Here is a 72089-nt window from a genome sequence, read left to right as displayed (position 1 = left end):
AACCTGAAATGCAATGCAAATAGCCTGTGGAGAAGAACTGACCTGTGGAGTCCTTTGTTAAACAGTGTGTTAACCACTGTGTATATGTAATTGTGTGTGTGCACACACCAAAGTAACTGTTCCCACAGTTGCTGCCCTGTGCAGAGGTGATGCTGTCAAGAGCACGGCTCCGGCTTGTTGCATGGGAGTAAGGTTGAGGGGAGGGTCTGCAGGAGGAGCTGGTTCAAGCTTGCATGGCGAGAAAATCATTGGGCAGACTTGTCAGAGGGCTCTGGCAGCCCTCTGCCGTCACATTCCTTCAAAGGTCACAACTCTCGTCTACACAAAAAGGGGGATTCGGCAGGAAGGAAAGGTGCAGTCAACGTGCAGCAAAGTTTGAGCAGATGTCATCTGGCTACTCAACGCCCAAAACTTTTGGCTCCCATTTTTTCACAAGTTGAAGTAAAAGATCTTCTTGCATACACACAGAAAATTTAATTCTCTCAAATTTTGTTCACAAATAATAAAATGCCACTATAAAATGAGCAGTGTTATCTTGAAAATGACATTTATAACGCTGACTGACTACAGCTATTTCACATAGGGCTTCAGATACCTTTTTGACTACTTGTTACCTTTGTTTGTTTGGCTGGTTAGGTTTAGGCATAAGAAGTGATTGGTTGGGGTTAGGGTAAGAATATCAGGCTAAACCAATAAGAGGCAGAGCAGGGCAGGACTTGACTTTGCTGTCCTGAGAAAAAAAATTGGTGTGTAGCCCTGTATGAAATAAACACACACACGCAAATGCACATTTAAAAGAAACAGAGCGAAACAAAACTGGTGTTGATTTATTTCATTTTATTTATGTATTTATTTATTTATTTTTAGTATAAGTACATAAGCAAGGCTGCAGAATATACAGTATCAGTATTATCAATCTTTCATTGTGTTTATCACACTTTTGTTGGCATACAGTCAATGCCAGTATTTTCATAATTATAGTTGAACTGAAGAAGAGAGCGGAGAGGACACTCTGGTTGATGTTATTATGAAATACTTGAAAAGTGAGCAACAGAATAATAAAACAGCAAAATACAGGGTAGTCAAAGAGAGCACAGACATTCCTGATCTCGGTGGACCGTCAGTCTGTCCTTTCACTGGTGAGCAAACTCATACATTTTATCAGTCAGTGAGTGTGAAATGGTCCCAAGACCCCTAATCCAGTTGAGAAAAAACACTGACACATTACTTTCTAAAGCTTACTGTTATTATTTCTCATCCAATAGATCGTGTTGGGGTGTAGTTAGTTAGTATTAGTAGTTGAATTACAATTTGCAGTGTTTGGGTGGTTGCTTTCAAACCTCAGTGGTAGTTAATTGCTTTGGGTCATCTAGTTTAAGGAGTTAATTACAAAACTACTTGTTCATAGTACTGTCATGATGTTTTGTCATACAATATGGCACAATGCCACAGCTCATTGGCCACAGTTGTCATTTATGACAATCACCTGCTAATTGATTAAATCACCTGTGATGTGTAGTTTCAGCAATACTCAAACAAAACAAAACAAACAAGGTATGTTGCTTTGTGTGTTCATACCAGCTGCAACAATCTGAGATTTTAATAATTGGCATGGTCCCTTTTTTTAACCAGCCTGTTCAAGGTGGGAAAGAAAACATACAAACACAGAATAAGGGGCTTTATTGTCAGGTCACTAAGCCAGCATCAAAGATAACAGCAGAGTTGAATTGATATCTGTGTAAAATAGACATCAATTATGCTTTAGGAAAGCCAGCACGTTATCTAAAATCGACACTGGAGCAGCATTATGCTGTCATTCAGTGTCTTCTAAGTGACCAGGTTTGTTTCCTTCACTCGCCACTAGAAAAAATCCTGTTTTTGTTCTCCCCTGTAGCTATATAGTAGTAGACTAGACTTATTACTTATGATAACTTATTACTGACATGTTCGACTAAAGAGCCATCTGCTGTACAGTGCCAGGGGATCGAGAGGCAGTATAGCGGATTAACAAGGTTAATGGACTTTGGTCATTTGCTAACAAGGAGAAAGGCGTCCTTTTTCGTCCCCCATCAAATCGCCCACTGTCAGCGAAAAGAAAGTGTCTCAGTGTAAAAAAAGGAAAGCCGCTGTTATGACAGGTCTTCTTTACAATTGTTTTAAGAGATCTCGACAGCTAATGAAACAAATCTGGGATTGTGGGTGAGGTAACGTTACCAGACCTCTATAGCTTTTCGATTTCTGCTTGAGAATGCATTAGCCACTATTAGCATAACAGTTATTGGTGGCTGATTTACATTGTAGAGTCGCCAATGAACCGGCATGTCTTTGCACTGTGGGATAACATGCAAACTCCCCATACAAAGGCTCCAACCAGCTGGCTGAAGGACAACGGTCAGCACTTTTAAAAACATTTATAAGGATGTTCCTTCACTCAGCCACCATAATTTGATTTGACCACTGAAGTTGTTTAACGACTTGTGTTTCCATCGGGAGTTGGAGCTACTTGATGCTTTGCTTTAGCTTTATATTCAGTCTATGAATACCAAAGTCTCCCCTGAGTCCAAGGCTCCCTCAGTTGTAATAGAGTGTATTGAATTTCCCTCAGCTTCTCCGTTTAATTATCTGGCATGACCTACTGGCGGGGATCACACGCTTCCGCATAGCAATGCAATGCAGTATGCAGACAAAACTATTATGCTGATCAAGTCCTAAAAGTTCATTTCAGTGCGGAGATGGGTTTGAAAAAGCAGTGACCTTCATAGCAAGATTCATAGCTATCCATCTACATGAAAAAAGTTGGCTACCATTCAGCTGTGCATCTCTTTCACCCAGATGGTACAATAAGGCACTGTCACAACACTTGCTGTTAGCTAAGTGGTGAGTGGCCTTGGAGACCCGTGGTCAAGGAGGTACAGTTCTTCTCAATAAATGTGATTTATATGAGTAATATATGCGCAATCATTGCGTTTTTCAGGTTACTCACTGGCACTAGTATTAAAACTTTGCCATGAAAGTTTTCTTGTCCTATTGCGCTGTATCACCAAGTCAGATACCTGTGTACGTTGTGCAGAAATGAAGTGATTATAAAGCACAGGATAAGTAATGGTTTCTGTGAGGAAAGACAAGAATATATCTAGCAATAAAAAACAAGTAAATGTATTTAAAAAAAAGAATGTTTGTATGTGAGAATTTTTGCATTGGTGCACAAGAAAAAGTGTCATTCTTTCCAGTAATATGACAGCATTTAGCCAAATCAAATCATCATCATGCTAATTGATTCAGAGAACCATTTAAAAGTTATTTGACATGGTTGATGTCAAAGTAGAAAGTAGATTAGATGGCTTAAAATGGAAGCTGCATAAAAAGACAAGATGAAGAAGTCAAAAATAAAAACACACTTGTTTCTTTCAGTTGTGAGGAATAATATTGTCTGTCATTCTTTTCCTGAGAGATTGTCCTCACTGTACCGTACCCTTGCCTCATTGAAACCCTAAATACATTGTAGCCTTAAGACAAATCGTAACCGGAAATGGTTGTCCTCACCTTGTGGGGACCACGTTTTGTCTTTAGAGGGGATAGGACCTCATATCAGCATTTGTGAGCAGGTAAAATGTCCTCACAGAGCATGTTCATAAATGCACACAATAAACCCTTAATTCATTTTATTCCAGAAACAGAAAATGCTGATACACTAAAAATGATTCATTTAAGATAAATAAGGAGTCAACAAATGTTGGTTTGGCTTTTATAGTGGAACAATATAACATTTTAACATTATTTTGTGCTAATGCGCCTTTCCACATGAACAGTTGTCCTTCAGAGATCATTAGTATGGTTAGACATGGCTAAAATGCAATAAATACCCAGTGTCCTGATAAAACAGGTCATTATGTCCTTGCATGGACATTGTGAGGTGTGATATCTCTGTGTGTGTGTGGGGTGGGGCGGGGGTGGGGGTACATCAGTCTTATTACAGACACAGAGGTCCTAGATAAAGTCTTAAATATTATGTGTTTCAATCAATTTAAACCATATTTTAACAGACAAGTCACATAGTTTTTATGCGGTGTGCACATATATTGGGACACTGCTGGCTGTCTTTTCCAACCAGAGTGAGCACCTCAAGGCCTGTGCACCAACTGTCACCAGCAGAGACTTAATGTGGGCCAGGGAGAACCAATCAATCATTCTGAGGGAACCACAGAGCAGCTAAAATATTCAAAACCAGAGCAAACCCCTGCAGAGTAGACACCTGTGAAGGTGGCTGCTGGGCCGCTTACAGCAAAGTACACCAACTGTCCTGCCTAGTGTGAAACTTTCCAACACAGTGAAACACACTGAAGAGTAGTAGGGGAAAAAAACTGACTCTGCATGTTTTATATACTGTATAGACACATCAGAGCATCGGTGTAACTGCAGCCTGTTGTCAGCGTGCATCATCGTGCAGACCTCTGTACAGTGCTGTCTGAATGTAGCCTGATCCTTGGCTCAGGAAAACCACCATGACTAATTTATGATAGCATGCACTAGTGTTGTTGTTGGACAATACTGCACCAGCATTACACAATAACTGGCAGCCATCTCACTTGATAGCAGGTAAAATACTAAAGCTTTTTGAAATCAGTTTGTCAGTGAGAGTGGGCTGAGTGTGGGATGTTTCAAGGTGATCTTACTGTGTTTTAAAACATCTAAAATACTGAAATTTAAAAAAAAATAATAATCAAATAAAATAAAAAATAGAAAAAAGAAAAGAGAAGAAGAAAATCATCATCTTTATTTGGATAATTGATATTTTGACAGTGTTTCCATGACAACAAACCTCTCAAAAGATGTTTTTTTTTAACAACTTCAGACAATGTTTCCAGACATACTTTATTCCATGTTACTGTCACTGATTACATTATGTCCTGTGTGAATATGTCCATAGATTATCCCATGTTTAGGAAAAAAGAACAGCCAAAGACAAAAAATGTCTTTATTGTTTCCTTGATATTTGCTTGATAGTACGTAAAAATGATAAACAACGTGACCACAGGTCCATAAACATGTAATCTTACGCAGTTCTCTACCGCCCTCCTCTGGTGCTTTAATATACAGACAGCGTTTTAAATGCTCATTTTGTCCTGCACAGATGAATGGCATTGTATTACATATATTAGTGTGTGTTGGAGACATATGCAAAGGACATATAGCCACTGATAATGTAATAACTGACAATACTGTAATTTTTTTCCATTCTTAAAGCAATAAAGTTGACTATATAATATCTGGCCAATAATGTAATAAAAGGTCTGAATCAATAACATACTAACTTTTTGAGAATAATTTAATAAATTATGACTGGATTATTTGCTGGATTAACTCTTAAATGTTTTGGAAGGTCAATAGATTGCTACCTTCCAATATATCAAGGCTAAAATAACATGATTTTTTTTTTTTTTTTCAAAATATGACCTAATACCTCCTGAGTTACATTGCCAGTTTAGGGTATGAATTCAATATTTCCTCTTTGAAAAAATAAAAATTAAAAACATAAAGTAAAATAAAACTGAACAAGCTATTCACAAATGTTTTGAACTCTGGAAACAAATCCTATTGTAATCCTATTAGTCTATTATTCTTTATACAGTTTTTAATGCGGTGCCTCCTGTGTGGTCAGAGGTCGTGGGCATTCAGTGTTTGTTTTTGGCCCATGCCACTTACATGCAGAGATGACTGTGTATTCTCTGAGTCTTTTAATGATATATAGATGAGGAAATCCCTAAATTCATTGCAGTTGTGTGTGTAGAAACATTATTATTTTCTTTCTCTTTTAATTTTGGGCTTTTGCCTTTATTTTGACAGTGACAGCCAAAGATATGACAGGAAAAGGGTTAGAGAGAGAGGAAATGGGCCACAGGTAGGAGTTGAATCAGCAGCTGCTGCAGAGGACCAGCAGCCTCAGTACATGGGGCACACGCTCTACCAGCTGACCTAAAGGGGACCCCAGCAACATTATTCTTAAACAAAATCTTTAAAATTCCATAATTGTCCATAATTTATTACATTACCAACTTTTAAATTACACGTTACATTAATGGCTGTTATTACATTAAAGGTAGTTATTATATTATTGGCTGCTGCAGTTAATCGGGATCGAAATGTATGAAATTACAAAATTTGTGTTAATACCCCTGAGTTGAAATGTATGTTTTATGCTGTAATTTTGTGTTATGAATTCAAATCACAGTCTCTTTGCTGTTGTTGTACTGCTTAATAATGTGCACATTTATCATCTGCACCTGGCTGTGCAAAGACTTTCCTCTCAAGGACAATATCTGATAATTAAGTCATCTGTATTTGTCAGAAACTGCATCAACTCATCCGACTAAATAGAAACAAATACCTTACATTAGATTAATCCTCTTATTAAATTGCGCACGTCTAATTCATGAGAGACCCATACAATTATTGGAGGGTGCTACGTTTATAAGTGGGCTGAAGGACAATTAGGCAGATGGTCTGAGTTGTTTATGTCACTGTAACATAAACAGCAGTACTGCAGGCATGAAATGCATATAATAATGTAAAAAGGAACAAATAAAAGAATAAATGAGTTGAAATTTATGGAAATATATACAGAAATTTAAAAAAAGAATAAGTAAAGGTGGAAACATAAGGACAACATAAAACGTAGAAGGAAAATTATAAGCATTTTAATTTATTTTCACACATTTTCTCTACACATAAAAAAATGAGTAATTTATATGCAAAAATATACAGAAATAAATTATAAAATTATTGTCATGCGAATAAATAGTATTTTTCTTTATATTTCCACAATTGTATATTCTTTTATGTATTTCTTGTTATATTTCCACATTTTTAATTTTTTATGGCCCCGTACACAAATAAAGAAAAACATGAACTAATGTATAAGTCTGTCTTCTGTTTTTCCTTGACTGTTGTCCCCACCAGGTGTAAGTAAGAGTAAGAGTGTGTGCGTGAGTGAGTGAGTGAGTGAGTGAGTGAGTGAGTGCATGATCGCTTGTCCGCAGCTAATCTTGATTACTACTGGACCGATCAGGCAGTTTTTTTTTTGTGCACATACATTACTGTCTGCTGAAGGACCTCTGTGATTCAGAATTCTTGAAACCCATTTTTTATGACTTTATGTTTTTATGGCTCTTACTTTTCTTAACCAGCTGCTAGGGGTTGGACAGCGATGTTATAAATCTCGGCTGGTTGTGCGTGGCAGTTTTAGTGGCATTGCAGTAGGTGATTCACCATCTGTTGCATGGCAAGAATTTGCATCCTTTTAGTATTCAGCATGTTTTAACACAGTGATCCCATCATTTTACTTCTTTAGACAGTCACCATTCTCCATGTGGGCCTGGTTGTCCCTTCCACAGCAGCCCTGTTCTTTTCCTCTGCCTTGCCTCTATTTTTATGCTTTAAAGAGTCCTTGGAAAGTTGCCTGCTCAGAACTTAACTAAAAGTTGATTAAACGGTCATTACACAGCTTACATAACGCTGGACACTGACACAAATTGAGATTACTGGAACAGTTTGGATATATTTCACACATAAAATAAGCTCTAGTTACTATCCTCTCATAAAATCCCTCTAGATCTTGCTCTCATCTTCTTCCTATAGTTTTGTTAAATGTTTTTCCATGTGCAACTGCTCCATATGTCTCTGCTGCCATCTTTTCCAACATTCACCCGTCTTGTCTTCCATTTTTTTTCTCCCATCATTTCAACCTCTCTTGGCTGCTGCATGTCTCATCCTCTCACCTGTCGTTTTTCTCAATTTGAATCTCAAACAGTCTTCTTTCTCCTTGTTCCCTTTCACTTCCCTCCTCATTTGCTGTAATTCGGCATCATTCCTACTGTCTGATTCCTTACCCCCTCCTTTGGGCATGTGGATCAAGATGCAGTGCAATTCTTCTTCTCTCCTCTTCTCCTCCTCTGTACTCTACTTTGTCAGAAAAATTGCACAGTAATCATGCAAAGTTGGCACTCCTACATCCTACAAATAAAGCTGATTTTCACCTGCTGTTGGCAGCTCCCTCTCCACTGCTCACGATGATGACAATGATGATAATCATAATGATAATGATTATCATGATGATAATGATATAGTCATTCTCTCCACCTAGTGGTGAGTTTAATAAATAGAAATTGTGAGGTCACTATTTAAACTTTAATCAAGGAAATACAGTATCTTTTATAGGTGTTTTATATGAGAAGGGTGTATAATGTATTATTTCCTCCTTCCTTATAAAAAGTAGTGATTAATTTGATTCATATATACAAATTCCACACACCTTAATAAGTATGTCTTTTTGTTTTATTTGTCTCATTACAAGGATTGATTGGAAGCAGGAGTTTCAGTAAAAATGTCAAGACTGTTTGAAACACATGAAAATCATACTGGTAGATTTATCAGAGGGATTTTTTTTTACTCATTCTGTGAGGGCGCCTGTCAGACAGCAGCTGCACACAGGAGGCGCTGGACGATCCCTCTCATGTTTCATAGCGAGACATCAAAAATACAGGGCAGGCCACGCACACCAAAAAATGTTGTGGCGAAGGTCAAGTGCTCGTCAGACGCAAACGGGACACAGGGGGCGCCAGCCGAGACCTCTTGTGTTTCATGGTGAGACATCAAAATTTCAGGGCAGGCTACGCCCCACAAAAAACATCACGGCGAAGGTTGGGCACCCATCGGATGGCAGCCAGACACAGGAAGGAGTTTATTTGCTGAAGAGCTGGAGAGCGGTACAATAACGAGTGTCTGCAGGCAACAGTGAACCATGGTGGATGTTCCTTGCAAGTTTGGGGCTGCATTTCTATAAATGAAGTTGGGGATTTGGTCAGCATTAATACCATCAGGGAGGCGTCTGATTGGCCCCAAATTTATCCTGGGACAATGATCCCAAACATACAGCCAACATCATGAGGAACTATCTTCAGCATGAAGAAGATTAAGGAGTCCTGGAAGTGATGGTATGACCACCACAGAGCCCTGATCTCAACATCATCAAGTCTGTCTGGGATTACATGAAGAGACAGAAGGATCTGAGGCAACTTACATCCACTGAAGATCTGTGGTTAGTTCTCCAAGAAGTTTGGAACAACCTACCTGCCAAGTTCCTTCAAAACTGTGTGAAAGTGTGCCTAGAAGAATTGATGCCATTTTGAAGGAAAAGGGTGGTCACACCAAGTATTGATTTTAGATTTTTCTTCTGTTTACTGACTTTGCATTTTGTAAATTGATAAAATAATAATAAAAAAAACAGTACATTTTATATTTTTGAAAGCATTCTTACTTTACAGCATTTCTTCAAACCTGCCTAAAACTTTTGCACAGTACTGTGTGTGTGTGTGTGTGTGTGTATGTATACACACACACACACACACACACACACACACACACACACACACACACACACTTGCAATAATCTGTCAAAAGTGGTTAATATTTCTGAAAAGTAATGGAGGAGTAATGGAAAAATGAAAATAGAGCTAAACATGTATATAATAAATCTGAATTAAGAAATAATAATCGACTATACACAGAATGCACATAAAGGTTTGAAAATAATGCCAACCACAATAATATTAATTATTTTCAGAGATGTCTCATAACCTTGTGTTTCATTGTATTAAAAAATAGCCTACCTGTGACAGCTGCTAAAAGAGTCAAGAGGCCCGAAAAATTCTGGAGCGAGCCGTTCGATTCCACATTAGTGACAACAGTCTGCATCACAGATCATCTGAAAGAACAGAAAATGTAGGTCAGCAGGCTGGAATGATAAGAAAACATGTCTAAAAAGATGGATGTGGTTAACTACATTTAAAACTATGGGAATGAGGCCTAATCCATGAAAAGAGGCTTAGATCATGGTAGATTTAGTAGCTGTCATTCATTACTTCCCCTTGCTCAACATTTTGCAAAAATCACTATCATGCACTGATTGTCAGCAGACACGGTGCCAGCTAATTTTAAAAGGTCATTCCCCAACATGGATGCCTGAATACACTCTGTCATAAACCCACTTTTCATAAAAATGAACCACCAGAACAACAGCACACAAATAATCACAGCACATAATTAGGGTGGCAATGCAGCACAAGTCAGTTCAGTATAAATCAGTGTATTGATGGGACAATGAAAAAACACATATAACCAGAGAAACAGAAGAGAAAAGAGAGTCATTTTCAATCAAGGCCAAAATAAATGTTTCCTGAAATTCTTCAGAGTTCAACATAAAAACACGACTTTTCAAGTCTTCAGCAATAAACAGCAAAAAGAACTCAGTTTGCTCAGTTCAGTATCTCAAAGTTTGGCCAGAGTAAACCCTCTTCACCAAAACAAATCAACTTAGGATTTAAGTAAAAAGAGTAAATCTGCTCACCAACAAAGTTAACTAGAGATCTCTGGACGGGTGTCAGTTGTTTGGTCCATGCTCAAACAGAAAATGAAACACCAAAAGTTTGTGAAAGAAGAAAATAAACGTAGAAAAGGGGAAATGAAGATCTGGTGTTTTTTATTGGATTAGCAGGAAAATGCAATTTCACAAAGCTGAAAAATGGGCTGTGTTTAGCTAATGAAAGTTGACCTTACAGAGACAGATTCTTAATATATGATCTCATAAAATACCATGCATTGCTGTAGATTAAACAACCTACCCCAACAATATATAATGTAGTCAAATTAGCTCACTCTTAACCGTCTACAGTAAAATGCAACATACACATTAACACAGCAGTAACATTAGGCAAAAAACATTGTATATAATATGCAAACACTGATTGGATCATTTTACTGCACAATGAATATTTTTTACATTTCACTGGCATTCTTTCAGTAGATTTAGCTGTAAATATTTACATACCTGTACTCAAAGGCAGAATCAGATGGATTTGTCCGAGCTGTCCTTAAATGCATCACAAAAACTGAATCTCATTTTTTGTTGGGTGATGCATATTATGCCTCTAAGTAAGTATGGTGTTGACTTTTTTTTTTTTTTTTTACTGAAGTAAAGGATCTGAATACTGCTTTTAGTTACAGCGGACCTGTCCTCTGGAATGCTTTGCCTGATGAGCTGTGATCCATAAAAGCTGCACCTATATATAAAGATAAATCATGGATGTTTTAAGCACATCTTCTTAATACATATGAGGTAAGCACATGTCAGTGACCACTGTGTTTGTAGGTGTTAGTATGTATAAATATATCTTGTTTTCTTTATTTGTGTTGTTCCTAGACCGCTGTGTTGCATATGCTCGGTTTTTATGTCCCTTTTAAAATATAAAAGCACATTGAGTTTCTTTATAATGAAATATGCTCCATAAATAAAGCTGCCTTGCCTATTTAGCCAACACACTCCAATTCACACACACATCGTGATTTTCCAAACTGATAATATTAAGAGACAATTTCTCATTTTAAGTCTAAACTGAACTAGTTAAATAAAACCAAAACAAACGTCAAACACTTTCATTTTACGACCACTGACGTCAAGCCTACAGCTGTAGTTGCTCTGCGCATGCGCTGTGCTGCGGAGGCTGGACCCCGTCTGCTTTGTTGGGACCATCGATGCTGTGACTTCCAGCGAGTCAGCTGCGTATTGCAAGAGCTCAGACGGAATATTTACTGTCGTTGGTTGTTATTAGACGTTTGTTAACTAACTTGAACGTGACAACCAGCGGCTCGTTTCCCCGCGTGGACGCTTCAGACGACAGCAGAAGCGAGGACCTCTTGTATATAAACAAAACGCAGCGAGTTGCTATTTAAGGGGGCACGTCGGAGATAGAGCTAGCTGCAACAAGACTCGCCGGATTCTCGTCTGTTAAGTTAGCTAACTTCGTGTTAGCCGTCTTGTCGGAGATGGAAATCTTCATACAGCTTTGTTAGGAGTTAAACTCCAACACGTCTGCGTGCGAACATGAGAGAAGAGGGCAGTTTGTTGGCAGGAAGGCAGCCCATGCCAAGTGAAAGAGGGGCTGAACAACATCCCTGCTGCTGCTGCTGCTGCTGGCCCTACTTGACAGAGGAGAAAGGAGCTATCAAGAAGGGTGTCCCGAGGCCTCCTGGTCATCTTTATAACTAGTATCAAATCAGACATTGGCACGATATGGAGACGGTGGGGAAATTTGAGTTCAGTCGGAAGGACCTGATAGGACATGGCGCATTTGCTGTCGTCTTCAAAGGCAGACATCGAGAGGTGAGCACTATCCTAGTCCATTATTCTCATTACTTTTTAAAAGATATATACTAATGCAATCGTGGGCGAAATGAAATTTCGTTTGAATGGCTTGCTTTTTTAGGCGCTAGTTGCATTTTGTTGGCCATCTGGTGTATTTGTTTTCATTGTACGGCCTTAAGAGGCCTGGGAGCGCATACAGGATGTTCCTTAAAATAACAGGCACTTACTGGATAAAATGCTGAAATGCTCTTTAAATACTTATCGACACCTTTTATTAATGTTTGGATCGTCACTTTGTGAGAGTCTTTATTTTTCTGTGGTGTTATAATATAGAGGATGCCATATTTTAATGTTGAACAGGCAGCTGACATAATTGTTTCCATTAGAAAGCCGCATGCAGACAGAGACCAACAGTGAACGTGTTGAAACATGTCTTATATCAATGAAAGAGTGTAAATTATAACGACTTTACGGTCATTTGATTACACATAGGTAATTGAATGGATCCAGCAGATGTGACCCATAATAAAACAGGTAGGAGGAAGTGTAGGCCTGTAGCATCTTTGTTGCCTCATCACAGTAAATTGGACCTTAATCTACAATAGAGGATAATGCCATATAATAACACATAATTGTAATGCATACATGTACTTTCAAATATGCTGTAGAGTCAGAGAATGGACTGACAATCAGAATCAGGGTTTATTGCCAAGTAGGTTTTCAGTAGACCCCGACTGATATATTGGTTGAATGATATTATCAGCCCGATATTGGCCTATCATGGCTATACCAGACTATATTGGTATCAGCATATATGTACATATATTGTCTGACATGCACTGATATCAAAACTTTATTTTTACATAACATAGCTCTAGTTTGTGCACAAATGTGCAAAATATTGTCCAGGAAAAGTGCAAAGTCTGACGTACAAAGTAGCGCTTCACCTTACAATTATATTATCTTCATTACTGATTACTCTGCTGATTATTTTGACAATTGAGAGTTATTCAATAAAATGTAAACATCATGTGAAAAATGCTCGTCAGAATTTCCCAGAGCATTAAGTGACATCTTGATATTGCTTGTTTTGTCCAACCAACAGTCTAAAAGCCAAAAATGTCAAAGAAAAACAGCAAATCTTTACATTTAAGAAGCTGGAACCAGCAAATGTTTGACATTTTTGCTTTCACAATGACTGAAATGATTAATTGATTATTAGAATAGTTGGTAGCTGTTTTTGCTTTCTGTTGACTAATTGATTAATTGCTTAATTGTTGCAGTCCTTGTATAAAGAATATTTGCAATGAGATGTGCGTTAGTGGAATGCAAAGATATTGCATTGGATTGTTGAAAATATGGTATAGTAAAGACTCACTGGTTGTGCTCCTGAACTACCACAGTAACCAGACCCTCCTGGCTGATTACAGTCTCAGCAGATGATAAGTAATCCGTACAAAATTCCATTAAGAATTTTAACCAGGAGGAAAGCAGACCGCAAGTCAACAGTAGTCCACAGTTTTGTGACATATTAAATGCCCAAGTATAATAAGGTTGCTAGAACTGGGGTGGATGATATTTACACACTCAAAGCCACTATGCAAAAAATGATGTAATAATTTACCAACATTTCACAGTGACAGTCATCTATTGCAGCACAAAACAGCTCAACAGACATTAGATCGAGGATAAAACACCGATGTGCTTTATAATGGGATGATAGAGCATGTTGGTAAATTATTAAAACATTTTTTGCATCGTGGCTATAAATGCGCAACAATCTTTCTCCACACCTGTGCTTTCGTCACGGTCGGCGTCTCTCCAACACTGCTGTGTTGTCATCCTTTCTCTCATGTGGAACAAACATTTTCATTTCAAGGGCTCCCACAATACACATTACACATTTGATCACCAATTTGGGAGGACTCTGGACAATGGATTGACAAGCCCATTGCATTGGGTTGTAGGAAATGTCCAGGTCACTGGCTGCTACCCTAACCCTAACTACCACAGTAACCAGCCCTCCAGGCTGATAACAGTCTCAGCAGATGATAAGTAATCAGTACCAGATTCCTCTAAGAAACCAGTTTAATCAATGGCATGAAGGAGAAAGGCATATAGACCATCAGTCAAGAATAATTCACAATTATGTGTCACACCTTAAATATCCAAGTACAGCTAATATACAAATAGACTATGCAGAGATATATTGAAAATATGACTAGTTTGCTGTATGTATTGACACATATTGACACAAAGAGGAGATACTTAGCCTACTACACATGCTGCATTGCATTTGCTTTATTCACCCACAAAATGAATTTAAATGCAATGTTTTCCTCTAGAAACATGACTGGGAGGTGGCAGTGAAGTGTATAAACAAGAAGAACCTGGCCAAATCCCAGACACTGCTGGGGAAAGAGATCAAAATACTCAAGGTAAGTCTGAAGGTCTCAGAAAGTGCTCTTTTTCATGAGTGTACTGGTTTGCACAGATTAGGCTGCTACATTATGTTGTTAGTGTTAAGGATATAGAGGCATCTACCTGTTAGGGTGCAACCAGCTGAATACCTCACCTTCCCTGTCCAAGTGTGTAGGAAAAACTACACTGTCCACCAAATTTGATACTGAATGTATCACCCTTGAAGTGTTATTTATCAGATCAAATGGTGTGATAATACAACATTCTGTTGTTGTTCATATTTCAGCATTTAGGGCTGGTGAGGTTGATTATTTTAAACTGAAATATGAACCACATGGTTGGTACAGGTCCTTGAAACCCTTGAAAACACTTGAATCTTATTTTAATGTAGTGTTGTCAAGGTTTGAAAAGTGCTTGGATAGTGCTTGAAATTGTAATTGCATTACTTCTATATAACATCTGATTTAATGTGATGAATAAGTGAAATAGTCTAACAATATCTATATGTATTTGTATATAAATATGTGATTTATCACAGCTGTAAGTTACTGGAAAAGCTTAAGATTCACCTTGAAAATTCTTGAAAAGTGCATAAATGTGACTTTGGAAAAGGTGTAGAGACCCTGTAGTCATGATTATCCCAACATGTTGTTGAACATGGGGATTTCATAGTGAAAGGAGATGTTCATAAGTTTCTTGCAGGCTACAGAAGCACTGTACATATCATGTTAGACATCTACTTAAAGTCAAACATATAAAACATTAAATGTATATCATCTGACCAATGCATTTCTGTGTTGTTTCCACAGGAACTGAAACATGAGAACATTGTTGCATTACTGGACTTTCAGGTATGTAATATTACACTTACAAATGGCATCCAGATCATATCTAGAACAGGCTGACTGCACACACAGTGTCAAAGTTTCTGTTTACATACATGATTATCACACCTCGTATTGTCCCAGTTTTCTCATCAGTCAGTGCTCATAAAGTAGAGCAGATGGGTTGTTGCCTGTTCCACATGACCCACTTCTGTCTAATGCAGCTTGAACAGTTTTGTGTTCCCTGCTTGTTAAATGAGGCTTTGCTACATCTGTTTGTTCTAAAAACTGTTTCCGTTTCATCTTGTTCAGGCACGTTTTCCTCCATGTACAGCAAATCCTTGTGAAGTTTCAGTAAATACTACTGCCTTTGTCTCCTGTTGAGCTTGTTTGTAATCTCCCATGTTTACATTCTGTCTACAGTCACGTGAACTGTTCCTCCTCCTTGTCTCTTAGATTAAAGGTGGTATATGTGACATTCACTGACATCTCCTGATTGCAGCATTTGCACAATACATTTGTAATACCGGTAACAGGTAGTTAGCTATCATGTCTACTCTAGCTGGTCACTAATCAAAACAGACGTGTAACTTTATGTATTCATCAAGATAATAATGCATTGAGGAGAAGAAAAGCCAGCTTTGTGTCAAGTTGGGGCCCTTCAGCAGCTCATAACTCACATGAACAAGCACACACGTGTGGCCGGGCTTGGCTGCCAAAGCAAAGGACAGAGGGGCTCAGATTACAACACACACATAGGAGGTGAAACTTAATTCTTTGGTCAGAATTCCATCACTTTGCTGTATTTACATCGGAAATAATTGTTTGCTGCTCTATAGGGTAATTTTGGTATTTTTGAAACCTGGACGCCATTTTCCCATGGGATAGTGGTCATTGCCATAATGGTGTCACACACTTATAATAACAATCTGAGCCTGTCAACGACAAAACAAGCACTATTAGGGGATGTAGTTTGACGGTGCACAGTTGATTGTGGGGGTTACGTTGTTGGCTTCTTTTTGGCTTCTGTCGGCTGCTCTCTGTCAATACTGGACCAATTTCAAGGATTTGTTGTCCCCAGTAGTCACTTGGACATAAAAAATACAGGGAAATAAGGTCTAGGGTCAAAATTACTGAAGTTACCCCTTAATGTTCAAAATCTCATATAGAATGTTTAAGGCTTTTTGATAACTTTTTACTTGCCTCAAGTAATCTCAGAAGCCAAAGTGCCAAGGTTGTGGGCCAGTACTACGCTCCCATACAACTGAAGATATAAACAGTAGTTTTAACCTCTTTGCTCAGTGCTGCAGCAGACAGGTGTCGCATCAAAAGGTGATAAAGAAGAATCCACTTTGACAGAGATGGTCTCGCCTGCAGCCTAGTAACCAGTCTGTGGCAACACCTGCCAGATAGTTTTAACAGCACGACCCTCTGCCCCAACACAAATACATATCTTAACTCAGCAGGTGTTTCTTTTGTCTTTTTGGTCCATGACTACCACACTGCCATCTGGATAAAAACATCTAATGCACAGATTATGCTAATTGTAACATCTGACACGGCAAGACTATTGCACAATGGAAATAGTTCAGTACTGAGCAAATGATACTCAACTGTTAGAGAAACGCATATTAATCGTGAAGAACAACATGTATTTGTTTAGGTGTTAAAGGCATTTTGACATTCATCCTATTGCATCACTGTGTCTCATAGACAACAAAAATGTTTCTGGTCTCTCCGTGCTCTCAGTTTTGAATAAGTATTTTTTATCTCGTATGAAATCTCATATTTGAAAACTGTGTAATAAGCCTCGATAAAGGCAGATACTGTAGCCTTCATTACCAGCCCCAGAGATTTGTTTTGTTAATTTAAGCTGACCTATCATCCTCTACCCTAATGTTTTTTTGTCAGAGGTCTTAGTCATTGTGCAAAGAAGGCTCCAAAATAAAAGTCATGACTAATGATGCATGCATTATATGCTGAGCAATGCTCCAGCAGAGTCACTGTGTTGTATTGATGGAAAATATGATTTCACCGCTTTAACCAAGATCTCTTCATCAGAAGCTTAAAGAAGCGTATTTGCAGCCTGTTGTAATGCGTCTGCTCATGCGGAACTCACAGTTGCACCTCTCTCTGGGCGTCTAAGATAGTCTGAGCTGGGCTCTAAGATTACAGGCTTGTTTTTGCACAGCAGCAGACAGGGTAGATGTTCTGAGCGGGGGATCCTACCATGCAGCTATCTAATTAGGTCAGGAGGAAACTGAAACCAAACCAAACATTGGACACCAGAGAGATGCATTTGCTTTGATTTTCACATTTTATCTGATTGTCTCATCTAAATTAGTTTGCGAGTCGAATAATCGTATTGTCCTCGAGTTAGAGACAAACTCTAGAATGAGAATTGCCACCAGAGAATTTTTGCAATGCAATTACTTCCTACATCTTAACATGCCTGAGCAAGAGAAAACAGAAGATAGAGTTTCCAGAGATAATAGTCAATTATCATTTAAGGAATTTTTCAAACAGAAATACCAAAAATTCTTCTGTTCCAGCTTCTCAGATGAAAGGGTTTTCTGTTTTTTGTGTTTTATATCATTGTAAATTGAATACATTTGATATTTTAGTGACAAAATAATTAAGGCAGAAAGTATTTGGTAAATTAAACAATGATGAATATTATCCTTAACTGCAGCCTCTATGTCGTACTTCATTCAGATACACATTAACTTTGTGACACCAGCTCACTTTTGCCACTACGAAAGTGACCTGGTGTTCTCAGTACTCAAAGCACTATAAATTTGTTAATTATGATCAAACTTTGATGTAACTGCAAACTTTTTTCTAACAGAAGAGTGGTGCTGGATAAAATTGTCAAAAGTATAGATTCTTCAATACTTTTTTAATATCTGATTCTTTCAAATGTTAGTATATCGTTTGAAACAATATACTGACATTTGAAAGCATCAGAAGTATTAAAGCTATTAAAAGAAAAGATGTTAGTGCTCATTCAAGGCCTCGGTTCAGTCTTAATTGGCTTACCTGAAATCTGGCTTGCAGCTGAAGCTGCAACAGTTGAACAGTTGATCGCTCATCTAGTAGATTAATCAACAAATATTTTGATGATCAATTAATCATTTTGAGACATTTTTTTAATTAAAAAAACTCCTTAAAGTATTTTGAGGGTGTCATCTTGGGCTTTGGGGAAGTGTGATAAACATTTTTTTTGCCATTTTCTGCTATTTTTTGGACCAGATAACTAATTGAATAATCAAGAAAATGATCAATACATGAATCGATAATGAAAAAATAATTAGCCTAGGTGCAACCAAACATGCAGCATAACATAACCAGATAGTGTTCCTATTTGGTGTATACAGGACTGTTTTTTGTTGTTGTTGTTGTTGTGGTATGGAAAGAGGCACTGAGTGTCATTTTCTTCATGCTGGTATTGTACCGTAATTTAAAATTCTGGTATCATGACAACCGTGGTGTTGCAGAACTGTTAGATGCCGCAGAGAGACAGCGTGTGGAAACCAGATGGTTCGCTGGCTGGTTGTTTGCTGCCCATCTTCAATGAAGCAAAAGACAACAAATTTCAAAAAGGCCTGACTCAGCTGAACTTTAGAAAACAGTCTGGCCTCTGACTGGTGGATTCAACAAGATACTGAGACGAGGTCAGAGCGAAAGACTGCAGTCATCTGTTGCCACGAGATAAGAAGGCCTTTCCAAGCAGGCTGCACTGTTTTCTTTCTCAAAACTTGAGCCTCAGACAGGTTGTCTGGGAGAGAGGACATTAGAGGAAAGTGGATAACAGATATTAGAGTTGCTGGAACTCCCTCAGATGTTCAATATCCACACTTATCCAAGTTGTTATGAAATTAATGGGTATTTATAGTGTGTTTGGGTTGTTGTGGAAGCTTATGAGTTAAACAGAGACAGTTGACTCCATCTCATTTGCTTGTGATTTATCAGTTGTTTTGATCGTGCTGTTGACAGAAGAACCAACCACCTGATTCTCTAATTGTTTTTAGCTCAGTATTAACATAGCAGAGTAGATTGTTTTTATAGTTCCTCACTGACGCCAGGCATGCTTTTACTTTTTAACTTGTTGTTTTTCAAATTTATGCCAATTTGTGCAAGATTCAAAACAAAGAACCGGCCACATTTTTTCTGTAAAAGCCCAGTGTCGCAGGAGTCAGAAAACCCTGTTTTAATAACTTAGATACCACTTCACAAGACTTATAAACAGTTCATTATTAGGTTATTAATTAGGTTGTTAGCACTTTATGGATCATGATTAAGCTGTTACAGCACATTGTATTAAAATGGCAACAAAGACCTGTTGCCAAATAGAGAGCCCACATCTATCTGTACTGTTAAGCCTCAGATCTCATTGCTTTAGAGCTGCAACAAATAATTATTTTCATTAATCTGTCGATTATTTGCTTGATTTAATTAATTTGCTCGGTTTATATAATGTGACAAAATGGTGTAGAATGTTGATCAGTGTTTCTCAAAGCTCAGGACAGTCTCCTCACAGGTCTTGCTTTATCCACAACACAAATATTTTCATTTCACCAGAAAATATTCACATTTGAGAAGTTGAAATAAGATAATTCCGACTTTTTTTCTTGAAAAATTATTCAAACCAATTAATCAATTACCAAATAGTTGGCAATTAATTTAGTAGTAGGCAACTAATTGATTAATCATTGTCACTCTACATTGCTTACTTAGCTTACTTTGTCTTCTCTGATCAGCCAGCATTTATATTTATCAGCTTCATTAGGTATTTATTAATAAGTTACTAGCATTCGTCCACACTCAGCCTATCTTAATAGTCAGAAAGTTTCATTTGGCATAAAATGTATCAAATTACCAGATTCATACACAAAGGCTTTGTCTATATTATTTACCCTGATATTTTCAGCATGCACTAAAACTATGAAAACCGTTAGAACTTGTTTATAATTGTTCATTAATGATTTATAAGAGTAATCCTTTTGTAAAGTCCAAAATTAATATTTGAAGCCTACTTCTGACTGCTATTTGTTGACCTCTGCCTCTCACTTGTGTTCTGTTTCTCTCTTTCCTTCTTTATCTCTGTCTTTCTTTCACAAAACATTTTTTTCTCTGCAGTTAATCCTTTATTTTTCTGGCAGCCTTTGAGTTGTACATTTGTGTATATTCCTCCAATCCGAAGCACCAGCTGAGTTTGCTCGAACGTGTTCGATGAGCACAAGTACCACCTGTTCCTTCCTGTGTCTGTCACTAACATGTGTTTGTTTACCCCACTCTTATCTCTTCTCTCTTTAGGAAACTGCCAGCTCAGTGTACCTGGTAATGGAGGTAAGCTCACTGTGATGTTTGGCTTTGTTTGCTCAGCGCTGTATTGTCTCAGCTTTTGCAGGCAGCTCTGACAGGGCCTGGGTTATAATTAGCTCTGTCCTCAGGCATCAAAGGGGGGGTAAATGGCCACCATTCAGCATCTAAATGCTCTTATTTTTTTATGTGGCTTGATACTGTTTACCTGATGAAGAGCTACAAGTAGCTACAAGTATTTTAACTACTAAATTTATATAGTTTGTCCTTTTGGGATAAAATTCTCTTTTTTTCAGAAATATCTATCCTTTTTTCTAACCAGTGTAAGTTCTCAAAATTTCAAATGCAGGTTTTGAGCTATTTTAATTGATTTTGCACAACCTGCTTGTTCTGTTACAGTGAATTTAAAGGGACAGTTAGCCCCACAATTTTACTGCAACTGCTACTAATATTTTTTATTCATGTATTTCTAGAAGATTAAAAAAAAGATTAGAAAATTATATGACACACACCAGCCATCATTAACAAATTTATTACAAAAGCAAATATGAGTACACAATGTTTGTGCTAATAAGTATTAATAATGGTATAATTTAAAGGAATACTATAATAAAAATGGTAATTAAATAAATAATTATCTTCCTGTTTTTGTTCATCCTCCTTGTAGCTCTCAGGGTGTGTTGTTTTTAAATGTTAGAAGAGGTTACTGTTGTCGCTGCTGTGGCTCTGCCTTGTCACAAATTGTGCATCGTACTGTATTTTTATCTACAGGGGGAAAATTGCTTGGTTCTCTCATAGGTTTCCACAGTTGTGTGCTGTGGGCCAGCTAAATGAAAACATCAGGGCTTTTTATAGGTACAAACTAAATAAAAAATACTGAAATCATTTGGAATGATGCAGCCACCCACATAGTTTTCCTTTAAAAGAATCAATACCAAATGAGTACCTTGTGAGATGTGTATCAATCCTGCAGGACTGATCCGCACATTTCTAGTAGTTGGTAGAATGACAGTAGTTCCTACATATTGTTTTTACGCTTTGAGCACCACAACCCAAGTTGCATCTAGTCCTGTTATATACGAAAGACGGCTGATATCTCTAAAACTCAGCAACTCACACCAAATTAGTGGAAAATATCTACTTTTGCTTCTGTACTGAACTGTCCTTTTAACATATTTGCTAGCCAAGCTTCAAAATGCTTTGTCAGACACAACTTAACATTCATAGTTTATATCATTTTCATGATAATGATTACACAATGTTCAATTGTTCAGTATTTGTCAAAGGAGGGTTTCAGAGTGCCCCAAAGGTCATATAATATGCTAATCCAATAAAACTTGAAAATGATAGTTGCTGGTTAAAAGCATTACATAAGCGGAGCTCATCAGATGCATATCTCTAACTTGTTCCATTTATTATTACCGTCATTGTTTCATGCTTATACCTGTCATAGAACAAGAAATGACTTGTGAGGCAGCCTTTCAGAGCCTCACCTGTCATAACACACCTTGTCCTTTCCTGGGTTTGGTTCATTCATATTGATGCTGGGAGCAAGAGCAAGGGTATAAATCTGGAAGCGCCTCACTCTTCAGCAAATCGCCGCTCTGATCTTGTGCGCTTTTTAGTCCCTTCAAAGAGCGGGTGATGTCAGACTATTATGCGCTATAGTTACATATCAGCCCTTCATGATGCCTGTGTCCTAATGTTATTCCTTTTCATCTCTCTCCCCTCCTGTCTCTCTCTGTCTAATCCCAGTACTGCAACGGGGGCGACCTTGCTGACTACCTACACTGTAAGTTCAACCAATTTACAATTAAGTAACAATATCCACCAGTAAAAAATCTTTAATTTCTATATTGAAAATGCCACAAGCAACCAATAAAGTTATTTAACTCACAAAAACAACTCCAAAATAGCGTTTTTGGGGTCTTATGATAATGATCGTTGGACAGGAACTATTAGGACAAACAAGCAGTTTCAGTTCTGTTAGATCTGCCGAGAAGATTAAAGAGAGCAAATAAAAGGGATTGACTTTACAGTAAAATATATGCCCCAAGGCTGCCATTCAGGTCACAACTGTTTTTCTAGGCTTCCTGTTTGACCGCAGGAACTAGCCTTTTATCTGGGGCCCTGAAGACACGGATGGATTTTTGTTGGTCAGTGAACTTTGGAGGACCTGAGGCTTAAAATAGACTTTGACTTACAGTGTAATAAAACCACAGAGAAACATTCCTGCTGTTTTTTTTTCTGTCTTTTCTCGTCATATGTGAGACATACAGTACAGTACCTCTTGAAAATATTTGTTTGAATCAACAAAAGTGTAGAAACATGACATTAAAGTAAGGTCTGTACGGTGGAATGACTATTGCTGTATGGTCTTGAGGTCTGACAGACCAAAATTCAAAATAAACTGAAACACTGCATAAGTCTAAGTGCACAGAAATCTCCTGTATCAGTTAAAAGTCTACAGTTCTGTCCAGGTTTGTCACATCTCATAAATTACAGGGATTTTAATGGCCAAGGACTTCGTCAGTGTGGGCAGGGTGGGAAATGAGACGTCAGCTGCTCGCCGTTTGCAGGCAAATCATACCTGTAGCTCCTAACTTTGTCTCTCAGGCACCCAGTGTCTAAATACAGAACTTATTCCTGTAATAGTTGGCTGACTGTGAGGTTAAAAAAAAAAGTTTCAAAAATATTTTTAGATCCTTTGCCCACTGTGGTTAATGAACCAAACTTTTTTTCCTGGCCCAAATCGAGCCTGAGCCTGGCTTTAAAAAAACTACCCTTTGGAAACGAGGTGGAGCCAGAGAGAAATTCAAGACAAGGGAGGGACTCTGACATAGAACCATACTGTACCACTGTGAGAAGAAGGAGATGATTGGAGGGAAGGAAGGGACAGGGAGCTAGAGGTGGTAGTGGGGTGATGTGAGACAACAGAGAAAAAAAGTACAGCTTGCAGTTATTTTTAGAAGTGAGATGAGACGGTGTGTTTTGTGTTACATGGTCTGACTGAAAGATGTGTCCAGGAAACTAGTATGAGCTGCATAAATTTGAGACTCTATGAAAGAGTCCCCATCAGTCTACTATACCCCCCCTTCTACATCAGTAGTCACTTTCACATGCACTTTACACATCAGCACACCCACAACCCCGATTCCACAAAAGTTGGGACGTTGTGTAAAATGTAAATAAAAACAGAATGCACTGATTTGCAAATAATTCTCAACATACTTTGAATTGAATATAGTACAAAGATAAGATATTTAATGCTCAAAATATATAATTTTAGAAAAGCAGGGACTGGGGCATGTTTACCATTGTGATACATCACCTTTTCTTTAAACAACACTCAGGAAAATGAGAACATCAGTTGTTTTTGAAAGTGAAATTCTTATTTAACTTGATATTTGAAATAAGTTGTTTAACAGTCTGCAGTTTGCAAACAATTGTTTCCTGTTTTTAACTGCCATCTCAATTTTGCCCCAACTGTTTTGGAATTAGTTAGTTAGTTATACTTTTATTCATTTACCTCTTGTTCCTCTGCAGCCAAAGGCACACTGAGTGAGGACACTATTCGGGTTTTCCTGCAGCAGATTGCAGGGGCCATGAGGGTCCTACAGTCCAAAGGCATAATCCACAGGGACCTAAAACCCCAGAACATTCTGCTCTCCTACCCACCAGGACGCAAGTCGCACTCCAACAACACCTGCATCAAGATCGGTAGGTTTATTTTATCATTATTTCATTCTGTTGTTGGCTTTTAATAAAAAAAACCTTCTAGGAGGTATGTGGACACACAATGTTAACAGAAGAGAAAAATTACATAAATACAGCCAAAAAACAAACAAGCAAACAAATGGTTGATGATTATCAAAAAACAGACATACTGAACATATACAACATATTCTTTATATTAAACATATTTTAAAATGTAGAACTTTGTAAGTATATAGTCAGAAATAAAAAGAACAGAAACATTTTCGCATTTCACACATGAGACCACACCTTGTGGGTGTAGAGTGGGATGAATAGGAAAGCACCAGGACCCCCAACAGGAGCAACAAACTAATTGAATCTCATGCAGCAGCACACAGAAGTCCCTTTGCTGTAATCAAGCTCTTTACAGACACTTTTACTGCAGCAGGACCTGATAAATGATTTCCCCCAGGTAATTATTACACTAGTATCCTAAGATTCAACTCGTTAGGGGAAACTGATTAGATTACGTATAGAATTTAAGATTTTCCCTCAGGGGTGTTGGTAGTCTAACTCTGTTTTAACACTGTTATAACCAAGAAAGAGAAAACCTGTTCATAAGTACATGATGTACTGCATGTGTCTCATCACTTCCAGTTTTCACCGATTTGACCCAAAAGATGACGTTGCTATAACAACAACAAATCGCCATTGTGAGTGTCATGACCAAGTACAGAGAGCGAGTGTGTGTTGTTCAGCTGTTTAGACGCCCTGCTGATCCTTAAGCCCATTAATTCTTGTACTCGATCGCCCTGTTGGAGTGAAGTCTGAGGGCTCGTGTCAGTCCTAGTCACAGCAGAGTGTTATTAGCCTCACGACTGTGGGAAGACCTGCTCAGTCACACTGACAAATACACACATACTCACACTCATTGTACACATAGACACACAAGCACATCCGTAGTAGCAGCACAGCGGGAGCTTAAAAAGGATTTTGCTGATTTGTTAAATAGGCTGTGTGCTGTGCTCAAGGATATTAAGTAAAATTTGTTTATGTTTCAAAATGCAATAAAATTAGCAATATAATGAGTAGAATCTGCCACATATTAGGGCTGATCAGTGCATTTTCACACTGTGCTTAATTATAATACCCATAAAAGGAACTTGCTTGCTTTTGATAGCAGCAATTTCATTTATCTCAGTTATTTTTATTATCTGTCTGCTTTACTGTAGAGAAAACTCGGCAGTAGTTTTTGGTTGACAAGTTTTATTAAGTGGAGGAATGAGAGTATAATAGTGCTGCATTGTCATTGTACCTGGAATCACAATGAAGGTGGTAAAGATCTTCCTCGCAGCCATTACTAGTAGTGTATTATAATGTGTAGGTTTTATTGGTTTTGAACCTGTAACAGACAAACAGGATGTAGTTTCAGTAATTTTTCTAGCATAAATATCAAGCATTTGCAGTTTCCAGCCTCTTAAATGTAAGGATTTGTTGCTTTTCTTCATCATGTATGACAATAAATGAAGAATCTTTGGGTTTTGATGGTTAATTGGGCAAAAGAAGCAATTTGAAGATGTCACTTTGGGCTCTGGGAAATTGTGATGATCATTTTTCACAAATGATTAACCAATCAACTGTGAAAATAACAGGCAGATTAATAGATAATAAACATAATAATTAGCTGCAGCCCTAGTTTTCACATTGTCTGTATGATTATAATATATAAATATAATAATTTATGCATTCACATCCAGCATCAACTCCTTTGGTTTTTCTTCTCCTTCTCCCACCTTTCTTCCCTCTCTCACTTTCACCCTCAACAGCGGACTTTGGCTTTGCCAGGTACCTTCAGAACAACATGATGGCGGCAACATTATGTGGGTCTCCTATGTACATGGTAAGCACCTTTTATAGATGTGAGGAAAAACAATTTCCAGCGTACTCAAACGTTTTAGCCGGTTGTTAAAGCCAAGCACATTCAGATTTGATGACTTCTGTGCTCTCATTAAAACCAGAAGCTCACAGAAACCCCTTATGAGCACAGGTTTCTTTTTCTTAAGTTAAATAATAAAGATGTTCTATTATTTAAGAAAAAACAACAACATTTTTAATCAGCTTGGTGCTAGTTCTTTTAATGTTACAGTGTTAGCTGAGCACAGTCTCTAGAACACAACAAAGTCATCGCTGCAATCTCACTCTTTCTCCTCACTAGGCTCCTGAGGTCATTATGTCCCAAAACTATGATGCCAAGGCTGACTTGTGGAGTATAGGAACCATCGTGTTTCAGTGCCTGACTGGAAAGGCTCCTTTTCAGGTAAACATACTCCATTCACATATTGTATCCGGATTGATTTGAGGCTACATTTAGAGCATGTTTGTGTTTGGTTTTTTGCAAGATGATCTGCTTCATACACTACTTACACTGTCATTTAGGGATGGGTCACCAGCTACTTTGTCTTTCTGCCAGCTACAGCAGTGCAGTACTTCCTCTCACTAAGGTTCCTCATCCCTCTCTTGACTTGTCTTACATCACATTACACGCTTGTTGTTTTCAGATAGGTTTTAGATCTGTAGCTTTTATTTCTGTGAAAGACAGTTTTTTAACGTATTCCTGGTTTTTGTAATGGTTTTATCTGTGAGACTGGCTGCTCATCTGGGTCAGGATTTTCTGATTGTCTTTACATGATTTACTGAGTAAGAGTATGTGAGCAGTATGCATATGAGTGTGCTTGTCATTTTGCTCAAAATTGATAAAAAACATGTAGTAATTTAGAATAGTACCAAAATGAAGCACACAAAACATTGCTGAATGTTCCTTTAACATGTTTTCATCCCTGTCTGGAAACTGCAGCTCAGCCTGTTTGTTGACGGGTTTCAAACAAGCTGTTTCTTCTTCTCTCCAGATCATGTGAGAGATGAGCATGAAACCAACAATTCGCCTCAGCTGACTTAAGCGGTGCTGGAAAAGATGAAACACATAACTTCTGACAAACTATGTTATCTATAAACTGGTCCAGCATCATTTCTGAAACTACCTGAATAGTTTCACTCTTTGCTTCAGAGACCGATGTGTTAAAATATGTGGTTTAGTGTCACAACACTTGTCATTAAGAGCACCTGGCTTTGGGTTCAATCTGTGCAACGGCAGCAAGCTGTGTTATGACTCTGCATGTACATACACTTTGTTTTCAACTACTTCTGTGACACTTTGTGATTTTTAGGCTAGCAGTCCCCAGGACCTCCGGCTGTTTTATGAAAAGAACAAGACTCTCAGCCCCAAGTAAGGAGCTACAGTGAAATGACAACATGGTTATTTATAATGTTCTTAACAGATGTTGGTAAAAGAAAAACATAGTAAAGTACAGATCATTTTGTAGATCTGGATGATGAGAAATAAGAAACTTTTCTGTGATACATCCTCAGAACAGAGTAACCGATGAAAAGTGAAGCTTTGACCTAAACTCTTCAGAGATTTTTGAAAATGTCTTTGTGTTGCTACAGTGCTGTTACACTCTGATATTCAGATCAGTCACCAAAAGAAGTCTTCTACAGAGATGCTGCCAGTTATAATCATGCCAGCTGATTGTTTTAACAGTTGAACAGCAGTCAGCTTACAACATTACAATCAAGTCTTTTACACCACAATCTCTGTACTTGGCTGACATTTTCTTTTTTCTCAAGTGCCTAATGAAAGCCAAGCCAACAGTCTTGTTTTCAAGAATATTTACAGTCAATCTAAGTGTGTAAGACACCATATATTTACCTTTCTGTAGGGAACACAGATGCAAGATATAAGCATATTCAAGCATATCTAAAAAGTTGTGTCTGTAGTAGCAGCTTTCGGTTGTATTATTTTAATGATTGTATTTCTCTGCATAGTAGCACACACTGATTGTGGTATTAATTTGTCTGCAGCATCCCCAGAGAGACTTCAAGCCATCTGAGGCACCTGCTGCTTGGTCTGCTGCAGCGTAACCACAAAGACCGCATGGACTTTGGTTAGTGAACGTGAAGCACAGAACATTTGACTATATGGTGTTGATGCAGACCTATACTGAAAACTTAATTATATAGCATTTTATAAATACTTCAGTCACGGACAACTGATATAACAAATATTCCTGTGAATGTATTGTTACTGTCTGATAAAAAACAGTTACATAAAGGAATAAGAGCCATGGAGAAAAAGATTATGTAATGCTTTTGTCTTGTACTGTTGCACAGATTCTTAATACTCCTGCTAATTATATTTCTTCTTGTGTTGGTAGATGAGTTTTTCTGTCATCCTTTCCTGGAGGCTAGCTCATCCATGAAAAAGAGTAAGTAAGATTAAACAATATGCTTCATCAAGGTATAGTTTGGATCATTTGAAGTAGGCTGTGTGAGGGAGCAATTAATACTCAGTGTAGTACCTACAGTAGATGGCAGTCGCCACGCCCACGGTTTGTAGAAGCAGCAGGAGTCCCTGTATAGGAAGCTAAGCAGTGAACTGTGGTGGACAGGGTCAGCAGCCAAACACATTTAAAAATGCAAAACAAAGTCAGTATCAATTTAAGTCTACACTATATTTTGAATGTTTTCGCTGCTTTATCTTGCCATTGGACAAATATTGCTGCCTCCAAAGCAACCAGATTCCATTGGAAGAATCAGTAATTTTACTTTGCAGAACACAGCAGTTTTTGGTCTACTGCTGCCACAATCAGTTTGTTTGTTTGTGTTATTGTGTGACTCCGGATTCACCAAGTCATACAATAACACAAACTAACTAACCAATCGAGGCAGTGGTAGACCAGCAACTCTAAATATAGCGTACACTTAAACTGGCTGGTACACCTGTCTGCATCTCCAGGCTATGGGTGTGTTGATCACCATTGCCTCGTACTGCTGATAATACAGTTACTATTGATAAGTACTTCATGTAACCCCACTTCAGACTGTCTCTAAAATATCTCCTTATTCGACCTTGGTTGGATAAGTGTCAGTAATACATAAATTCAGGACAAAAAATTTATTGTACACCTTTTAATGTATATATGCAACAAAATGTCTTGCACCTATCGTATTTAATTTCATGTACAAGTAAGCAAACACATTTTCTGAAGTGCAAAACTTTGCACCCCTTCAATAATAAAATGGATCTAATAATATCAAGGGTGAATCGTCCATACAAATGATACTTTTATTCCATCTAGTAATAGAGCCAGCCACATATTGATGCGAGCATAACAAAAAAAAATAGTATTTTTTGTCAGCCATACACCATTGAGTGGAGACATGAGAGATGCCCTGTGGAGTTTTCTTGTAAACAAACAAAGTTTCTGTTTCCATTCAGTGTTTATTACCAAACTCTACACTGGATTATAACAAATTTGTTTCATTGAGTTACAGCAACTCCTACTGTGTCCATGACCTGCTTCCCAAGCTCTGCATCAGCCAGCTCGTGTAGCAGCTCCTCCACCTCTCACCTTGCCTCACCACCGGTTCGTGTTTCTTATTCCTGCATCATTTCTCTTTGTATCTCTGTCTGTACTCAAGTGTGTGTTTCTGTATGTGCAGTCATAAAAGCCAACCAAGGCCTTCCCTTGCTGTTTGCTCTTTTGTCATGCTTCCTTCTTTATTTATCTGCTGCTTTCTGTCCCCCTGTGTCTGCAGCAGTCTCTTGCTGAGGTTCAGCATTTGCGTGCCAAAGCTCTGGCCTCCCCTACCCAGGAGGCCACTGGTTTTCTCCTCAAGGACTCATCTGGAGGGGGCGGCAGCAGCAAGAACTCCTCCTCCTGTGACACAGACGACTTTGTCATGGTGCCTGCTCACTTCACCAGTAAGAAAACTTTTTCTTTTGTTTGTTTGTTTGTTTGCTTTTTAATGAGATCACCACCTAAACATCAAATGCAGCTGTGCGCAGTCATAGCCTTGGCTTCAGCTCTATGGATTTAGTATTCAAGTATTCAAAGTCATCTTTTATTTACTTTTTCATTGACTAGCAGGTGAGCTGACCTGTGAGAGTAAAGTGCTGCCGGACAGCCTGATGAACAGCGGGTAAGAAACAACCATTGATTATTCATAGATTGCCATGTATTACACTAATGCAATGTAGTTGTGTGACAGTGTTTCAGAGTACATCTGATAAAGGAAGAGAAAAATGACTATGTACAGTTGAATGGATAGTAAAAGTTAGAACATATGCTGTCTCCCTTTTCAAAATAATAAAATGTGTTCTCCTCTTTAATCAGCTCTCTTCTGGCTTCTGCTGGTCTGTGTAGCCAAGCCAAAACACCACCACACTCACCTTCATACAGCGGGTCTCCAAGTCCTGTCAGGTAATAACACAAAGCTGAATGTTTGGTAGTGGTGATGCATCTGGTGCTGTGTAACTCAGAATGCATGACACTGTAAGATACAGAAATAGTTAAACCTGCAATGTGAGACTTCTACTTATAAATGAACGTCCGTTGTGTTCAAGCCCTTGCCAAACAAGTTCGTAAATTGATGATTGAGGCTATCATCACCAGGTGCCTCTCTCTGTATTTTGCATGATTCCAAAGTCTTTAAATCTGGTGTCTGTGGCGGTAGTCCTGCACCGGCTGGATGCAAACAGTTGTGACACTGACAATCTTTTGATTATTCTGGCTAATTATCATAGTCATGCTTGTGAGTGGAATGCCAATATTAGTGTACCTTGTATATTTTATATTTTTCATTTTTGAGGCTTGGAGGATCATGACCAGTACGCCGGTGCAGGACTACCTCCACAGACACCAGAACCTCTGAAGAACAGATGATGCACACATCAAATTCAAATCTTTTGTGCAAATATTCATTAGCAGATATATTGCTGATACTATTCTATAAGCAATGGCCAAAGTAGCTGGGTAGATTAAATGATTTGATATTTATGTAATTAAACATGGCCTTTAATTAACCGTTATCTTTACACACAGTGGAATGTTTTTACATGACAAACACGGTACAAGTTTGTCAGGATTGTCATTAAGAGTATCTCTTCCACACAATATTTGGTGTTCCTGTCGAAAGTGTTAAACCTCGCTGTGTCCACACACTGACTCTCTGCACTGTGGTCTAACTGTTTCCCTTGGCACTCTGTGTTCTTCTCACTGTTGTTGGCAGGCCCAGTGAGTTCCCGGGAGGTAACTATGGTGGTAACTATGGTCACCATGGTCAGTCGTTGCCTATCCCGGTCCCCACTCAGCTCCAGAACTACCAGCGCATGGAGCAGAACCTCCATTCTACCAAACAGGATGGCTCACCAAGGTCTGTATACACAAACACGCACATGCACGTCCCGCTGTAGCGAATTAAAAGTTGCATTGTATTATATTTCTTAACTTGACGTTAATGAATTATCAACTTTATATTATCAGGATGTCGACACCAGTGCGCCGCTGCAGCAGTGGAAGCTTGTTGGGTTTTGCTCGGACTGGGCCGTCACCACCCTATGGGCAGGGAGCAGTCACCACCAATCGCAGGCTTTCTCTGGGAGGTGCCAGGCCCTTCCAGCTCTCTCCTCAAGGTAGATCAGAGACTAGTCTTAAATGTTTCTTCATTCTGAATGAAACTTTGGACAATGCAGCAGGATCACAGACTAATTTCTAGCTACCATGTATGCTTTATTGTTGTGCAACTGTGGGAAAGATGTAGTGTTGAAACAATGGACTTGAGTTGTGAGCAATTCAACCAGAAGGGATTTATCTGTCGGATATTTAATTTGAAGGATTTTTAGAGGTCTGAGCTGAGCTGAACGTATTCCATATTTGACAAGAAAAAATAAGACAAGTTAAAAAAACAAACTCAAGTTTGGAGGTGGGGATAGAATAAACAGTGTCAGATGTTTCCCCTCATTAGACTCATAATTGCAGTATTCTAGTATAACCAGCCATATTTGATGATTCATTGCTTTTCTGTGCTTTAAATCGCTGGTTTCTTATCTGGTGTTCCCAAACCCCACTAGGGGTCACCACAGATTCACACTGGGTCACAAAGCTTTCTTGACTTAAGAAAACTTTTTATTATTTATGCAAGAGGCTGATATGTCAGTGTTTCATTCACTTCTGTGGATAAAACTAGATGTTATTGTGTGTGGTTTATCAGTTGTTCTGTTCTGTTAATGTTATGCATTGAATATAATATGAAATAAAAATTGGCACTTAATCAGGGGTCATCATTTTACTCAATGATAGAAAAGGGTTCCCTTACAGAAGATAATGGGAACAACTACTTTAAATGATTTTAAATTGAGGTCTGGGCTTTTGGTGGAACAGAACAAGAAATTTGAAGATATAATTTTGGGCTCTGAACTTTTTCGTTATAGAGCAATCAGTTATAAAGTAGTTATTAGTTGCATCCTTAGGAAATTATTTTGTTCTATACTCTGCTTGAAAATTCAGCAAAAGAGGGAAATAAGGTTGCAGTGAGCATTTGCCAATGTCGCTTAGTCATCCTGGTTAGTAGTTTTGAAAGTTAATGGTCGAGGAAATGAACCAACCTCCTCCTACACTTTCCTTCTCACCACCAGTTGCTCTCTGCTCCTCCTCTGTGCCTCGTGCTGGCACAGTCCCTCAGCTGTCTGGACGTGCTCGCCAGCAGGGCAGCAGGGGAGTTGGACAGGACTTGTCCGTGTCTGCTGTCTCTTGGTAGACGTGTTGTCTTGTTGTCCTTTCTGACATTACACATTGCAATGCCACTCACCATCTAAAAGCAGAAATATTCTGACCATCTGACGTCCCACAGCTCCTCAGCACGCTGAATCCCGGCCAACTTCTCATCAGCACCCACAGACGACGGGGCTGGGCACGCGGCTCCACAGCGCCCCCTGTTTGTTGGAGTGCACCAGTGGCGGCGGCAGGCAGAAGATCAGGAAGCAGCACTCTGACCCAGTGGTGGCTCCCTCGACTGGCCTGATGACCATCCGCCCACTACACTCCTCCCCCAGACTCAGCGAGCTGATGCAGCGTAGCCCTCTCCCCACCATCCTGGGCTCTCCTTCCAGGGTGAGGGTGAGGGTGTGTGTGTGTGTGTGTGTGTGTGTGTGTGTGTATTGTGTGTGTGCGCGCACATGCTTGTGTGTGTGTTTGTGAGTGTGTGTGTGTGTGTTCTCTTGAGATACACAAACAAGAAAAGACTACCAAGCAGTTTTAAACAAACCTCCTGTTCCTCTCTCCTCAGACCATCCCTCCATTTGAATTCCCCAAGCCTCCCAGCTCTCCGAACCTGGTGACCTTCCTGACGCAGCAGGGTTTGGTCATCGGCTCCCCGGGCAGCAGGACTGCCCCAGCGGAGCCCAGAGAACAGGGACAGCAAACGCCTACACAGGTCACCCAACCTGCCCACTGCATCCACAGACTGAACGAGGATACCAAGGGCTTTGGAAGGTTAGATTGTTGTTGTTTTCTACTTGCTATGTTGCCACACTGATGCTGTACATCCAGGACAAATTTTTGACAGCAGATACAGGATATACTGGTTGCAATAACACACTGTTAGGGTTTAGAACTGTTTTCTTAAACTGTGCATTGCTAGGTTACAATTTTTGTTTTTAATTCCTTGAACCTTTATCACATACAGTGTATTGTTTTGGTTTGTTTTGAAGTTTTTTTGGCAATAATATAAATTACATTACATTGTAAAAGCTTAAGATCTCTCATATCTGGACTTACTAACTAATTTTTAAAATTTGTTGTTATCGATACTTTTTGTCACAATTTTATCAATAACAATACTGATAATATTTAAATGGTTATGCAGTTTTTCAAAATGATGACAGATATTTTTGTTCAGCTTCCTTATAACTTCCTTGTGGGTTGTTTTTCAATGTGTGGCTGCTGTGTGACTCTTTCCTCTTGCTGTATTTTTAACTACATGTGAAAAGTTGCACCACACCATGTTACATTTCCTTTCTGCCTTTGTCTCACAAGTCTGATGCAGAAGTATTTGATTGTGCATGGCTTGGCGCCCAGTTTTCCTGTCTCTTAGGTTTCCACAGCCATGTGACACGGGTCAGCTAAATATGTCCCTCTGGGCTATTAATTGGCAGAAACATTATACAAAAGTACTGAAAACATTTGGATGTGGCGCAGCCACACACAGTTTATATTGTACAATCTTACCATCAATAGTTTTTTAAAGGAATGATACCAAATGAGTAGCTTCTGTTGACTTACTGATCCTGCAAAATCGATCTTCCCATCCCTATTTTATTCATTCTTCTCATATATGTAGAAAAAAGGTCAAGACAGGGATTATGAACCTAGTGGAGTGGATAGAGGGACTGTTAAATATAGCTAGCAAGGTAAAAGTAAGTAAATCAATGAAGGAACTGGGAAGCTATTAAAAAATACAGTATATTAAACAAGGATATTGGTCTAATTCATATCACTTTCTTTCTCTCCATGTTCTCTGCTCTATGTCTCTGTTCCCTGTGTCTTTGACGCAGGTCTCAGAGTGCAGGTCGTCTGTCTGACATGCTGCTGATGGCTGCATTTGGACCTGGCGGATTGGTGGGTGACCGAGGCAGCACAGAGAACCTGACCTCTGAAAAAGCCATAGACATAACAGGTGGGTACAGTTGGTGACATTAACATAACATGCATGTATGTACAGTATGTAGGATGTATTTCAGTGTATTTGCATGGCAGCATGTGAGTGGCTTACTTCAGGATTAGATATATATTGAACTAATTCCCAGTTAGCCAGCAGCTGACTGCTGTTCACAGAGGGACAGTTAAAATCTTACATCCTGTTCTGGCTGAAGAATAAACAACCTGTGTTGATGTGTCTTCTCAAACATTTTCTCATCCAGCCTCGTTTAACTTCTGCGTCTGTTTTTCTCACAGCAAAGTTTTACTACAGCAAACTGTTGCATTGCGTCAGTCTCCAGTTTGTTTACATCTGCTTCCACAGGAGATGACGTGAAATCGCGTCCCGCTAAATCCCGTGAGATTCCGTTCCCCCTATTCATAGTCTTAATATAAAACTATAATTAGGCCTGGTTGTAACCTGGAGGACTTTGGAGAAAATATAAAATAGTATTTAATGAATATTTAATTGTCAGTGTTTTATTATGAACATCCAATTTAATTTTTACAAGAAAAGTTGCACAAATGTTTGTGAATCAGCCAAAGTCAGAATTGGCAGGTCAGACCCTTAAAAAAAATCAAAAATTGGAATCGGCCAAAAAAAAAATAAAATCAGTGCATCTCTACATTCTACACATTATATTTGCGCAGTTATCAACCCTAATATTTAAAATGTATTGGAGATTATTTATTGTTTGTATTATAACTTTTGTATGTCTTTTTGGTGTGGTTTTCATATAAGCCATTACACACCCTCACATGTACTTAATATGTTTTTATGTATTTATGTGTGTGTTAAACAAATAAATCTATTTAGTTTTAAAATAACAGTTTATAATATTTGTCATTTTAACTGCCAGTGTGACGAGAATATAATGTGATACTTTGCTGTTCCAATTAATTCTTTTAATTTTGTTATTTCATTACCTTTAAAATATGGTCTTTTGGTGATTATTGAAAAATGAAATTATCTGTAGCTGTATGTTGTCCACCACCCTCCTTTGCCTTCAAGCACTGCTCTTTTCTGCCCTCTAGTGCCCCCCAGTGGTGGCGGAGGCCTTGCACCTGGCTCCAGCAGTCCGGCACAGGTGGTTTTCACTGTGGGCTCTCCTCCCAGTGGCAGCACCCCACCTCATACCTCCAGACAAAGGAAATACTCAGGTACCTAATTCACATTTTAACACAGCTAAATACACAGTGGAATCAGATTCCACAGCAGCATTAGTATTACGCTCATACCACGTAAAGTACTGTGAGGCTGTTACTTTCATTTTTCGTGATGTGGAAACTTAATTAAGTGACATGGAGGTAAGCATAAAAGGTTGATTTTTTTTTTTTAACTGAGCAAGATTGAAATTACGCCCAACTGTGGGGAGATGTAGTTACATTTAGGGAGTCATAACCCAAACTACTGGTTTTACGAATGCACAGTTTTCCAATTGGTAATTGGCGCTTAGTGTATTTATGAAAAGAAAAAATCTTGCAGCTCCTGATGGAGATTAACTGCAGTGCACCTCCACTCAGCACAGTGGTTAGCAACAAGCATGAATGGCAAAAAGAACAAGCAGCATAGTTGGTAGAAATGCACTGTGATTTCATTGTATTCAGCAATTGCTGTTCATGTTAATTTTGCTATGTTGTACAGCAATGAAAATGTATAGCATTTGATGACAAATATTTAATAGATTTATTATATTGATGTGGCACATTTACATGATGGACTTGAGTGCTCATCTTAATCGGTGTACACTCTCCCTTCTTAAATAAAATAAACAGAAAAATGAAACATTTTCAGCCCTGAAAATCACTGCATTCTGTTTGTATGTATGTTTTACACAGCATCACAACTCTTTTGGAGTTGCAGTTGTATTAAAGAAAGTAAGTGTTTGTCAGAATCTTCTCTCCATCCCTTTTTCTGACTACTGCAGGCTCATTCACGTCAGTCAGCCCTGCAGGCTCCTACACGAGCCGCTACCCACAGACAGCCACGTATCTGGATGGCTTTGAGGCTTCGTCTAGTCCTCGCTACAGCTTCAGTGATCCTATCACAGCCAACATGGGCGGACCTGTAACCTTTGAGGCTCCCGAGCTGCCTGAGGAGACGCTCATGGAGGTGAGACGCAGGTTTTATATACAGCTCTGGAAAGATGTGACAAAATGGAATCATCTGTTGGCTCCTGTTTACTCTATTTATGTATGCTGCAACGACTCCTTTTGTTGTGTACATCAGTCAGGCTCAATCTCACACAATCTTGAAGTGATGAGTCCCTCTAGAGAGTTTGGATGGTGAGAAAAATAGAAAAAGAGTGCATAAGTGTAGTTCAAGTGTCTTAAGCTCAAGTCATTGAGGAAAAATAGCCTAAGGTGGAATCTGAAAGTGGAATAATGAAATGCCCTGAAATAACTTATCTCCTGTTAATGTGCACTGAATGAAGAATCACATTCTGGTATCCTCTCTTTAAAATTCTGTCACTAAATTACCTTCTGTCTCTGTTGGAGTACAGCAGGAGCATACAGACACTGTGCAAAGCCTGCGTTTCACATTGGATTTTGCCCGCTGTCTGATGGAGGTGGCTGGAGCCCGTGGGGTGGCGGTGATGGGGGACCTGGGGGACATGTCTCATCCCTCCCTCCTTCAGCAGCAGAGCCTGGTAGCAGATCAGATAAGCTCTCTAAGCCGAGAGTGGAGGTAAGGACATATCAGCTGTGGTTATAAGTCTTTGTTGATGGCAGTGATGCTGTTTATACAGCTTTGATAGAAAATTATTTCAGTGTGGATCCCCTGCCTCTGTGTGCACAATGTTTGGTGAGAAATTGAGAACTAACCTTAGGGACAAAACAAGTTTTGTAATGGATGAATTAGCAAAGAAAAGTGTCAATTCAGGCTTTCATGTTGCAAGTAGCAGATTTGTAGAGCCTGTTTAGGAGTATTGACTGAAACACGTCGACATTTCTGCTGCTTGGTATATCACAGGCTTGAATGTATTTTTGCACCAGAGAAAACAAAGACATGCCGACATAAATACATTAAAAATAAATAAAATGAGTAGAAATGGGAGTGTAGAGAATTAGTTATCGGGCCTTGCTAACTGTAACATTTTAGAATGCAAACTACAGATGAGTTTAGTAATAGGGAGCGTGTTGTTTAATGGGAAAGAGTTTGGTCTAGACCAGCAGTTGGATTCATGTTTTCTCACGTGGGATTGTGTGTGACTGGTTTGATGCAGTGCAGAGAAAAAGACGTGACACGTGTTTGACATTACAATTTACATTAACTATGTTAACAGACACCCCCTTTGCACCTTGCATTAAAATGTATCTTGTATTCAAATTGTACCCAGATATGATTTAACCTGATTACATTTATACCACTTATATATTGAAATCTGATCAGGATCGGTGTTACACTGGTTCTAAAAGGTGGTAAAAGTTGCCAGATGTTATCACTGTAAGTCATATCCAAGGTAGACATTGAAATCTTTTGCCAAATAATCATATATTTGAAGTATAAAAAAAAGCAAAAAAACAAACACCCACAAAATGGAGGGAGAAGATCAAATGAACTATTTAAATATGGCAGATAGTTGCCAAACTTGTTGCTTGTTGCTTTTTAGAAATAAGGTTGCTAAGAGGGTCTGAAAAGTGGTCTCAAGTTTCAATGTGTAGGGTGATAAAAGCACAACATTCACCATTAATGTTCAGTGTCTGGCTGATCTGTCCCCATAGATGGGCCTCTGTTTCTCTCTTATGATAGATTCTGTCTGACAAATATACAGACATGGACAGAACAAGCTTCTCCTCCATTTTCTTGGTAACTGGAGTCCCCAGCTAAAGTTCCCAGCTAATATATGATTGGTTGCCTGTAAAAAGCTTCAGTGTCAACACCAGCACTTTTCTGAAAAGGCTAGTTGAGATTTTCAAGTAGAGGTACTCACAGCAACTGCTCAAAAAAGGTTGAGCACTCTAAAAAGAAAAGAAGCGACTATATCTCTCTTCATTGGGAACAATAGAAAAAAAAAAGAGGCTGGTGCTCAGAAAAAACACTATACAGAGCATAGGCCTAATTGCTCATACATCCACTATACAGATGTGTCATACAGATATTTCAGTAACTTTCACAATTGAACACCAGCATCCCCTGTGTGTGCTTATCTCCTCAGTCATGCAGAACAGCTGGTTCTCTACCTTAAGACTGCAGAACTCCTGTCCACTGCCTTACACACAGCCATGGACAGTGTCAAACAGGGCAAACTCTACCCATCTGCTACAGTAAAACAAGGTATGAGCCATTTCATTTTGTCAAGTGAAGGGTCTTGTCAAGGTGTCTCATATGTATATTATTTTTTTTTTTTTTTGTCCATGCACAGTCGTGAGGAGGCTGAATGAGCTGTACAAGACCAGTGTGGCATCCTGCCGCTCACTTAGCACCCGCCTGGAGCGCTTCTTTTCGAGAAAGCATCGTCTAATGGACCAAATCACCTCCATCACAGCTGAGCGGCTGCTGTTCAGCCACACTGTGCAGATGGTAAGCCAGAGGAATAATTAGACAGTTGGAAAGCAGAAAAGGAGACAAGCGTTACTCACCAGCGGACAAGAACTTTATCACTCAGATACTGTCTGTGAGCAAATAATTCAAGCATTTGCTGTCATATTAATGATTTATGGTTACAGGAATATTGTAAAGTCACTCAACTAATTGGATGTTAATTTTAAGTGTTATGTTAACAGTTCATTGTATTTGTATATTTTCTCAGGAAAGAGCAATACACAGAACAAGGAAACAGTGGAGCTGAAGCTTATTGTGTAATATAGATATTCAAATCAAGACTAATGTATTAACTTGAGCATCCTGGTGTCCTCTCAGGTTCAGGCTGCTGCACTGGACGAGATGTTCCATCAGGGGGAAGCATCAGCCCTGCGTTACCATAAGGCTCTGCTGCTGATGGAAGGCTTGTCTCTGCTGCTCACTGAACAGGATGATATCCTCAGTGTTAGCAAATGTAAGTGTGTCTGCCAGCTCATCTCACAAAAAGAAGGGGGATCTCTATAGTTTTTGCAATGCTTTCATGATTATATCATCATGAGGGCCAGATCGGATTATTTGATGTGGGGTTGTACAAGGTACTTATCCATAGTCAGTGTAGCTGATGTCACACAATAACACAAATTAACAGAGATAGCAGTATTTGGGTTATAACACTGATTTCCCGTCCAAAAAAGCTGTCTGACAGCAAACTAAATTGGGTGAAAATACTCTAAATATAGTGCACTCTTAAACGGATATTATTTTTATTTTTGTGGTCCATTTTTAAGAGCCAAACTGGGGGTGTGTAGATCGACATCTACTGTAGCTGATACACTGACTATCCATAAGTACTGTACCTCATGCAACCCCACATCAAATAACCCGAACTATCCCTTTAAAAACAATTTGTCATGTGAATTTCCATCCTGGGCAGATAGCCAGTTTATCACAGTGCTGATGCATACAGACAAATCAGAATTAACCCCCATATCTTTGGACTAGAACCCGTAACACCCGGCGGCAAACTATTTTAATAGTATAGTCATGACTTGTCCAATCCACGCACTGTTTTCTTTTTTCTTTCCCTTTCTCTTTGTGTCTGCAGGTAAGGAGTGCATCGAACGCCGCCTCACAGCTTTGCAGTCAGGACTCTGTGTTTGAGAGTGCTATGCTGCTTCTCAGAGTGTGGATATGATGTCAGTCATCTGCACATTACCAACAAACCAAATCTGCACCCACGTCACAAATTTTACTTAGAAATGCTTTCATTTTCACAAGAAAACCACAAGTTTTCACTGAAACTCTGGGGTTTGTGCTCTTCTCTAAATGGCTTGCCATTCATCTCAAGTTTTTTGGACAGTGGCAGTGACTTTCCCAACACTAAACTCATACCAGTGTTGGAAATGAAGCACTTTGCTGTGAAAGAATGTCTGTGCTCTCGTCCATGTGAGAGGACTTTGCTCCTGCATCTGAATATGGTATTTTTTTTTGCCAAGAGGAAGCTTCCCTTCACTAGGCCTAACATATGCAGGAGCAATTATTGCCAAGTAGTCAAATACCCACATACAGTACTTAACATAAACAGATAGCGTTCTCTTGGGCAAATATTCATGCTACACATTTGCAATAGGAAACTCTATAGATAAAATGTTATCTTTTACCAAGATCAATAGCTGGAGAGAACGTACAGTATCTGCTGTACAGTCAGGAAGTTTGCTGATGAAGACCAGCAATGGCCAAGTATCATTTTCATCAAATGTATGTTTATCTTATACCACCTTGTTTGCTGATATTTCAGTTTTTAAACTAATTCTTACATGCTTGCTGAAGGGAAATATAAATAGCTATTCTGCACTTGGTGGCTGGACAAAACAAAATTACAAAACTGTTGCCAAAAATTATTTTTAAAAAATGTAGCTTTGCTTTTGTGTCAGGTTTTAATTTAGGTTCACTGTAGGTAACTATGCTGGTTTGGACACTTTGTTGATTCTATTCTTGCTTAAGTTTCAAAGACCATGTCCTGTCATCAAAACAATTGGGATTTTTTTTTTCTTTTGAAATGGAGGCAGATAGTAAAGCACCTCCTGAATGCAAAATATAGCTTTTAATTGAAGAGTGACAGAAATTGATCTGTTAGCATCCCTGATCACAATCACATTAAAGGGATAATTCAGATTATTTGAAGTGGGGTGGTATGAGGTACTCAAAAGTTATTTTATTATTACCTGGAGTAGATGCTGGTCAGTACACCCCCAGTTTAGTGCAGAGAGGAGTACCAGCATGGAAGCTAAGCAATGTACTGCTGTGGAGAGGGTCAGCAGTAAAAACATATTTTAGCCACTTAAAAACTGTTTACACACCTCCAAACTGGAGGTGTTTACACACCTCTAAACTGGAGGTGTTTACACACCTCCAAACTGGAGGTGTGTAAACTAGCATCTACTGCAGCTAATATACATACTACGGATAAGTACCTCATACAACCCTACTTTGAATAATCCAAACTATCTCTTTAAAGATGCTGCAATAACCTGGGATGTTTTCTTCAGGTATACATAAGCTTAGGTGCTGCTGTTGCTGGTCATTTACTCACATGATTCCATATTCTGTCTGTTTGTATGTTATCAATCAATCATGTCGGAGCAAAGCAAGTGTAAACAAATTTGAATGTCAGGCTGACAGGAGAGAAACGGCGTTAATATTAGCCAGGTGTTTGACAAGTCTAACTTAGACTCATCCTGGGGCTAACGTCTGAATGTTTTTGCACTGTTGAAGTACTGTAGAGAACGATCTGGAGTGGAACATGCTAAACATGTTCAGTTTTTGTAGATAACCTAGACAGATTTGCTTATTTAGAGGTTTCTACTTACATACTTTTATTTACTTTTATTGCAGTTGTATTATAGTTCCTGTTGAAAGGTGACGTATGTTAGATGTAAGAATGTTGACACGAGATGGTATAAGCTATGAAACCTTAGAAAGATTTCTTGAAGAAGAAAAAGGACAAGAAAAAATGCTTTACACTGAAAGAAATGATTTATGTTGGTTGTGTTGTGTTCTAATTCAGAGTAGTCAGTGTGTTTGATTTTGAAGTGTTCTGTTGATTTGGAGTGCGAGTTGAAAATGTGTATTTTACCTGAAATGTTTGTGAATTGTTGATAGTGACCTTAGCCATACATCCCAACAACCTTTACTCCCTTAATTTGCGGGCCAATGGGAATGGAGATGGTCAACTACTTTGGTTGCTTTCAGAGAGAAGTTAGTGTGCATGCATGCATGTGTGAAGTGATGCTTGATGTATTAATGGACAGTGACATTTGCTCATACATAACTAGCGACGTTGCTCTGTAACAAGATGTGAATAATTTAATTCTGACTAGTGTGGATATAGTTGACTCTTAGAAATAAAGGCACTAACTAGAACCATAGGTTCTTCTCTGGCTAGCCTCTATAGAAGAACCCTCTTTGGTTCTTGGCAAGACCCCACCCAGGGAGTTCTACCAAAAACCCATTTATATTCCTAGAATCCACCCAAAGCCCTTTTCCACCAAAATAGCTCTGGTTCTCTAATCAGTTCAGTTCATGATTCTTGAAACCTTGGTGCTATCTCATGAACCAGCCCACCGTTCCACCAGTTTTGAGTGGAACCACTGTAATCAAAGATGTCATCAACAAAGGGCGTTGCACAATGCACCACGACCCATAGAATATGACACACAGACTTTGGTTCCCCAGGCGGCATGGTGGTGCAGTGGTTAGCACTGCTGCCTCACAGCAAGAAGGTCCTGAGGTCAAGTCCCCCAGCTGGCTGGGGCAGGGAGTTTGCATGTTCTCCTTGTGTCTGTGTGGGTTCTCTCTGGGTTCTTCGGCTTCCTCCCACAGTCCAAAGACACACATGCTAGGTTAATTGGTGACTCTAAATTGCCCATAGGTGTGAGTGGTTGTCTGTCTCTGTGTGTCAGCCCTGCGATGAAATGGTGACTTGTCCAGGGTGTACCCCGCCTCTCGCCCAGTGTCAGCTGGGATAGGCTCCAGCCCCCCATTACCCTTCGGGAATAAGCGGTTACAGAAAATGAGTGAATGACTTTGGTTCCCAAGCAAAACGTGAGATGTTTTGTCGTTCTAGCTGGGAACCAACCTTTGGGTTCCAAACCAGTTTGTTTTTTGTAGAAATGGCCCATTTTGGTCCAAATTAGGTGTATGAACCAGAATGGGACTGGTTCCATGTTGGTGGAACAGTCCAAAATTAGGTCATTGAACTGGAATGGGGCTAGATCCATGTTAGTGGAATAGACCTTGTTAGGGGTTCTATCAGGATCCTTTCCACCTTCTGAGGGTTCCATGTAGAACCCATTTATGGAGGTTCTATCAAAATCCCCTCTGTATTCGAAGAGTTTCAGGACTCTTAAAAGAACCAAATTATATTTTACAGATGAGACAAAACACAGAACACAAGTAACATGAATTGGTTAAGGGGATTCCAGATACATCTACACTGAAAAATACAATTTGAAAGATGGTTATATTTGAGGGTGAGGATCTTTTAACTCCCATGCATTGAATAACCTTTGATTAATGAAACCCTTGAAGTCTTTCAGAGAACCCTTGATCAACCCTTTCTTCCAAAAAGGGTTCTTTAGAAGCAAATGGTTCTGGGTAGAAACTCAGCCTTTCAGGAAGAGCCTTTATTTCTGAGAGTGTATGATCCCACTTTAAAAAATTAAACTAAAGCATCCCCTGAAACATCTGACCGGTGAAACCCACCACCACTAGGCCCGATACTACTTTTTTTCCCCCAGACTTGTACTTTCTTCTGCCTTTTTAAGTTAATTAAGATAGTGACTAAGTGCATATATAGGAATAAGATGTTGATGGGCTGAAGATAGTTTACGCTGAGATTATGAAGCCAATATAGTAGCACTGTCAGCACAACAGAATGGAGGAAAGTTGAAGATTTCTCTAAATATACATTATGTGTATTTGCTTTGTGGCCTTTTGTATTTTGTCAGACAACTTTTTCTGAAATTTTCGTAGTGTGTTTATAATGTTTGTTTGAGTGTACATTCCTTATATCAACTCATTCACAGGCTCTGTCTCTTACACATGCTGTTCTGTTGACCTTTATAAAACCAATGCATGTGTCACTTTTTATTGTTTGCCACAATCATTGCGATCGGCCATCTTAATGACAATTATCTAGTTAAAAGCGCCATGAAGGTCATTTGTGCAGCAGTTGAAATAATTAGAGTATGGTGGCAGAGGTATCCACTCTGCTACTCCTGACTCCCCACGAGCTCCAGGTGTCACATAAAATGAAGTGTAACCTTCATGATGATTCTGCTATCTGCGCTCCCCTTATAGATCTGTCTTTGATTTAGGTTATTCTTTTTGTATGTTTGATAAGAACATACCTGAATGTTTTCATTTTGTGTTTTCACTTTACTAATTCTGTATTTGGTTGTAAATATTGTAAATTAAGTTATTGTTGTTACTGTGTATATGATGCTGCAGGAATGGAGAGAAGAACAGTACCACACCACCTATACATTTCCAAAGGACAGGCCTTCTGCTGATCTTCCATATTGTCTCTTTACTGTCGCAAAAGCATTTTAATGTTGTCATATCTATGACAGACACACTATCTCAGTGTCCCTGTGTGTGATGTAACATTTACTGTTTGAGAGTTGCAACATGAATAAAGTGAAAGGAAAGGTAATTTGTCTTAAGATGCAGTCATATCACCATGGCTATGGAGAGTCAAGTTTTACTTGAACAGAAACTTCTTTTATAGATGTTATGATTGTAGACACCTAAACCTGCTCCATCATAAACCTCACCATACTCAGCTTGGCTTTACTACTAGTAATTGTTATCCTCATTAGTCATCATTGCTATGTAATATTGTACAAAGGGGCAAGTAGAGTTCCTGTCTGTGCTGGCCGATTAAACACCTTGTTAAGACCATTTAAACTGGCTATAAGGGACTTTATATTAAGTCTATTTAAAGGAACATACCAGTGTTTAGATTCCTCACAAGTCATATGCACTTAACAATACAGCTTGTTATTTACAAAAATTCTATGACTGGTTTCCATTAATTTCAGTTCCCTCTTTAAATGGCATTATATATTATACAGGAATGAAGATGAGTTGGGTTTTTTTGTGCCCGTCTATACTGCCCCTTGTCCCTTTCATGACTGAATTGCTATTTTTGTTTAGTTTTTTTCTGTTGTTGTTGTTATTTTATTTAACTTAATTTTAGCTGCTTTATACTCAGAGATGGGAAACTTATAATTACCAATACTATGTGAGTTTTGAGATAATGTCAAAGACATCTATGACATCAAACTGGCCTCCATTGTTCTTGAAGGCTTCTTTAAGATTCTTGTATACAAATACAAGGTCTGAAAGTATTTTGTTACAGATGGCCTCTTCTTTTTTCTATCCAGCAAAATGCTTATTTTAAACACATTTAACTGAAATATGGCCCTAACTGCATTCTCTAAAATGGTGAAATAAAACAAAATCCTATGCCCTCAGGTCAGACTGTCAGGCAGCGTTGTACTGGCTCCGCCCTTATCAAGCTACACCAATCAATCGGTTAGGTTTAAATGTTAAAGCCATAGCGCGGCCAATCCTAACGAACAAGGCGGGATTTAATGGAGCTTGCCTGAGAGCCTAGAATTAGGGAGAAATATAGCAGCAAACTGTTGTCACGGCAACGTTGTGTATGAGTGGAGCGCATGTCAAATGAGTGCGAAAGTAACTGAAGGGACTTGAGCCGTTTACAAGCAACATAGTTTTTAACTGGGTTATTGGCTGCTGTCGGATAACAATGTGTGTTAAACTGTCCACACTGGAATGCAACAGTAAAATGAAGCGCTGTTAGCCACGTTAATGGTGCTTGTTTGTTCCCTAGCTAGTCAACGTCGTGCGGAAACAAGTCGTCAAGCTAGCAAATAAAGCTACAATGTTGCGTTAGCTGACTGAACCAAAGCTATGTCAAGTTATAACCTGCCACCGGTGAGGCATTTACCGCACTGGACCCGCGTTGGACGCCTCGGGAAGCCCTCCTCTCCAAAGCGTCTACCGGACCGAAACAACCACCTGCAGCCGCTGCCTGTTGTCCCGTCAGGGGACGGGGGAGCGGGGAGAGCAACAGAGGTGTCCTGTCACAGCGACATGGACCCCCGCATCACTTCAATGCAGAGGAATATCCAGTTCCTTCAGCAACAACACAAGGAAACCCTGGAGAACCTGCATGCAGAGATAGAATATCTCAGACGGGAGAATAAAGGTGAAGACACAAGTGTGAGGTCGAAAATGCCCATAAATGTTAAAGAATGAACGTGTTTGTAAGTTATCACTTGAATATGTGACGTGATAATGTGGGATTTGGGACATACATGATTAATATTTATCGACAGTTTAATTAGAGATCAATAAAATAGTTTAGGCTGGGTGTGCCACAAAATTATCACGATTGAAGACCTGCAACTAACAATTATTTTCAGATTAATTTGCTTATTTTCACACTTAATCACAACACTTAATAATAGAAAAAAAAAAAAGAAAAATACTCATCACGATGTCCCAAGACCCCAAAGTGATGTCTTCAGATTGCTTATCCAAAGCCCAAGTGCTCTTAATTTAGTATATTAAATGACAAAAAAAATAGTTGTCAACATTTTTTTTTAAATCTATTAATCAACTAATCTTTACAGTATCAAGTTATAAGATCAACAGAAAGCCAAACAAATTAAGTGAGTTTTAAAGTGATTTTGAATGATGTGTTATGATTTGGCTTCTCTGAAACTTCACAGAAGATTTTTTTTTTGTTTATTTATTTTTTTCAAATTTGAGGAGAAAAACAGTAAAGATTACTTAGTAATCAATCTTGGATAGTAAAATATCTTACTTTATTGTTATGTTGTTTAAGAATGAATTGGCTACTTCTTGGACAAGTAACAGATGGGCCATAAGAGCAACTAATAGAACCTAAAAATTCATATCATTATTTTCCATTTACAAGGAGTTACTGTCAACACCCTTTATGTAATGATTTTAAGTGACTGTCTCCTCCTGATAAGGTGCTGACAAGAGAGACATTCAATCTAGGCAAGGTGGTCACATAGCAACTCCAGGGTTTTGATCGTCTCTCAGTGGGAGGTGGACAAAGATCCGGTGTCACTTTACTGAACAGGCCTCATGCGGTTCTATATAACCGCATCTCAGCACCCATCAGGAGACTCCCCAGTCATCTGTCTTCATGCCGTCACAGCAGTCAAGCCCCTATGGAAACATGGGAGGTTTGCTGGGACTGTGTTTCAAGATTGTGCCACTCATGTGCCTCCCTAACACACACTGTACTTCTCTTAATATGGATGTTGCAGAATTGCAGTATAAGCTGATAATGGAGCCTCCCAAGTCAAGTAGAAAAGGTAAGATGTAATCCTGATCTACTGTTGTTTTTGTTTTACCCACTATGCTTAGCTGTTGTTTTTGCAGGATTTGGATAACTTTAAGTAGTGGGTAAATATGGCTAAAATCTTCTGTCACTATATGTAATTTTATGTTGTTATATTGGTATACATGTTCATTCACACTAATTGTATTGCATTTCATAATTGCAATTTCAATCAAAATAATTGCACTATGTCTTTTTTATCATATATAAATCAAATAAATATATAAAATAAACACTTTTAGCATGCTAAAATTCAAGGGATGCTACATTGGTATAAGGTCTCTGGCAGCTGACAAATGTCTCTCATCTCACAATATTGCCCAGCTTTAGTTCAAAAGCATCCTTGTAATATAAAGGCTATGTTATATGTTATAGCTGTTTGTATCTCATGCTAATTAGGTGTACGATTAGGTAAAACTCAGTCTGCCAAATAATATTAAGGGCACAACAGCTGACAATTTCTAACTTTCTTCATCTTTGGCACTTTCTTCTAGGAATGACACACAGTCGACGAGGCGCCAGACCACCCACTCAGGGAAGCGAAGCTTGTACGGGACTCTATCTGGAGGAGCCACTGCAGGACATGCGACCTTCACAGGACCAAGCACTAAGGTGAATTTGCATCCATATACATTACATTCAGTGCTTCACCTGCTGATGTAGTGTATGATTTAGATTTTAGGGATTTTTGGTTTTTTTTGGTGAAGATATTCACACACTAAACAGTTTTAGAGTGAAAATCATTAGTAACATAGATATGATGGCAAAACAGATTACAGCCTTCATTCTACGCCACTCAGAAAAGCCATGAAGACCAAGAAAACACTAATTTATGCTGTATCATATCTCACCTCATGGTATAACGGTCCAGGTCTGAATGTATTGTCCAGCTCTGAATGAAGTTATCACAAAACACTGTTGAGAAATAACATGTTGGTTAAGAAATGTTGATGTACATACTAACAGCATGTACTTAAGATGAGACAGAATTAAGCAACATTAAGTACATTTCAGACACATTACAGCTCAGACACGTACTGTCTAATACTGAATAATATACTATGGCAAAGGGCAAGTGAGATGTACTTGTGAAATTACAACAGTAGTGACACATTGATCACCACATGCAGTGGCATACCACAGTGTCAGCATACAAGTAAACAACAGGTTCACAAACTGGTGTGAGTATTAGCAGCAGAGAGCATGTGGTTTTAATGCTGACAGTGTGCGATCACTTGTTAGCCCTCTGACATATGGAAGCACCCATACCATTTCTTAATTTATTTTAAAGAACATACTGTACATGATAATTGTATGCTTAATTGGGTGTTCCCATCTGACAAAGTTAAAATTTGTGGTGCAGCAAGGTTTTACATGAAAACACAATATAAAAGGGCAATGTCATCAACAACAATAACAATAAATAAAAAACAGTAGACAAAAACCACATACAAGTTCAAGGGAATGGACATTTTATATGAAATACAAATATGCAAGAATGCCAAAGTACAGGGGTGCAAAATGTGCCAGCATAGTGCAAGGACTGCAGTCAAGGTGCCAGTTGATATTGAGCATATCTATAGCACTTGAAAAGAGACATGGAGTCTTAAGTCCTTCGAACAGGTTCCCTTAAACAGTGGCTTGAGGGCAATAGCTCAAACTGCCTCTAGAGTGGGTGGTCCTGGCAGACCAGTATGGCATTGACCCTCCTTCTGTAAAAGAGCATCATCATGTCAGTGGACACATTAAAGGTGTTCATTTTTCTCAAGTAATAAAGTCTTTGTGGGACCCTTTTCAAGGTAAAGTCAGCATGATGTTCAAAAGTCAATTTATTATCATGAACAACACCCAGATATTTGTATGTCTCAACTACGTCAATATCTACATCATGTCAGTATAATTACGTAAGATCCCAATACCCCAATACAAGGAGATGAAGAGGAGAGACAGCATCTGGACACTGAAGTTCATCATAGTTCATGTCTAATAAAGCCACACATTTAGGATACAGATGTCTCATCGAAGAGACCAACCTAACTTTACAGTTACGTGGTTTATGAGTGAAGTGAACTACACTGCAGACTGTAGCCTCTGTTTCAGTGACAGAATGACTGATCCATGTTATCTATGCTTGTCTATATACAGCTCTTTTTTTCTTTTTACCTACAATGGCCCAAATACTGTTGTATTTTTTAGATGCAAAGTATACTATTTTTGTATAGCTGTTTAAGCCACACATGTAGGTACAGTCAACAAGTGTGCCTGTAGTGAAATTCTTGTTGTTAATCAGGATTACTTTGCAACTTAATTTCACACAAGTTCACAACTCCTTGGAGCCCTGTCCACGAAAGACATATTATACATCAAGGCCAATGAATCCGTTCCTGTAGGTGTAGCAACTAAGCATTTACAACTAAAGCTTCCTTTAACAGTTACCGTGTTACTTTTAACTGATACTATTTCACTGCCCACTGGGGAGAAGCAGTGGAGAGGGCAGCGAAATTCTGGGATCTGCCAGTCAGGACCATGGCCCAGATGTGAAGGGGGGCCTCATCACCTCATTACAGCCTCTACGAATTCACACCAGCCCCTCCCATCCACCACGTGCTCCCACACTACAGGAGTGTGAGGTCATCATTCGTCAGCTCTACAACGCTAACAGTTTACAGTCTCAGGAAGTAAGTGGCCATCATCAGATAACAGTAGTCAACTTTTGCATTACAGGGTTTTTATTATCTTTACAAATATTTCTTTCAAGGTACTTTAGAACATTTCTCTAACTCTGTGTCATTTAGATTGTACGTGTGAAGGCATTGCTGAGAGATATTGTTTTGAGCAAGAAAATCACCCCAGAAAACTACATTCTGACGAAGGCCTACCTTGTTGATGGTACCCGGTAAAGTGATTCATATTATTATCATTTTTATCTTCATCAACATACAGAATCCATGATAAAACATGTACTGCTATGGTAAGGATTTTTCTTTTTTGTACTTCACAGCAAGTCTTCAGAAGACAAGAAATTACCAAAACTTGGTCTTCAAACATTTCCTGAAAAAACGTATGTAAATCTGTCTCTCCCTTTGCCTCTAACCTCCATAACCTTGCATTTACTGCCTCTCGTAACCACCGCAGAGGCTTTTCACAAAGTTAAACATGTTCAGAAGCCATCTTGGCCCGCTCAGTTAAATCTACATGTTTCCTTTCTCAGGTCTGGACCCTCTCAGTCTGGGGTCGTCCTCCCAGCCCTCAAACAGAGCCTCAGCTCCACTATCGCAGACAGACAGAGGAGGACCCGCGCTGTGCAGAGAGACCGCTTCAAAAGAACAGTGCATTGACAAGATCAAAACTATCACAGCGTCAGCAACATTCACCTCAGGACTGTGGCTAATCACGACTGCTCTGAAAAACCATAGTCACAAAAACTGAGTAATGTTCTATGGAATAAGTTCTCAGTTATGGATATCTATATAAATTATTGATGTCCTGTGAATTGATGTTTCTAAAAGATGGCTATAATGGGTACAGAAATGTACTCAGAATGAAGGTCTGTAACTTCAAAACCTTTGATGTTGCACACAAGAGGAAGGGGAAAGAATGTCTCAAATCTTACTTTGCACAAAGAATGATACATTTATTTAATTTTTACCATTTTTCCATAATATTTTATTATTATTCCCTAACACTGGCTGCTAATTTTAATTTAGTTTTTGCTCCACATTGCTTGTAATTCTGTAAAACATATGATGGACTTGCTTATATACACACACATATATATATATGTATATATATATATATATAGAGAGAGAGAGATAATTTTAAAGTGTGCAAACAACCAAAGTTAAGTCTCTAGAAACACACACAGTTAATGCTACAGATGATTATTTTTCCAAGCATGTTTTGTATTGGTTTGTATTTTACATTGTAAGAAGCAGTGTCAGGCTTTAACTGGCTACGTGTTGCCAGCAATGCACCTACTGTACAATTAAACACAATAACAATAAAACTTTATTAACACAAAATGTCACTGTCCTTGTGTATTTTTGTTTTTTTTTCCCCTTTCAGGCTGGTGCCTCTTGTCACAGACTGTTTCTTTTAGCAAGCAAAGAATGTGTACAACATACTATTTCATGTGTGTGATGCTGTCTGTTTTAAATCACATTACGACACAACATTTATGAGTTTTATTGTAATAATGTACTGTCAAAGATGAAAGTGAAACCATCTTTCAGTGGTTGTTTCAACATTAGACTTGTCAGACCTTACAATATATAACTGTGATTACTAATGCAGATTGTTCAGCATTAAAAAATTGAGGTATTCATCATTTTGTTTATTTGAAAGGCAACATTATGGTTGCCAATATTAGGCTGGTTCCAAAAGTTTAAACTTGTGTAGACTTTTTGCTAAAACTAAGAGGAAGTGTTAAAAATTGTAAACAGAAGACATATTGAACTGAAAGATGAGGAAGAAAGGAAGTGGGTGTTTGCTCGTGTCTCTGAGGTCTTTTTATAACTTCTGTTCTGATATGTGCTCTAAATAAAATTGTTATGATACATTATGTTATTCAGATCTCACACAACTTTGTTTAGGTTGTTGCTGTGGTTCATCTTCTACAAGAAGAGACAAAATGAAAAATCATAAAATCAAAATACTTGTGCCCTGACAGGTTCCAGCTGTTTTAACATTTTATTATACTTCTGTTTTTCATAGTTAAATACAGACAAAAGGACTAAATTACCTATCATTCTGTGTTTCACTGCTGAATTCAATTCCCTCAGCAAATGAACAATGCTGTGCATCTTTGCCAATGTAAACATTTATCCCTGAGGTGGTACACAGCCTGTGAAACCCAAAAAATGGCCTAATTACATAACAGAAACCAAAACTTAACTTGTAGTTGTGCAAGAACGTAGGGCAGGTTAAGAACTGCATGCAGCCAGGCGGGGCAGACAACTCCTGGCATGAACCTTAGCATACACCTCTAGAACCTTTAAGACGACATAACCATTCACGATCAAATGATTTTACAGTAATCCGGTGTGTTAATCATGACATGCAACTTAATACTCGTGTTACACACTGAGATGGTAGTTACTGAATTCTACAGTAAACCATATCTCAAACTGCACCTCTCAATGCCAGCTGTTCTTTTGTCCTCTACACATAATACCTCCTCTACTCTGAAATGACATCAACACTTTGTCAGCAGTATCTCAGGCAATAATTCTGACATTACTATTAGTGTCAACAACAATAGATTAAGTAGGAGGCTGACCTAGCATGCTTAAAATGACCATTCAGCAACTGTTCAAACTTCGAAACATTTTACAAATCCACCTTATCAAAACTTCACAAGGTGCACCCCTAGTTTTAGTACCCTACCTCTTTCTTTATGATGTTCAACTCTCATGTGCCTAACATAGTGGCTTTTGCTAGCATTATAAAATGGAATAAATGACCTTGATTCCTTGATTGAAAAAAAAAACATAATATAGAACAAAATCCATCGCCATAATAGTTATGAGAAGTGAAAATGGGAAAATCTAACATATAACATTGCAACCAAGAAAATAGTTTTACGTGCAGCTGAATTCATCTTTGCAATCCCTGAGCAGTGATTTGAACCTATCACACTGCAGTTCCTCCATATATCCCAGCCCTTGAGGCACATTCGTGATACAGCAGTCAGTGATAGCCATGGGGTAATGGTTAGAAATTACAATCCTGTGCCTGAGGGGCACTGATTTTACTTCCAGAAGTTTATGTACAATCAGAGGTGTGAGTAACCCTCATCTTATGTCCCTTGGCAGGAATTGTCAGGGTACCTTTGTATGCATTTGTGCTTGAGGCTACTGTTATGCTTGACCTGTCTATATGTCTAAAATGAAAAAAAGTGTAACTTTACTGTAATGTTTAAATAAAAGACAGACATTGTCTCCCATGCACCCACTAGATGGTGGTGTTTCTGAAGAAACTCTTCAGTGAGCACCCTTCAATCAAAGCCCACAAGTGTTTGACAGCATGTTACAAACAGGTGTCATAACTTACCTGAGCCTCATTTCCAAAATCTCACCTAAATGTTTTTGGGGTTTTTTTTAATTTAAGGCATAATCAACATGGAATTTGTGTATTTATTATAGGGGCAAAAATGCCATTACAAATACCTACATTATGCCAGAAAAATCTTAATGAATGGCTGTCATTAACTTGTGGTAACAGTATATACTGTTTACAGTCCCTCCAGGATTTTGCTGTTTTTTGGGGGGGGTTGTTGTGCCCTGAAATGCCTGATTTCTCTGCCACTTTTTTTTTTTCTGGCATTTTTCCAGTTAAGTACTGTGGGAGCAGGTGAAAAATCAAAAAAATAAAAAATAAAATGAAAAAAGATCAAAATTCCAAAATTTGTGTGTTCTGTGTTCTAAGTAAACTTAACAAAAAGGTTCAAAACTACAAAAAATCTAACTAAATAAGTTTTATTTGTAAATGAAGAAGTGCGCCTGCAGGGTATTCCCCAAAGAAGTGAAATCTTTTTGGCGCTCAAACTCAGACAAAGCAGCAAGCACAGTAATTCAAATTCTAAAATATTTAATTGCACCGAGCATTGATACGTGTCAACAACAGTGCCAAACTTTGTGTTTTCAGTACCTCTAACAAAATAAAATACAAAAACTATGAAATAGAAAAAAAAACAAACAAAATATTATAAAAAATAAACAGTGAGTCGGTTCATTGAGTCATACATGTATGATGTTTGTGTTGGGGACTGCTATGATTGGTGGAATTCAATTCAAAATTGCAAAATTGTGCAGAATTCCTGGGGGGATTGGTTGAATTTGTGTTAATTGTTGCAATCATAACATCACAACTTCCTGGAGAGGCTATAACGTGTAGCTAAAACAAAGCTTTAAACCAATAGTATGGTCAAATCAGAAGTCTTCAGTGATAAATTGCACAGCTTAACAATGTGTCTCTAAATATCTGCATTTTTTAGTATACGTCCAAGGAGGAAGAGGCCTTGTTTGTTTTGTTTTTTTCTTTCCAATTTGTTGCATCACTGCGTCTTTGTTGAAATGTGGGAATTGGCAGGCATTAGCCATTAAGACCCAGTGGGTGCATATCTATTAACATTCAGACAGTGCTGCAGTGATGAGAGCTGCTCTGAGCCAGCTGCAGCTTCGTGAGGCATGGTCACTGAAACCTCAATAACCAGAGGAACAGAGCCACCACTTTATATATTGTACTTTCATCAATGAGCAGAAGTTGTTCCGCCATATTGGACGGCCCATTGTACTCAGTCATTGTTTTCTAGCGCATTCTTTCGTTTGTATTTCTCTTTATTAAAGCGTCTTTCGAGGCACTGTCCCCTGCATTTAAATTCACTCTCTCCCTTTCAGCATATTGTGTTGTGGGTTGGGTAGGTTGGGGAGCTCCAAATCGATGTGTCACAGCTCTGTGCCAGATAATACTTATTATGAGATTGAATGGAGGGGAAGTTGGAGAACAACAGGAAATGAAAATAGGGAAATATGTAAAACTTTTTAGTGATGGCACGAAATAAGTTGAGTGAGCAAATATACTGTACTTCACAATTCAAATATATGAGCTAGAGTCACAATAAGCTACAGATATACAATATAATGACTACAAAGAAAATGCTGTCATACAGTAGATTCAAATTAGAACATATTTTCATTTAATACGACAGCCTGTGTCCTCTGGGAACCCATCTGAGATGATTGAGTTGTCAGATATGACTGTCATCACTTAAGAATTAAATCTGCAGTCACTCATATATCATTATACAGCAATGATAATGAAATTAAGCTCTTTTTATTCTGCTCGGGGAACACTGTTGAGGACTGAGACCACAGTGATCTCAGCTGTATAAACATATCACCTCATATGTCCTTTATTTTGTGATAGATCTGTATAATTGAGGAAAGTTACCAAGCTCCACCCCCAATAAACTACAACAGCAAAACCATACTTGGAGATAATCTGACAATATTAATAATCCCATAATGTATGAAAATGAGTTGCTGCACAACCATTTAAATTTTCAGACTCTTTATATGATAAATATGTATTATATATATGAATTATTTTGCTAATAATACTCAGTTATTTTACCTGCAATTAAGTATTCTTTTACACTGTGACATTGCCACATATGTACAAGATTGACATTTACCTGTCCTTTCAGTTGCTAAAAGTTTTATAATAATATTGGGCTAAATAAAATAAATTTAACTTTTATTCACATTTCATAACTGCACTTTGCTTCCAAAAAATAAAAATTGGACTATGAGCAGAGCAGAAAATCAGCACTGGGTCGTGGTGCTGTTATAAATAGGCCTGTAATCTATTTTGACTTACTTCACTGCTTGTTTGGCCTGTGCTGATGACATCAATGCTTTATGATTTGTCACACAAAATGTTCTGAAGCTGTGTCATGGAAACATGATTGACACCTTGCTCTACATGGAGGTGGAGGGAGGGGGAGGTGGCCTCGTCATCCGCCCATCCCCTTTCCTCCTCCCACCCACCACCCATCTCCCCCCCTCTCCCCCTCCCTCCAGGCGTCGGTGACGTGCTGCTAGAAAGCGGGACCTGCCCTCCCGTCGCCATTTTTCGGTCTCGTACTCGCACTTGCGGTGGCTCGGGTGAGGGGGGGGACGAGCAGAAATAAGGGAAAGTAGAAAATATAGAACCGTTAAGCCCGGGAACCATCGCCAGCGGCTCCGGTATATCGTCCTGGCCCCTGAGATGCACGCGCAGGAGACGAGCCGCTGCCGTGAAATCATTTTTTGTGTGAAGACGTGTTGCGGGCCGCCATTTTTTTGCTGTGCTGCCTCAAAAGTCTGCTCCGACTCGAGAAAGGGGATTCAAAAACGCATTTCCATGACGTGTGCCTTATCGTGAGATCAAGAAGATACAAAGTAATCATTTTTGCTTCCGACCCGCGGCTCTACTGGCCACATTTCGGCAGACATGAGGATTTAACAGACGAAAAACTGAGGCCACCTTTTTCCGTTCTCTTAACTGACACATACTGGGGGAGATAAATTATTAGAAGAGAAGAAGCCTGGTGTGTTCTCGGAAGGCGGAACGAAAAAGGGAAGCTTCATTGATCATTTGTTGCTTCGAGGCTCTCTGTCGATGTTTGGCTGTCGTAAGTTTTTATTTCTCTCCATTTTGGCCGCTCAAACAATCACTCGGCCATTGACTGCTCAACACAGGAACCACATTATGCTCCAAAGTTGGATCAAGCCAGTCGCAGCCTGTCTCTGAAAACGTCAGGTTGTTTTTGTGTTTTGGTTGTCGATTTTTTTTTTTTAAATCGGAGGGCTCCGGAGCCTGCAGCGTTTGAGGGCGACGAATGCCCTACCCTGCATCTTCCAAATCCTCCAATTTGCTGTGATTGGCCAATTCCAACCACGCATACACGTTTTAACTTATTGTCTAGCTTGATTTTTTTTCTTTTTTTTCTTATTTGTAGAGTGATATTAACTTATTTTTTGGAACAGAAATGTCAACTGCTCGGTTTGATTCAGCTGATCGGTCCGCCTGGTATTTTGGACCAGTGTCACGACAAGAGGCGCAGAATAGGTTACAAGGACAGAGACATGGCATGTTTCTCGTTCGAGACTCGTCGACCTGCCCCGGCGACTACGTGCTGTCAGTGTCTGAAAACTCCAAAGTGTCTCACTATATCATCAATTCATTGCCAAGCAAAAGGTTTAAGATAGGCGACCAAGAGTTTGATCACCTCCCTGCTCTCCTGGAGTTCTACAAAATCCACTACCTGGATACGACCACGCTGATAGAGCCAGCCCCCAGGTAGGGAAGACCTCACTCCATACTCTTACTATACTACTACACTCTTACATGATTGTAAGATGTACATCACGATGAAGTACCAGAACACCTAGGCCTCATACATATGTCAGCCTGGCTAATCTAGGTTAACTAGGTTGTCTATTTTTATCAAAACTAACCCACTTTCAGTCAGACTGCAGTACCCTGCAGATATCCCCTGAAACATCCAGTCTATATTTGAGACTGGTGGACGCACCACAACCATGCATCCAGTTTAATGTTTATAGTAAGGCTGTGTGGTGTCCCAACACCACTAGGTTGAATAAATAAATGTTTACCAGGCCAGGATGCCGGTAAAGTTTGTGGTTTGTATGTTTATGTACTGTGTTAGTAAGGTTTGCAGCCATAACTCTGGCTGAGTATTACATATTTTATTTTTTATAGCATTCTGTATGTGGCATTTTTTTCACATCTTGCTAAGTCATTGTATATTTATATAGGCATTAAAGGCATAGTTCACCCCCAAAATCAAAACCTGTAGTGCCATTTATTAATCTAGATTGTTTTGGTGTCAGATGCTGAGTTTTGGCAATATCAGCTGTAGAGATCTCTGCCTTCTCTCAAATATCATGAAACTAGACTCGGTTTGTGGTGCTCAAAGCACTGAAAAAATATTTTTAAAAAACTCAACAGCAGTGTCTCATTATAGAAATCAAGAAAAACGGTTTTATGTAGGAACTGTTTTCTTCCTGCCTACCTACATCCACCAACCTTACCACTGTGCAGAAGGCAGCATGCATCTACTCATGGAAGAGAGGCTCACGCATGTGATACTGTAGGATATAAATATCAGCTCTTCTGCTGAGTTGTGATGTAGATGTACGCTTCTTTCTGCATGTTTTCATATGGTTAGTTTGGTAGAAAGAAAATAGCTATTACATTTTTTCCCATTTTCAGCACCATGTGTCACATGCCATCTACTCCCGTTATATTTGCGAGAAGGCAAACATCTCTATGGCTCTCTGGGTTGAAATGTCCCTTAACATTGTTCTCTATTTAAGCCTTTTTGCCAGCTATTTGTTTCTACTACATTACCAAACATTTATGTGCACATGTTCCTTAGGGAGGCATGTGTAAATAACACTTTCACAAATACAAAATGAGCCTTTTGATGTTAACATTCATCATCAACATATCTGATACTAAAGGGAAATATGTCCCTGATTTCATCTTGATCTTTCATTTCATTATCAATGTGAAGTTACAGTACTAACATTATGTTTCCTTCCTCTGCTTCATTATTTTAATCTCTCAAGGTACCCAAGCTCAGTGACATGCCCCATCCAGCCTGTGGGTGGCCCAGAGGAGAACCTGGAGTATGTGCGGACTCTATATGACTTCACTGGCAGCGATGCAGAGGACCTTCCCTTCAAGAAGGGGGAGATCCTCATCATCCTGGAGAAGCCAGAGGAGCAGTGGTGGAGTGCCAAGAGTAAAGAAGGACGCGTCGGGATGATCCCCGTGCCCTATGTGGAGAAACTGGTACGACCTTCGCCTCACCCTGGCCAGCCTTCCCATGGATCTCGCAACTCCAACAGCTATGGGATCCCAGAGCCCTCCCACGCCCTCGTCCATGCCTACGCCCAGCCCCAGACACCTTCACCATTGCCCCCTGGCACACCTGGAGCAGTTATCACCCCTCTACCGTCCATGCAGAACGGCCCCGTCATGGCGAAAGCCATCCAGAAACGAGTGCCATGCGCCTATGACAAAACAGCTCTTGCTCTAGAGGTATTGTAACACCGTATTTAACTTTATCCCACACATTTTATCTAAAGCCGTCTTTTGACCTTTCTCTTTCCTTCCTGTCTTCCTCCATACCTTTCAAGGAGATCACATTGACTTCACTTGCTGTGTTAAGTTGGACTTTAATGGATGTCTGCTTTTGATATCAAATAATGTGTTTGGGCTTCATAAATAGTAACGCGTTAAATGTAAATTCTTGGGACAAGTTCATTAAGAGCATCAAACTAACTTAGTTTGATTCACATTCGGTAAGATTACCAAGCACATTTGGCCATTTCAGTGCCAAAGCACTGCAATATTTACATTTCTCAACCAATTTCAGTGAGTCCTTTTCATATTCAAGGGTTTATGATTTATGTAGAGTAAAAACAAGAGACTGTTTTTCTGACTGACTCAACCTAGATCACAAACTCATAGATATAAAACCAACTAAATGAAATCAGTATTTCAGTGTATTTGTTTACTAGTCAGTTTTACCCTGTCTAAGCTGGTAGTGACATGAAAATACAATCCCAAAGGCTAAAGTGGCATCTACAAATGACGTCTGGAGCAAGAGAGGTCTTGCTCTGTTGAACTTGTAATCACACCCAACAGTGATGTCACAGGGTCCTGGAGTCCACCTGTACATCACTGCTGAGTGAGGAATGAAACTACTGGAAGTAAGAAAAAAGATTTTCAGGAGTTACTTCATTGAAGCTTTTAACTCAACATTTCTACCACAGTGCCAAAAAGGGTGTTGTTCCAGTGTAGAAATGTTTCATTTTAGTAATATCACTAAAATCACCTGCTTTAGATAACAGTAGCTCAGAGGTTGACAGAAGATGATGCTTTTGCTCTTCAAATCATCACATCTTGGCTTTAATCTCTGGTAGGAGTGGCTGTAAGATTTCCAGATCAGACATGTAAATGTTGGTAGTCTGCCTCTGAATGGACAAAGCTAACCAATCTCAAGAGATAATGGGACAACATAATTAATTTATATTCCCCCTTAACTTTTTATTTTTGTAAAAAAAAAAAAAAAAAACATTTTACAGTATAGACCGAAAGTGGAATATTGCTAGCATTGCAACGTTTCTTGTAAAGGAGTATGCAATTGCATTTGCAGTAGGCAGTAATTAGTACTGAGAATTGGGGAAAACACCAGTGCTGCATACAGAGTCACCGCAGTCATCTTGCTGGTTCTATGTGTGAAGGTGTCAAAGGATAGCTTGTAGCTCTTCTCCAACTCTCTAACGCAAGGCTATAGTCGCACTGTGTGGTCACACCAAAAGATTCATAACCAAACTGTAGCCACTCTGGTAAGGGCGTGTGGTGATGCAGAACTTCAGAGAAAGTCTGGCTGTACCCAGCTATTTAGCAGAAGTTGAGAAATTTGTGTATTTGCATGTTCTTGTTCATTTGCTTTAAGTTTACTTCTGGTCAACTTCAACTTGTTGCCCTGGGCACTGGCAACATGCTGCATGTAGATGTTATGTTGCTACTTGTTGCCAGAATCACTGACAATGAATGAATGCCAGACTCATTTATTGTTCAGTGTAAGATAGTTAACCCTGATTCTCTGGCTTCTGGTTAGACAAGAAGTTATGGTGATGTGAGGGGATAGGTGTTGAAGATGTGTATACTTTGTCTGTTACACATGTTGGTGTTTTTTGCTTTGGAATGATTAATGCAAAATGCCCTTTGATAGCTGTACATTGAAGTTAGGCGGGGACTTGGTGGTTTGATGCCCCATGGTATTGTGACTCAACTTCCACTGATGGGTGAGAAGAACCCCAATTATACCACTTTACTATAGCTCTTAGTGGCCCAGGCTCAACCTTCATGCTAGCTAGCTAGCTATCTGCTAAACAGGCAGCAGCTCTGTCAGCCGCACTGTTGAATTTCTCAGCGATGCACTCTGGCTAATACAAATCGGCTTTGACTGTGGTAACATGTTGAAGCATGTGATGTAACGCATAATGTGCACTTCATGTGTACAGCAGAGCTCCAAAATGCTTCTCTCTGATAGCAGACTGGGCTGTAGTGAAGCCCCCAGGGGAGAGATGAAAATGAAAGGTATCTTAGCCCTTCTGGGCTGCCATTCATTGATATTAGAGTGCATCAGTGGATGCAGGAAGTAAACAAGGCCTCTGTTGTGGGGAATGGTGAAACACAGCGTCCCTATGATTCTTGTACAGAAATAAGCATGTAAATTTGGACCGTGAGCAAACCTGGTGAATGGTATTTATGCTAAAGGTTAGACAGCTCCCTTAACATTAGTCCTGGTGTCTCCTCTGCTCTCTTTCCTGTGTCACTTTGTCTGAGGTATGAGGTATTTCCTGAGGTGATTGTTTTTATTAGTTGTACACTGTACAGACAGTCACTAGGACCCCCATTGAATAAGTCAGCTAGACATGTCAGCCGGCCTGGATCTGCATCCTTAACTGCCCATCTTTTGTCAACAGTTGTATAAAGTAGAAACTAATGTTCATTTAACCAACTCCACAAAGAGAGACAGACCAGGCAATAGAAAAAGAGGGAGTGTGCAGAAATGGGCAATCAAAGTGAGCATGGGAGAACTGAAACTGAAACATTACTTTATTTGGCACTTATGCCATTCTTTGTGTATGGAGCCGCAGTTGCAGACTGGAGTTGAAAGATTAACCCATGACTGCTGTCTAATGCTGTATAAATGGGTCAAGCACACATAGAATGTATGTTCAGTCAACTCATGTCATCTCTGTGCCACTTTGTTAAAGAGACGAGTAAGTCTTGACAAGCATCTTTTTATTCCAGAGAATCCTTTCATTCACCAAATAATATTCCAATTACTGTGCAGCACTGGCATTTATAGGCCTAATTGCAGCAGCGTGGACACATTCAAACCCTGCTTTGATCAGTTCGGTTGGTTGCTCCAGTTATTAGTTATTCAACAAAAGTCAGAGATGCCCCTAGGTCCCTCAGTGTTTTTAGCTGAGTAGGATATTTTGTACTTGATCACTGTTACTCATAGGATGCACAGTTATTTTAAACTCTTTCTTAATTGTTAATCAGCTGCCAAAAATGATCACTGTTCTCCTTTAAAACACTACATGTTCATCTAGCAAAATGCAGAGCTGCTGTGGGAAAGTAGTAACGTTGCTTCTCTTAGCAACATTTTCAGGCCCACATTACCACACCTCAGATGTGCCGCTGTTGTGAAAACTGTCTGTGAACTTTGCTAATCCTGGGGAAGAGGGACTCTTGATACTACCGCATCCACAGTAACAAAACAAGATTATAGACTAAGTTTTGCTTTAGATCCTAAAGCAAAACTTTGATCTACATGTGGTTGTCTTTCCTCACACTTTGTTGAGAAGAGAAGGGGGGATTGATTTCTTAATTGTCAATTAGTGCTGGACAGTATATATCATTATCATGGGACTATATCGTCCCAGATTTTGGATATCGTTATATCGTGATACAGCATAAGTGTTTTCTTTTCTTGATTTTAAAGGCTGAATTACAGTGAAGAGACTGGATATCAGAAGTAATTTTCGGAACTTACCAGACTGATCTATTTTTTGTTTCAGGCATTATCTACATTACTGGTGATTATGAAAAATCTTACTGTGACCTTATTGTGAAATAGGACTGTGTGTTGGCAAGAATCTGGCGACAAGAGACATGTTAACATATCAATTCCAGAGTGTCAGCTGGGATATATGTGTGAGCAGCAAGTTCACATCAGGTGTCATGAAATGACACATTCTCACACATATTTTGAACGTCATTCAATTTTCAAATTAAGGAGAAGATATGTAAAACTCACTCACCAAAATTGTCTTTGTTAGTCATTCCACTCCTCAAACAATTACCAGCTCTGGTTTGGTTGAAATAAATCCTTAATGCACCATATTAAATGTGAAAAGAGTCTGTTTCTACAGGCTGTTTTCCACTCATTCCTCAACCAGCTTGGTGCACTCGGCTCCTGTACTGTCCCATTGGATGACAGCACATCACGGGGCAGTGGCTCTAAACCCTAGTGTTGTTCTAGTTCATTATAGTTGATGCTGTTTAATGATTTTGTCATCCACTGTTTTAGGAATTACTGCAAGTTGTGGCAGTGGCAAGCTTGAACCCAGTGCTGTAATGGGTTACAGTGGATACAGAGGCCTTCTCTCTCTGAACATTGGCTGTGTTAAGGCTGCAAGTCTGTTTTTGGCACCTTTTCTCCAGCAGGAGCAGTCCTGGCTCTAATACCTGCAGTGCAGCTCAAAGATGGGCCAAACTTCTTACAAGGATTGGCAGAACTTTGGTTCAATTAGGTGAAAGAATGATACTGCAAAATATGTGATTTGCATTAGCTACAGTTAAGAAATGTAGATGCTATTGTCATTGCCTGTGGTATGTGTTTATATAGTCCCATGAAGACTAGGAAATAGACACAGGGTTTTTCAGACTTGTGTACTAAATTGCAGGCAGAATTGCTGATCTCTTGTTTCTCACTTAAAGTCAATTTGTTCTTCTGTTTTTTTTATCATTCCTAATCTTAATCTAATGTTCATATTATGTTTTTGAACCTTTGCAATCAAGGATTAATCAGAAGTAATGACTCTGAGAGAAGGAAGCCACCAGAAACCCTAGAAATCTGTCACTAGACAGAGATTAAGATGGAACCCTGGTCTGTCCTGTGGTATTTTTGATTTACTGGTCTTAAAACCTGCTTTGCACTAAAAATGCATACCTTACCTCGTCTCATCATGTCTCCTCTATCTGTCTCTTGTCTTTGGCTCAGAATAGATCATAGCTTGCAGCAAAACCCCTTTAGTTTTTTTCTGTGGCTATTCTGGGGCCTCTGGGGTTCAAGAAGCAGAAGCTGTGACTCATTATTTATTCACTTCAGAGACAGGCAGTCCACAACAAATGAAATTAAGTTATTTAGGCTATTGTGTTCATTTTTATAGCATAGTACAAGTCTGACTTTCATAAGAATTTGATTCTTTGAAGTGATCAAGTAAATTTGATATAATCAGATTTGTTGCTAATTAATACTAGGTTAGCAAGGTCAAAAACAAAGTTGTGAATTTTAATCAAAGTCCATATTCATAACAGCCAATCTCCTCTGAAACTTACGGGGCAGTTTTTTTCCATGTTATAAGGAAGCTAGTGATGTCAATCTAATTTCACTGCATCATGATTCATTCAGATGGCCTGATTCAAGTTTATCAGTCTTTGACAGGCGGCTTCCACAGAAGCTTTTTATGACTAAGTAGCATTCTTGTCATTCTGGGACAGCGTAAAGGATTATTGGTACAGATAATGCCAAAGACTAGATGTCCTTGAAGCCTCATTCTGAAGTTAAAGCTACAAATGGTGTGACCTCACATTCACATTTCAATCATGGTTTTGATGATGGAGACTTTTCTCTTCTAATCCTGATAAAGAACATATGGCTTTAACAGATTGGGGTCACATTCAGTGTCACAAGCCCATCTGAGCGACAGTTCAGTCGTCTTTTTAAACCACAGTGTCATGCACATGTGGAAATCTGACAAACAGCTTTTGCTTTAAAAAGTGTGCTTGGTGTTGTATACACGCTTGTGCATTGCAGTGTAGTTTGGAGAAGCTTTTAAAATAAAAACAGGCCACATGCCTAATGCATTGTGTTTTTTCCTTAGGCTCTGAAAAATGTGGACCCTTAACTGTGTCTCATTTTATGTGTATCTTTACAACAGTGTGGGGTGCAGCAGTTAATCACTAGCTTAAAATTCAAATTAACCTCCTGACTTTTCCGCTTATCGCAGGTGCATTGTGTGGAAATTACACTCTCAAAACTATGATACTCTGTTAACTTCATTGAGTCATATTAACATCTTGGCCACCTTAACAAAAAGTGTATGCACTCTTTATGCAGTAATGCACTTCAATTAAACTTGGCCCCTAAAAGCTGCGATGCAGCTGCAGTGTGGAAAAGTACAACTCTAACACTACAGTTTTTCAGAAAAAAACATTGTTTTTAGTTTGACCACACAGCATTTTTAAATGTTCTTGTCCAGCAGAATATCTTGTGACCACATGTCTGAAGTTAAAAATATTTTTTATAAGCTAATAGATCTTTTTCACACAGTCATATTGACATATAGGATCAACACAAGTGTTCCCAATGTCACTAATTAAAACCTTTGGAAATGTGGCTTCAAATGATAAAAATATATGTGATCCACAAAAATCTGAGTGAAAATAAATATTAGAAAACCCAAGTTCATAAAACACATTTGGCTGTTTCAACCATTTCTCAAGACTGTTTTAGCATAGCAGATGTTTTGATTAACATTTCCCTTAGGAGTCCCAAAAGGGATCCTAAGCAATGTACTGCTGTGGACAGCTGTAGAAGAGGACAGCAGCACAACATATGGGAGCCACCTTAAATGTCATTATCATTTCATTACCGGCGCTTTACTTTGCTATTAGCCAGCCTTTTCTGACAGGAAACTGAAACGCCGTCTATGCTCTCTTAAAAGCCACCAAGACGACTTTGACAAAAACTGTAATTTTACCTCTCACAGAACACTTGTGTTGCTGTTCTACCACTGCCTCGATCAGTTAGTTTTGTGTTATTGTGTGACGTTGGTGTTTTGACAAGTTAAGTATGGATCTGAACATGAGGTTGTTCAAGGCAATGGAAAACCAGCAACTCCTATGTTCTGCGAGGTAAAATTACTTACTAAAATTTCATCAAGGGAGTCTGGAGGGATATAACTGCATCAAGTCCCTGTTTTTGAGTTGGCTAGGACTCAGAGATGCAGATTAAGCTAGCAGGAGCAGAGGGGTATTGTTGGACCCTTTTGAGTGGAGCAAGTAACAGAAATTTTATGATTGGTTCATGGAATTAATTGCATCATTTTTGTAATATATGGATGCATTAATTAGAAATATGTTTTAGATACTGACTACTGTGTACAGGAAACCCTTCATACTTTCAACATCATACTGAAAGCTCTGTATGTAACGTATTTCATTTTAAAACTCACTCTGCTTGTGCTGTAAACAAACCCTGCTCCCTCTGTAACTCGGGCTCCTCTTCTTCCTTCCTCAGGTTGGTGACATCGTCAAGGTTACACGGATGAACATCAGCGGTCAGTGGGAGGGCGAGGTGAATGGGCGGAGGGGTCTCTTCCCATTCACCCACGTCAAAATCATAGACCCCCAGAATCCGGACGAGAGTGACTGACCTAAGAGTTTCGACTGGACCCTCTCGCCAGTATCGACCTGTACCTGAATGTGCTGGCTGTCTCCACCTCTCCCGCCAGTGTCACCTCGGTTACGTGCTTGCCTGCTTTGGGGCTGTACAATGATAGCGACCCTTCTGTTGTTGCCAACCGTTGCAAGGCTTTCTGACTGTTTACAGCTTTGGACATTGGATCCAAACTAAAAACCTGACCCCAACTTCTCCCTGTTCCCTTTCCCCATGTCTTGGTTCCAGGCTGGGCAGTGTTTTTTGCATTAGTGTCCTTTTCATTTCCAGATCACTGGGCATCAGTGTGAGTGTGTATGTGTGTGTGTGTGTATGTATAAGTGCATGTGTGTGTGTTCACAATAGATATTTACCACCTTACATCACGACAGGTCTGTTTTTTTTTTTTTTTTTTTTTTTTTTTTTTTTTTTTTTGATTCTCTGAATATTTGTCATGTTTGAAGTCTTGGGGACTTTAGAACGTTTTGGTGTGTGTGTTTGTTTTGTTCATGTGAGGATAATTCGTACGAAGTAGGGAGAAGCAATATCCCTATGGACTTGGGAGAGCACTGAGGCAATGAGGAGCTAACCAGCCAGTCAAAATGTTATTTCTCCAAACAATCAAGTCACTGTTGTACCTTAACCATCAAGCACACACGTACACACACTTATTGGCCATGAGCTATTCAGGTTGACAGGTTTTTGATGTGTGTGTGAGATGTGTGAGGAAGCAGGAGAGATGGGCTTGTGGAGGATGTAGCTCAAGTCTGGCTGATGAGACTTATTTATCTTTTGTTAATAAGACACGACACGGCCGTATGTGATTTCATCTTTTTCTTATTTGTGCCACATGATCAACATTTTTTTCTGTGACATGGAAATGTATGGTAGAGGGGTTACTTTGCATGTTCACTTGGTACCTCTCCTTACTGTCCTTAACATTATTTTGAATTAAAAGGACATTGCTTAGAGATTAGCAGGTTTTTAGTGCCAACAAGCACCAAGCACTAGAAGATAAACGTCAACTTTCTGCATAGGAGTGCAAAAGCTTCGAACAGGTTTTCAAGTCAAATAGCAATGGCAGTAGCCCTGGGCAGCACTTCCCACAAGCATCTGAGTACAAGGCTAGCTAAAAAAAAAACGCAGCGTGGGCACAATGACTGAAGGCTCTCCACTGAGGTGGGAAAGTCCACTCTCAGTGGCTTAGGTCTGGGTAGGAGGAAGAGGTCTCAGCAAGCCAATGAGATCCCATCAATGCCTTTTTTCAGAGAGTAAGATAAATGCATCTCCTAGCGCATGCAATCCCCTCTCTAACCTTATGTTTTTAATGTGATGTTACTCTTGTCAAGTTAGGATTTCAACCAGCTTTATTCCTTAAATATGTGGTCTGTGCACAATTTTTGTGTCTTTTTATGCAAACGGGCCCTATCGGAGTAGTGGAAAGCATCTTTGTTCATACAGTACTGCACTGCAACCTATTCTGTTTGATCAGTAGGAGGATTGAACAGTTGTGCAAACAGTGCTGAACCCTAGATTTCTGCTGTAAGAATGAACTATTTCACTCCCCGTCTCTCCTAGTGCTTTCCCAAATCATTGCTCAGCAGTTCACTCAGAGTAACATTGTGCAGCTTTTAGTTGTATCCCAATCTTTTTTTTTTGTTAGTTTATAGTCAGCTATTAAAATCATGCATTTTGTTAAAATGAGTGATATTAAACAAAAAGTACCTACGGTGACATTTACAAAAGGGAAAAATGCCTGCTGGTTGCCTCTGTGCATGACCTCTTGGCCAGGGAGATGGTTCTTCCTGGCCAAATGCTGCTTAATGTCATTTATGTCCTTATTAAATAAAGGTTTCTCTTATTTTTGATCCCTCCTGGTCTGTGCAAAACAATCCAGTGTGGGTTTTCCTCATCAAACTTATTGAAATCTACTAATTAAGCAATACACCCTGATTATTTCCTTTCTTGAGGTGAACTTGCTTTTCTCATGCTTCTGAGTTGTTTTGTAATGGCATTAACAGTATTACTGTGCTCTCTTCTCATATTCTAGGAAAGCCTGTCTTTTACTTAAGAATTGAAAATTGTGCCTTTTATTTTCTTATACCATTTACATGTGTTAATATCTCCCCATGGTTAACACCTGTGCTGGTATTGACCCTTTATGTACAGAACAAGTAAATAAAATTTACGTCTACTTCTTTAAGTTGCTCCATCTTGTGTCTCTGTCCTCTAAAAGCATGTGTTCTCTTTTAACACAGATGGCTGGGTGGGTGTGGATGTGTTTGCAGCAGCAGCCTGGCGTCACAGGTTGTGTATCTGGAACATAGGACAGTTGCTCTTGCTCTAATTTTTGACAGTTCCAGTTTTGATTCTGGCTGCGCCCAGGAGAAAGGAAGCAATTAATGAATTTTAATGAAGTGCTAATAAAAGAACGTCAGCTGACCTAGAGATAGGGGAATGGAAAACTTTTCAAGGGCAATGTTTCAGATGGGCATGTTCTGTGACTGTTTGTTCAGCACTTTTCAAACCAGGTACAAATAACACAAGTATAAACCAAGTTTCTAAAAAGGCTAATATATAATGTATGTGGCATAAGATTTGGTAACACTTAGGTATCCAGTGACTTTTGAATTCTATTAACTTATGGCTTTACTCTTATCAGTTATAGGTTAGCATTTCATTTTGCACTATGTTCTAGAAAAAGCAGGTGGTGGAAACGTGACGTGTTAGCAGGCACTTAAAGGATTCAAACCATTGACAGTGACCCTCTACTGGGACTTGTTTGAATATGCTAGGTTATGCAACTGTTCCCTTGTGTTGTAGCCATGGGCATACATGCATCTATAGTAAATTTATGACTGTAGAACCGTACCACACAGATTATAGTGGTCCTCATACATGCTTTCTTACACTGAGACTGCTCACTCATTTATGAAATACTCACTTATCCCCCAACACCATATCATCAATAACTATTTGTGTTGCCTTATGGGCTTTTACAGTCAATTCCATAAGTATTTGAGCAATGACATTTTTGTTATTTTGGCTCTGTGTACCACCACAGTTGATTTGACATGAAACTCTGTGCTTTAAGTGGATATTTTCAGCTTTAATTTAAGAGCACTTAAATCCAAATAAGACAAGTGGTGTAGGAATTATCAGTGTTTATATACTCTAGGGAGTCCACGCTTTTAAGGACTATGTTAAGTAATTGGACAGTTGGTTTATCAGGTGTTCCTAGGACAGATGTGTGTTATTCCATCATTACTTAACACATTAATCAGCTGATAAAAGGCCTAGAGTCAGTTCTAAGTGCCATTTTCATTTGGAATCTGTTCCTGGTATCAGTCAAGATGACGACCAAAGATGTGACAATGCCGGTCGAATTTGTGAGTAAATGAAAAATCCTCTTAAACCTTTTAGATCACATCACCAGTCATATTGTGCACCCATTTAGCAATATATGCCAAAAAATTAATTTCTTTGTATTCCTATATTTTAGGTTTGAGCCAGCTATTTCAACCAATGATATCACAACATCCACTCATCATTCTAGCAGCATAGAGGTAAGACTCATTATTTAGCTAGCAGCATGGGATATTGGGTTATAACACTACCACTTTTCAATGTCCGAATCAAATTAAATGTAACGTTATATCCCGCCTGCCCACCCTCTTACATTTAAAAGTACATCACGGTGTAGAAGCTGCAAAATAGTTTCATCTGGACTTTGGAGATTGCTTTTGTGAGACTGAAAAATCTGAAACAGACAAGAGGAGAAATAGTAGGCGCATTATTTTCTTTCCAGTCAACTGTTACGCTCTTAACAAAAACAACACACTGGTGAACTGAGCAATATGAAACAGCCTGGTACACCCCAGAAGACTGCTAAGGGGGATGACAGAAGAAAAAAAACCTTTTAAACTGTCATCCACATCAAAGAACACTCCAAGGCGTAGGCATATCAGTGTCAAAAACCATGATAAGTAGAGGACATCGTCACAAGACCTTCAGAGGTTTTACCACAAGATGCAAATCACTTTAAATCAAAAGGCCAAGTTATGATTTGATAAGAATTACCTTGAAAAACCTTCTGGAACAAGATTTTGTGACGAGACACAGACAAACATCTACCAGAGTCATGGAAAGAGGAGAGTATGGAACAGAAAAAGGCATGTATGGCTACCAGTAGATCTGGCTCCCTCATTTATTGATGATATGACTGATGACAAAAGCAACAGGATGAATTTTGAACGGTCCAGAATAAGCCTGTCTGCTCAGTTTAAGCCCAGTGCCTCAAATCTAATTTGACAGCGCCTGCACAGGACATGGACCCAAAACAAACTGCCAAAGCAACCAAAGACCTTTTCAAGAGCAAAAAAGTGGAATGTTCAGTCGTCTGACCTGAATGCAACAGAGCATGCACTTTACTTGCTAGAGGCAAGTGCCCCTGACTGCAAGTTAATTTTCCCATCTGGGATAATAAAGTGACTGAACTGAAAATTGAAGGCAAAAAGTCCTTGATACAAGCAGGAACTGAAGACAGCTGCTGCAGTAGAGGCAGACCGTCACCAGGGTAAGACGCGCAGCATTATGTGATGTCTGTGGGTGCCAGACTTCAGGCAGACAGTTGATTCAAAACTATTTGTGACAAAGTATTAAACATGATGACTTTATTTAATATCATGTTAATTTTTCAAATCAATTTTGATACATTGAAATGTGATGTGTATGGACAAAAATGGTTGTAATTCCTTCACGGTGTACCTAATATTGCTGTACCATTTTGACATGAAATTTTTTGGTAAACAGGTGTTAGCAATTATACAAACTACAACACTAAAAAGAACAAGACTTGAATAAGTATCTTCATCATATCAACATGGCTGCCATGAAAAACATCTACTGTTTTATTTCAAATCTATTTTGGTGGTGTACAGACCCAAAATACCAAAAATGGCATCACTGTCCATACACTTAAGGACCTGACTGTACATCTCGAGGGAATTAATAAAAAATATAAAGTAGGAATTCACAAGACTTTATCAAGTTAATTCTCGTGATGTTATGGTTAAAACGTTGATGTTGATGATATACAAGAAGATGTAGAAATTCTATGTATTGAACAAAAAAAAAAAAAAAAAAATCATTAACACCATTAAAACTTTAGCATAATGTCACAAATTACTTCCTTAACCTTCTTACTAAACTGTTATTTGCATC

The 72089-nt window shown here is 39.0% G+C and overlaps 3 protein-coding genes across 10 annotated transcripts; all 3 read left to right on the top strand.

Moving 5' to 3' along the window:
• Positions 1-11546: 11546 nt before the first annotated feature.
• ulk1b (unc-51 like autophagy activating kinase 1) lies at positions 11547-45292 on the top strand. 7 transcript variants are annotated; one of them, XM_084745369.1, is made up of 27 exons: positions 11547-12214; positions 14542-14634; positions 15427-15468; positions 20758-20790; positions 22519-22555; positions 24310-24483; positions 26286-26359; positions 26675-26776; positions 27684-27742; positions 28378-28460; positions 28731-28781; positions 29851-29942; positions 30118-30280; positions 30447-30498; positions 30693-30779; positions 31588-31731; positions 31842-31990; positions 33208-33467; positions 33643-33848; positions 34910-35031; positions 36087-36212; positions 36980-37164; positions 37556-37740; positions 39212-39330; positions 39419-39576; positions 39916-40051; positions 40682-45292. In XM_084745369.1, exons 1-27 carry the CDS (start codon positions 12125-12127, stop codon positions 40735-40737), a joined length of 3078 nt encoding a protein of 1025 aa, XP_084601495.1. In that variant the 5' UTR covers positions 11547-12124; the 3' UTR covers positions 40738-45292. The 7 variants fall into 7 exon arrangements, with proteins under 7 accessions (XP_084601495.1, XP_084601490.1, XP_084601491.1 ...); XM_084745364.1 differs by having other exon boundaries at positions 29845-29942; positions 30444-30498; XM_084745365.1 differs by having other exon boundaries at positions 29845-29942; positions 30115-30280.
• A 994-nt stretch (positions 45293-46286) lies between these two features.
• On the top strand, positions 46287-52063 carry ccdc74a (coiled-coil domain containing 74A). 2 transcript variants are annotated; one of them, XM_084745917.1, is made up of 7 exons: positions 46287-46873; positions 47970-48017; positions 48538-48655; positions 50529-50721; positions 50839-50939; positions 51045-51104; positions 51255-52063. In XM_084745917.1, exons 1-7 carry the CDS (start codon positions 46576-46578, stop codon positions 51379-51381), a joined length of 945 nt encoding a protein of 314 aa, XP_084602043.1. In that variant the 5' UTR covers positions 46287-46575; the 3' UTR covers positions 51382-52063. The 2 variants fall into 2 exon arrangements, with proteins under 2 accessions (XP_084602043.1, XP_084602042.1); XM_084745916.1 differs by having other exon boundaries at positions 50526-50721.
• Positions 52064-56653: 4590 nt separating this feature from the next.
• crkl (CRK like proto-oncogene, adaptor protein) lies at positions 56654-69069 on the top strand. The gene is made up of 3 exons (XM_084745785.1): positions 56654-57886; positions 59182-59656; positions 66729-69069. Exons 1-3 carry the CDS (start codon positions 57576-57578, stop codon positions 66861-66863), a joined length of 921 nt encoding a protein of 306 aa, XP_084601911.1. The 5' UTR covers positions 56654-57575; the 3' UTR covers positions 66864-69069.
• Positions 69070-72089: the final 3020 nt, after the last annotated feature.

This window comes from Lutjanus erythropterus, chromosome 20, assembly GCF_056507025.1.
Source record: "Lutjanus erythropterus isolate fLutEry1 chromosome 20, fLutEry1.hap2, whole genome shotgun sequence".
Taxonomy (NCBI): Eukaryota; Metazoa; Chordata; class Actinopteri; order Lutjaniformes; family Lutjanidae; genus Lutjanus; species Lutjanus erythropterus.
Note: the sequence above shows the minus strand (reverse complement) of the source record. Positions and strands in the feature narration are given on the sequence as shown.

Bases quoted from the DNA above. Each gene is read 5' to 3' on its own strand.
- ulk1b (XM_084745363.1), top strand. From the start codon at position 12,125: ATGGAGACGGTGGGGAAATTTGAGTTCAGTCGGAAGGACCTGATAGGA. The intron at 30,499-30,692 runs GTAAGAAACAAC...CTCTTTAATCAG, and splicing joins GACAGCCTGATGAACAGCGG to CTCTCTTCTGGCTTCTGCTG. The intron at 30,780-31,587 runs GTAATAACACAA...TGTTGTTGGCAG, and splicing joins GGGTCTCCAAGTCCTGTCAG to GCCCAGTGAGTTCCCGGGAG.
- ccdc74a (XM_084745916.1), top strand. From the start codon at position 46,576: ATGTCAAGTTATAACCTGCCACCGGTGAGGCATTTACCGCACTGGACC. The intron at 50,722-50,838 runs GTAAGTGGCCAT...TGTGTCATTTAG, and splicing joins ACAGTTTACAGTCTCAGGAA to ATTGTACGTGTGAAGGCATT. The intron at 51,105-51,254 runs GTATGTAAATCT...TTCCTTTCTCAG, and splicing joins CAAACATTTCCTGAAAAAAC to GTCTGGACCCTCTCAGTCTG.
- crkl (XM_084745785.1), top strand. From the start codon at position 57,576: ATGTCAACTGCTCGGTTTGATTCAGCTGATCGGTCCGCCTGGTATTTT. The intron at 57,887-59,181 runs GTAGGGAAGACC...TAATCTCTCAAG, and splicing joins CTGATAGAGCCAGCCCCCAG to GTACCCAAGCTCAGTGACAT. The intron at 59,657-66,728 runs GTATTGTAACAC...TTCCTTCCTCAG, and splicing joins AAACAGCTCTTGCTCTAGAG to GTTGGTGACATCGTCAAGGT.